Source organism: Trachypithecus francoisi, unplaced genomic scaffold (genome assembly GCF_009764315.1).
Source record: "Trachypithecus francoisi isolate TF-2019V2 unplaced genomic scaffold, Tfra_2.0 Lachesis_group5, whole genome shotgun sequence".
Classification (NCBI taxonomy): Eukaryota; Metazoa; Chordata; class Mammalia; order Primates; family Cercopithecidae; genus Trachypithecus; species Trachypithecus francoisi.
The window spans coordinates 25,164,058-25,236,146 of record NW_022681470.1 but is presented as its reverse complement, the minus strand read 5'-3'; the positions used below and the strand labels follow the sequence as shown (position 1 = coordinate 25,236,146).

Here is a 72,089-nt window from a genome sequence, read left to right as displayed (position 1 = left end):
GCTTAGTGAGGAAGGCATGTCAAAAGCTGAGATAGGCTGAAAGCTAGGCCTTTTGTGCCAGACAGTTAACCAAGTTGTAAATGCAAAGAAAAAGTTCTTGAAGGAAATGAAAAGTACCACACCAGTGAACACATGAATGATAAAAAAGCAAAGCAGACTTCTTGCTAATGTGGAGAAAGTTCGAGTGGTCTGGACAGAAGATTAAATCAGCCACAACATTTCCTTAAGTCAAAGCCTAATCCAGAGGAAGACCTTACCTCTCTTCAAATTTATGAAGGCTGAGAGAGGTAAGGAAGCTGCAAAAGAATCATTTGAAGCTAACAGAAGTTGATTTATGATTTTTAAGGAACAAAGCTATCTCCATAACATAAAAGTGCAAGATGAAGCAGTGAGTGCTGATCTAGAAGCTGCAGCCAGTTATCCAAAAAAATCTAGCTAAAATAATTGATGAAGATGGATACACTAAATAACAAATTTTCAATGTAAATGAAACAGTCTTCTACTGGAAGCAGATGCCATCTAAGACTTTTGTAGCTAGAGAGGAGAAGTCAATATCTGGCTTCAAAGATTCAAAAGACAGGCAGACTCTCTTGTTAGGGGTTAATGCAGCTGGAGACTGTAAGTGGAAGCCAATGCTCACTTACTATTCTGAAAATCTCAGGGCCCTTAAAAATTATACTAAATTTACTCTGCCTGTACTCTGTAAATGAAACAACACAGCCTAATGACAGCACATCTGTTTACCGCATAGTTTACTGAATATTTTAAGCCCAGTGTCCAACCCTACTGCACATTAAAAAAAAGATTCCTTTCAAAATGTTACTGATCATTGACAATGCACGTAGTCATCCAGTGCACGAAGCCTATCACTGATAGAGATACACCAAGAGATTCATGTTGTTTTCATGCTTGCTAGCACATTCATTCTTCAGCCCATGAATTAAGGAATCAATTCAACTTTCAAGTCTTATTATTTGAGAAACACATTTTTCAAAGCTGTAGCTGGCATAGATAGTGATTCGTCTGATAGAGCTGCGCAAAGTTAATTGAAAACCTTCTGGAAAAGATTCACTATTCCAGATGCCATTAAGAATATTTGTAATTCATGGGAGGAGGTGAAAATATCAACATTCTTGGGAGTTTAGAAGAAGTTGATTCCAACCCTCATGGATGACTTGAGGGGTTTAAGACATCAGTAAAGGAAGCAACTGCAGAACTAGAACTAGAAATGGAGCCTGAAGATGTAACTGAATTACTGCAATTCCTTGATAAAACTTGGATGGATGAGGCATTTCTTCTTATAAATGAGCAAGGAAAGTTTCTTAACATGGAATCTACTCCTGGTGAAGATGCTGTGAACATTGTTGAAACTACAACAAAAGATTTAGACTATTCTATAAACTTAGTTGATAAAGTGGCAGCAGGGTTTGAGAGAATTGCCTCCAATTTTGAAAGATGTTCTACTGTTGGTAAAATGCTATCAAATAGCATCACATGCTACAGAAAAATCTTCTATGAAAGGAAGAGTCAATCAATGTGACAAACTTCTTCACTGTTGTCTTATTTTAAGAAATTGCCCTGATCAGTCAGCAGCCATCAACATTGAGGCAAGACACTTCACCAGCAAAAAGATTACAATTTGCTGAAGGATCAGATGATCATTAGCTTATTTAAGCAATAAAATATTTTTAAATTAAGCTATGTACACTATCTTTTTAGACATAATGCTATTACACACTTAATAGGCTAACGGATAGCATAAACATAACTTTTATATGCACTGGGAAACAAAAACATTTCTGTGACTCATTTCACAGCAATATTTGCTTTATTGGGGAGGTTTGGAACCGAACCTGCCATATCTCCAAGGTATGCCTGTTTATATACCTACAAAGGCTGTTTTAGAAATGAAATTGTAGTCACATATTTTTAAAAGACCATAAATAATGAAGGGTTAAATAAACATTACTTATGTAATTTAAAAAGCTATGGTATTGATGAAAGATCAACAGTAAAGCTTCTTGAAGGTTTTTTTTTTTCAGCAATGCAGATAGATGCTGTTTTTCCAGCAATACTGTCTTGCTTTAACCTTTTATGACTAATTTATTTATTACTTCAACAAAATTTAATGGAAAGAGGCTTCTGTGCTAGAATCTAAGTTTCTGTACTAGATATCGAACTAGTGGGGGGAAGTAAGATGAATACCAAGTTGAAACAAACCATAATGACCCCAAGAAACATACAAAGCAGCAGAAGAGATGAGAAAATGATTCAAAAGCAAAGCAGAAAGGGTGTGCAACAAGAGAGGGACGGTTAAACTAAAAAGGAGGGGATTATTTCTGAAGGAATCAAAGAAAACTTGCATGGGAAATGACATTTGAAGCAGGCCCTAAGAGATGCATTGAATATAAAGAGGGAGGGAAAGGAGAAAGCACATTCCACGCTGATGGAAGAATGAACAAAGGCACACGGGCAGACAACGTATATGGAAATGAGTGATATCACAGCAGGGCAGAAAGATAAACTGGAGCCAGGCTGTAGAGGGCCTTGAATGTCAAGTGAAAGAGTTTATACTATCCTATAGGCAAAAGGGAACTGTGAACAACTTGGCACGCTCTAACATGGCAATTTTATATATATGCTTTCACTTTTTTCTATTGAAGGCAATTTTGTTGAAAATATCGAGAAGCAGTGACCATCTCCCTCATGAGCAAACAAGGACCTAGAGGTTATGTGATAGCCTAAATTCACACAGACAAATAGTGGTCAAACCAGAGAGGGGGCAGGCTTACAAACTTCTAGCCTAGTACCATTCCCACAAATACATCATCTCTCACTTAAAACAACCATTTTTAATTCAAGTCAATAATAATTTAATGTCCTGCCCTTCAGACTGAAGAAGATGCCTCTATCTTCTCTTCTGGGAGATATTTACTCCAGAGGCAGCAGCACAGGGAGCAATAGCACAAAAGCATGAAGGCCCTAAGGAAGCTTGAGGGTGCTGCCCATGGGAGAGGGTCCTGCATATCTAGCTACATGCACATTGTAAGTTATTGGCGTAAAACCAGCTACCGAGCCCACAGTATTGGCCTCATTAACACTAGCCAGCTGTAGAGTTAGATGATGCCTGCAAGAAGATGCAGTGCCTGCACAAGATCAACTAAAAATAGCAACAGGACTGTTCAATGGAAAACATAAGTGTATTTTCCCAAAACAGCTGGATCATGTGACAAGTGAAATCAAACACCACATTCATCTGAAGACAAAGAAAGAAAGCTTGAGCAGTTTGCTAAGAGAAACTCAAGTGAACTCACTCCCTGTTTAATGTTGTACTTCTACTGGCTTTTATCTTCTGACAGTCTCTCTACAACACTTGACTAAATTCATCAATCCTACAGCACTGGAAAATTCCTCGAGAGTCTTTGATTTCTTTCAGCCTGTGAAGGACATTAAGAGGTCAAAAGACCCCAGAGTTTACTTTCTTCACAAGCCCCCAGTTTACCAGCTTAAGACTCAGAGACAAAAAGGGAATGCTGCTCTGGTTTTGCTGAGGTGCTAGATTTGATGGTTTCTGGGTTTTATCAACTATCAAAATGATATGAGTTTTTTAAGTTCAAGAAATATATGCAAATTTAGTATTTATCCATAACTGTATGAAAATACAGGAAAGAGTCAGTCTTAGAACCCATTTTAAAGTACAGTGGCATGGCCCCAGAATACAAAGAATCACTCAGTTGCCCACCTCATCCTAGGAAAAAGAGTGTGTGGCCTGTGTGCTGAGTCCTGCACCCTTGTGGGGTTGGAGAGTATTCCTCTGAAGGGTGTCACTTCCGCCCCCTTGCTCTCAGCTGACATGAGCCCTTCCACCTTTCCCGCTGAACCACTATTTGTTTTGTAGGCCGTTGCCCTTAGATCTTCTCTAAACCTATACGGACAGATTATCCAATGTATATTGCTGAGGTTATAGGTAACTATTTAACTGGTGGCTTCAACCAGGTATCTTTTGCTGCCTCATCTCAAGTCCTGCTTAAGTAGCCTAGAGAGCAAGTTCAGAATGTTCCCTTATCCCTGCTTGTCTAGAATTTCTCACTCATTCTTAAAAGATGAGTAAGTATCCATCATAATTCATTTTCTTGAGAGTTTCTTGTCAGAATTTTCCACTTTTGTGTTTATTACTCCCTGGACATATACTTTATACATCATTCCTTGCTTCACTCAACAAGTATTTATTGTGCCACCTAGTATTGCAGACACCAGTGATCTAACAATTACCAAAGTCTTTACCTTTATACAACCTAAATTGAGTGAAGGAGAAAAGCAACTAACAAATTTGAGAACACACACATAAAAATATAAATGGGCAACTAGTGATAAATTCTATGAAGAAAAAATAAAACAGGGTAAGGAGACAGAGAGTATGTCTTGGTATTATTTGATTTAGAGTGGTCAATGGTAGCCTCTTTAAGGGGGTGACATTGAGCTGTAGCCAAATGAAGTAAGAAAGCAAGCCTTCTGTGGTTAGGTGTATTTCTCTCTGTAGGACTTGTATCTCCAAGTAGACTGTAAGCAGTTTGAAATAAGACCTGAATCCTTTATTTTAATATAATAACCCTAGCACACACACTAGGTATCTAGCTAACTGCCCATTGTAAGTACTCAAAAAATATTTATGTGTTTGAAAAATTGTATTACATATCAGATAATGCAATTAATATTATGCCCGCCAAACTTCAATAACACAGAATCTTCAATACTGTATTATTCTAGTGAAACAGATAGACATGAGGAAGGTGAAATGCCAAGATGTCCTTGTCTAATTACCTGCCTGCAAACCTAAGCAAGGTTAGTTGAAGATAACATGTGTCTTGGGAGCGGGCTCTGAGACAATCAGTGGATGTGGGGAAGGGAAGCACCATATAGGAATTACTGTTTCACCCCAGCAAAATGGAAATTCCAAATTGTTTTGATTAAGAAGGACCTAGAGATATAGATAAAGAAGCAATGTGCTCACAATTGTATAGCTAGTTAGTAGATGAACAGGAGTAGTACCTAGGTATCTAACCCCCATCTCAACAGAGTGTCCCTGCTTTAACAGGGAATAGTATTTCTGACAAAAACTGTTGCTTGAAAGAGAGAGACTAAAAGAAATGTTCTCTAGATTTAGTTATATCAGCAGTATCAAGTCATAGCAGCTGGATATAAAACGTCATGGCTGTGACAATACTCCCTTGCCAGTTCAGTCTTTCTCTCTGGAAGGAATCTTGTCAGTGTCTTTAGGAGATGGTCCTCCAGCCCCTGTCTGGTGTCTGTAGCCATAAGGCACTCAACTTTTCCCAGAGATGCAGGCTAATTTCAATGTTGGAAAACTTTTCTGATTGGAAAATTTAGGAAGTTAAGCTAAGCAATTTTCTTAATTGAATACAAAGGCATACACCATGGCGAAATCATATTCTTTTATAATAGATATTGAATACAAAGAAGAATTTACATTCAATACATGGCTGATAAAACTTTAATTGAAAATATATCGCTTGGAAACGTTAAATAAATGATGTAATCTGGACTCATTTTTTTCTCTGATGCCTCTGAAACTGCCTTTCTCAGGAACATAAACTAAAAGGTTACACTTAATTTTGCCTTACCCAAAGCACTAAATATGAATTCTGTTTTCAAAAAGATATATTCAAAAAGAATAAATATAGACTTTTAAAGGCAAGATGTGTGTCACTTTTCATTCTTCTCAAGCAAATTATTAAAATGTGAACATTTGGAGTTAAAAGACACAATGAATGAAGAAAATTGTCACCAACAGAGCATATGGTATTTGGTGTAAAATTATGCAGAAGCCAGAGAGAGCTATGAACCATGTTTCTCTTTCCCACATCCACAGAAATGCCAAAGTACGCTGGAGCCATCCAGGATGTTGACTTTTTCCTGTAAATGTTTAACTTCTGGAAGTTAAGTGATTTAGAGTGTGACTTCCATGAACAGAAAGAGTTTCCATAATCTAATCTCCAAAGTGCACTAAACCAGGAGAAGACCCACCTGGTAACTAAAAAGTCTGATTGACAAAATGTGTTATTAAAGAAATACAGTTTCATTATTTTCACATACATCTAAAATAATATATGAGGTTGAAAACATGCAATCTATTAGTCCTTAGAGAAATTACTTTAATAAATAGAGATGATTTGCAATTAGCAAATTGTTATCAGCATAACAAGAGTTTGAAAATATATTTTTCTCTTAAAATATATCATTATTCCAAAGTTTGTTTCCCTTCCTAATTTTTTAAATTATGCATTAAGTTTTAAAAATGTATGACTCCTGCTCAAAAGTCCTGAAATTTATTAATAATATATGAATGCTACATAAGATTATGAATTTATTTAGAGGATAACAAATTGCACAAATGTGTAATAACTGCTCTTTTCTCCCCACCAAAAAATGGTTTTCTAATTAGTATGGAACCCTTCATTGAATCAAAAATAAAAGTTCTCATTTTTAGCCAAAGACATACTTAAAAATACTTGGAGATACACTTAAATATATTGGTATAATCACTACATATTAAAGTCTCTTTTTATTATTCTTCATGGCTACACTGAGAAGATAAAAAGCAGGAGTATGCAAACTAGTTGACTTCATTCCATCGAGACAGGTGGTCAAATGGAGAACATTCTAGCCCATTAAATTAGATCTAGGAGAGAAAACCATTAGCATAAAAAATATCTGAAACCACCTACTCTAGTAGTGTTAAAAACAGGTAATAACATGTTTCCTTTAATTATTTGGGATATTTTTGAACTCATCAAAATAATTTAATGCCATGGGAATTTCAACACTTACAGCTCCAAACCTAAATTTTTCACAATCACCAGCCAAGGGATTCCTATGACTTTTCTACACTAAATATAGAAATAAAATTTATATTACCATTTGGCTTATTTTTCAATTTGTCATTTGTAATAAATTTCAAAACCACTCTAAATTCCACTTAATTTTTTATGAGTAGCATTTAGTGCCTGAAAGTATGGTCTTACATATTTATATAGCTGACCTGACCTATATTCTAGCATAGTTTATCAAAAATATTCTCCCAAACAGCCATCTTGAGTGTTGTTTTAGACTTTTCTGCTTCCATAGCTCTCGTAATGACAGTTCATTTCCAGGGTAATTTTGTTATCAAAGGAATGGAAGAATATTAAGAAAAACAAATCTTCATCTCTGCAAAGACCTTTCATCCTTCATTTCACAATAGTCTTCATTGATAAGCACATAATAGAAATAATTGGGAATTTGAAAGATGAATGAGGATAATAAAAAAGGTGTGTTTGGAGAGTGAATCTGGAAATATGTTGGGTTAAATAGAAAAGAAGCATACAAGTATATGGCTCCTCCATTGTGGTGAGTTTAAAGCCTTAAATCATGTGATTTAAGCCCAAAAATAGTGTTGTTATTGTTGTTTGGTTTTTGCTTTTTAAAAGGAGGAAAAGGTAGAGGCAAGCCTTCCTTAAAGGGAAAGCCAGGCACTGAAATGGAAGAGAACAAATAGCATCAGTCAGTATTCCATTAAGAAAATAGCAAGCACTCTAGGTATTCAAGAAGACGGAATATAATGAAAGGCTTGCATAGTCACTGGACTGACTGGTGGGGCACCATGTACACTGGTGTTCCGCAAATGACTCTCAGGGTACTGAACAGATTCTCTAGGGTAACTGTGACCTTTAGGCCATGGAAAGGCTGCATTCAAGAACTCATCCCAATGGCTGTGATTCAGGAATCAGGATGCCAGGCTCATGAACCTACCCCAGCAATGGCCCCTCAGACCCTCAAAGCTGGCAAATAGGTCTTGGTGATTCCTGCTGCTGATTCCTCTGAGCACTCTCCCCAAGGAGGCTGAGCACCAGGATGATGCTTCAGACAAACTTCAAGACATATTGGAGGGGGTGATAATTGATACACACAGACCAGGTTGGAGGTTTTTGCAGTGGTCCATAGGACAGATGACGGCATCTTAGTGTTGGTGATAGAGATATAAATAAGATACAGTTTCTCATCTCTAATGAGAGTTTGGAGACAAAAACTATAGGATTATTTTGGTAGTAAAAATCAAGAACTGCTGCCCTTGCAAATGGCCATGGTGACTCAGAATTGACAACTGAGATATCTTCTGCACCTAAGAACTCCAAACAAGAACCTGGAAACTTGAGATCAGTGTGCCTTCCTTCCACATCTGACAAGCTGGAGAAAATGTGAGGGCAGCTTCATCAAACTCTTAAATGAAAACAATTGACTAAAGTCAAGATACACAGATTCACATCTGCTTTTTCTCCTACTTACTCCAGGACATTCTCTGGTCCACTGTCTAAACGACCCTCCCATGCCCACCTCTCATCCTCTCCCTAATCCTTACCCCCTCACCCTACTCTATTTCTCTTCTTAACATATATTACTATCTAGTATTACATATTTGTGTGTTTTTCTTTGTTCTTATTTTCTGCCACCACTTCTAAAAGATGAGCTCCATGAGGGTAAGGATTTTCTTTTTCATAAGGAATCCTAGTACCTAGAACAGGTGTAGAGGTAACAGGAGGTCACAACAAGTGAGTCTGTATAAGAGTGGAGAAATAGAGGAGCCCTCATGAACTGAGCATCCATCCAGTGCTCTGCATAAGGCACCCACTAGGCTCTGTACAAGCACCATTCCCCCCATCCAACAATACCATACGCCTGCAAGGTGTTCCTGCCTCCTTTGTAAAGATGAGGGAGGTAAGGTGCTCAGCATTACAAAGCTAGTAGAAGTCGAAGTGAATTTCCAATTCAGGTCTGGCTGTCTGCAATGTTCATGATCTTTCCACTAAGCATTATAAACTGTAAAGGGCTACTCCAATATATGAGTTACCTATTATTATTATATCATGCTTAAATTCTACAAAAGCTATTTGAAAGGATAGTTACAAGAATTAAGTAGAGCCTACAAAGCCACTTGATTTAAAGCCTCAATGACTTTCAAAATTGTACCACTAAAGGTATTTTTAACAAATGAACGCAAGATAGGAGGCCATGTGTAAGGAACTAGCCTTGGAAATGGGAGGCAAATACTAGGGACACACAAATATTTCTGAAGTGGCAGAACTGCAAAGTGCTTATCTTTGGGAGATCAGTGTCAGGGAATGTAGGGAACGTGCTAGTCAAACTTTTTGTACATGCTAACAGGGAGTACACGGTGAAATTTCATAGTGCAAGTAACACTAAGTACTTCTCATAGCAAAATGTCAAATCAGTCAGCAGAAACTGCAGAGCATTCTTTTCCGTCTACGTAAAGAAGCGAAAAAAACAAGCAATAGGAACATAAATCAAACTGTATTGACAGATTAATAGGTCCAATCCAAGAAAGGCCTCTACAGCTTAGGCAAATGGATTCTAGACATTTTTTAAGTTCAAACAACTGAAGCCAAAGTTCCGCCAAACTGCTGGGCATTGCTGGAGACATTAATATACACATCAGAGTAATCATAGGCTTTATAAAAATGACCAGGCAGCCACACCAGAAACCTTCAATCCTATGAAAAACAAGAAAGGTCCAGAAAGCTGAACTCTAAATAAAGCGTAGAGCTGGAATCAGAGGAAAGCATAACAATATAATGACCCTTCAAACCAAAAAAAAAGGAAAAACTAAAAGACTATCTTAAAAATTGTTAAAATTATAAACACAGCATAATCTTCAACTCTGATAAAACAGTACATGGACTGCCCTGAACTCCTGTTTTGCAAATCCCTTTGGTGCTGTGCTGCAGAAAGCATCAATTAAAATGTAAAAATTTAGCAGTCTTTCCTTCCTTCATTCAACAGTTATTAATTGAGCACTTGCCATGATCAGGGCACTGTTCTTGGCATAAGGGATATATAGTCAATGAAAACACAAACTCTTACCCTCTCAGAGCTTATATTCTAGTGGGGAGAAACAGATAATAGGAAACAAACCTATAAAAAAAAATGTGCATTATGTTCTAAGTTGAAAATGGATGTGGGGAGCGTGGGGAGCGTTGGGTGTCCAGGGAAGTCCTGATATTAAATAGAGTGGACACTGAAAAGGTGATATTTGAGCAAGAACTTGAAGAAGGTCAGGGTACAGCCACGGAGATATCTGGAGAAAAGATTTCCAGGTACAGTAAATATTCCAGGTACAGTAAAAAGTCAGAGAAAAAGCTTTGAGGTGGGTGTATAACCTCGTGCTTGAGGAATCTACTCCAGGGTGAGGTGGGGAACAGAGTGACATAAAATCAGAGAATTACCACAAGAGTGGATGGGAGTGGGGAGTGGAGGTGTGGGGAGACAACTCAGGGCTTTGTATAATAGATGATTGTAAAAACGTTTGCTTTCAGTTAGAAAGGTTTGGCAATAGAGAAGCGACATATTTTAACGCATGTTTATAAAGGTCACTGCTGAGTTTCTAGAAGGCTACATGGGGACCAGGAAGAAGCCAAGAGGCTCTTTCAGTAATCTAGGTTAAAGATGATGGTGGACCAGATTGACAGCAAATGCAAGTGATAAGAAGTGGTCAGATTCTGGACAAATTTTGGAAAAGGAGCTGACAGCCTTTCCTAATGGATTAAATGCGGAGTATGAGAGAAAAGAGGTGACCCTAACATGTCTTAATCTGCCACTGGGAGGAGAGGGTTGTCACTGACAGAGAGGATAATTTGATAAATGTGGCATGGCAACAGGCATATTACAGGACCAGGGAGTCTCACAGCCACAAGAATCTCTTCCCTGTTCTGCAGAAAGAAGAAACTTACAACTCTCTGGAGGTGGGCCTGGTAAGTGAATAATGGGAGGCCCCCAAGAAAATTCTCCCCTCAATTGGATCCATGACATTTCCAGAACTAGCTTCTACTAAAATAAAGACAATAATTAAAGGAATTAACTATAATGTCAAACATATCTATATGAATCCTAGGTGTGCCACTTACCAACTTTGCTATTTTGTTCAAATTACTTAACTTCTCTGAATGTTAGTTTCCTTGTCTGTGAAATGAGCATACTACTTACCTGAGAGTGTCTTATGAAGATTAAGTGAAATAGTGCACATAAAGTGCTTAGCACAGGGCTTGGGACAATGTAATAATCAATATTTTAGTTGTTGTTAGTAGACAACATTGGTACTAACATTTATAGTATTATAATTATTATAACTCCCAACGCAATAAGTGATTAAGGTGCAGATGAAGAATTGAGAATATAGGAAATCAGCTAGGTAAAAATAATGCTGGCATGATAGTCAGAGTTCTTGAACTGAGACCTAAGCCAGTCTCCACAGAGCTTAAGACACTTCTTTAAGTCACAAGATACTTTACAGTAAGAATAGGACTACAGGCAGAAAACGGTTGACAGTTCATAAAATGTCCTTGAAGCATTAAAAAGGTAAATTAAAGAGAAATAAAAATACATGAAAACAGATCACCTCAAAAAGATGTAAAGGTGGTGTAAACAGGATAAAAATATAAAGAGGCTAAGATAAATGCAAACTCATAACTGAGAGATACACAATGAGAAAATCAAGGAAACTAGAGGGTTGCTGAACCTACACGCATTCACCTTCTGGGTTTGTTAACAAGGACAATAGAGCTAGTCCACCAGCAAAATGCTCAGCTCCAGTATAGTTTGCCTAGTCTAACACACGTGTGCCTGTATTCTGAGGCCCTGGGCCCCTGAGTGTTGAGAAGATGCCCACTATAGGGACAAGGTTAGTTGTGGACATTCCAGGAAGGCATATTGAAGGCATGGGACGTAAGCTTGGGTTTGGAAGTGCCTGCACATGCTTTAATGGTGAGAGGGAGAGCATTTCAGGTTCTCTTTGGAAGTGATTTTGGCTCTGTGGGGACACAGCGGTCTGGCATAGTGGTCTAAGTCCAGAAACACTGTCTGTGACTCCATGACCAAGTCACTTAACTCTCTTTTAATAGATGGAACAGGCAGCCCCAGCCCAGTGAGGTGCGTGAAGAGGTCTAACAAGGGTCCAATCAACTGAATTATTTTCAACACGTTTATTAGCTATCCACTCTGCTAGCTGTTGGGAATTCCACAGTGAAAAAGACAGACTTGGTGCCTCTCCTCAGCTTACTTATAACCTGTCTGGAGGGAGACCCAGAGATCCAGATAAACAAGTACATTCAATACAACAAGGTAAGAACTGTCTTAAAGAGGCAAAGTCAGAACAGGTAAAATTTATATGGATACCTTTTGCTGCAAGAGATGAGAAGAAAGAGAGATACAGACTGTGATAAGCAAAGAGATGAGTAGATACAGCAGAGGAAAAGAGCCATAAAAGTAGGCTGCTGTGGAGCATTTAAGAGAGCACTTAGCTCTGTCTTGGGGAAGTAGAAAAACCTCCTGGAGGAGGGTACAGTAAAGCTGAGATTTGAATACCCAGTAGTGTTTGCTGTCAGGGCACTTTGTTGGAGTCACTATTATAGGTTGTTAAATTTTACTGGCTATCAGCAATTGTTAGCAAGGGTTACAAGAGATTTAGAAAATAAAATGCAGTAGAGTGGAGGAATGCAAGAAATAAAACCCATCCAATTTGATTTCTAGTCTTGCCATAGATACTGACTTGACAAATTGCACAAGCATAGCATTCAACTTGCTCCCCAAACATAATTTCCAGATTACATTTATCTCACTACTACAATGCAGAATTTTAAGCAAGGTTGTACAGAAAAAGGAAATCATATGTCCATGTATACATATGATATATACCATATATATCAAATATACTAGGCAACTTACAAGTAACAGATAAAATAAATTCAATAAAATAGTATGCAAAGATATGTTGCATTGCAGTCCTTCTGAACTAAATGAGATTTCAAGACAAAAGATGGATATGAAATCTGACTGTCCCCGGGAATGATCTGTAATTTTGTTGTTGATAAAATTTCATCAAGAAAGAAATACTACAACACTCTCTATTTCTCTAATTTCCACCAAAATGAAGAATTTTTATATTTAGGGGTCCAGTCTGCATTTACTGGTGGCTAGTAGCATTTCCCCAAATAGGTGTTTGCTCTGGAATCTTATACCTTCTGAGTTATCTCTCATCCCAGGCATATTAGATTAATTGTAGCAAAGCAAGAAGCAATTGTTTGTTATATTCCATTTCAAATTATTTCACTTCTGGTTAATAATCAAATTTCCCAAATTATATTCATTATTGCTTCAACATTCTACACATGTGATGAGGGGATGTTAATTTATTACTGTTGGGACATTTATTCCCACCATGTCTTGGAACTACAGTAAACTTCCATTAGCTGAATCTTTTGAGAGTATGATCTCTTAGCTAATGGAGCTTTCTGATGAACCGAGAGATGACCAAAATACTTTTCAAAGCTTCTCTCCTATGTGACATGAGCATTCTGTGAGATACAGACAAATGTTCTGCCAGAAGAGAAAGAGGAGGAGGACAAGAAAGAGAAAGAAACGGAGAAAGAGGGAAAGGAAAGAATATTGAGTTGAGGGATATTTTCTGTGCTCAAATAAATTTGAGAAGCATGTTTAAATTGCAGAACTTCTTTAACATACTTCTCATATATTAATAGGTACGTGCATCTCCAACAAAAAAAAAGTATTCAACATTTCCTGACCTTATATAGCCAAGAATATTGTTTCCTCAATACCCCTCATATTATAGATTATTATATTTTGTAGGGTAAACTGTAAGAAATGCTATTCTATGGTATTTCTTTAAATAGTGGGTTTCTCTACATCCCATTGCCTTCATACATGTTTTATTGCACTGTAATTATATGCTTGCGGAGGTCTTTCCTATTAAACCCTATTCTGTTTGAGAATTATTATCCATCACCACTGTATTTTGGAGTACCTGTCAAAGAGGAGGTAATCAATAAATGTTTGCTTGACACATAGCAGGTGTGTTATAAATATTTGTTGAACTAATGAATAAATACTTTGAACATGACAACATATATATATTTATATATTAGAGACAGGGTCTTGCTCTGTCATCCAAGCCCCAGGCTGAAGTTCAGAGGTACAATTCTAGACCACTGCAGCCTCAAACTCCTGGGTTCAAATGATCTTCCCACCTCAGCCTCCCAAGTAGCTAGTACTACAGGTGTGTGCTACCACACCCAGCCAACCTGATAATTTTTTGTAGATCTAAGGTCTCACTATGATGCCCAGGCTAGTCTTGAACTCTTGGCCTCAAGTGATCCTCCTGCCTCAGCCTCCAAAGTCCTTGGATTACAGGTGTGAGCCACTGCACCCAGCCTATCAAATGTATTTCAATGAGGGCTTCCTGTGGGCCCTGGTTTCTTCTTCTGTGAAGGGCAGCAGTTCGTCTAGTAATCTCTAAGGTTCCTTGCACCCCTAATCGTCTGGATTCTGTGACTTCACGGTGGTTCAGGGCTATCATGCCAAATAGCTTCGTCCTACAGAATTACAAGAGGACTTTTGAAGACTACTGAGGAGAACTAATAATAAGAAGAATTAGTCTTCCACAGTTAAAGAACTTGCCCTCAAAATTGTCTCCTCAAAATAAATACGTGATATCAATTTGTTCTTTTGCCTCTTCTTCTTCTCAGAAACCAAATATAGAAGTATTCTAGGGGCTGGGTGTAGTGGCTCACGCCTGTAATCCCAGCACTTTGGGAGGCCGAGGCGGGCGGATCACGAGGTCAGGAGATTGAGACCATCCTGGCTATCACAGTGAAACCTCCTCTCTACTAAAAATACAAAAAAAAAAAAAATTAGCCGGGCATAGTGGCGGGCGCCTGTAGTCCCAGCTACTTGGGAGGCTGAGGCGGGAGAATGGCGTGAACGCAGGAGGCGGAGCTTGCAGTGAGCCAAGATGGTGCCACCGCACTGCAGCCTGGGTAACAGAGTGAGACCCCCATCTCAAAAAAAAAAGAAGTATTCTAGGTTACCAAGGGTTATGCTTTCTTTCATGTTAAGACATCAGTTTTTGCTATGAAATGAACTCCATTTTGGTGACAAGGGTCTGGAAGTTTTCTCATAATGATTTTAGGTTTCTATCCTAATAAGAGGACTGTGGAAATCATTGAGAAGGGTGCTTGATGTTTAATTATTTACAGTGATTTTCTACTAGGAATAGCTTCTCTGGGCTTTTTTTTTTCTAGTAAAATATTTCTCTGCAAGCCACTAAAAGAATTTCATATATTTTGTCAGTCTTATCATTGTATCACTTAGTGAGGATTCTTTTTGGTTCTTAAAACAAAACAACAACATAACTTCTGAGGATGAAAAAATGCCCGTCCAATTTAATCTCAATTGTGCAACAGATATAATTTGCAAAAGAGACAATAATAATATGAATATTTTGTATCCAGGCAACACATCCCCAAGAGGTCTCATGATTTATAAGATTTCCTATTATTGCCTTCAATAGAACATCTCCTCTAAAGTAGCCAAGGTACTTGATGAACATCGTCTTCCTTACTCATATCCCCTAAGGAAAGAAATGGGTTGAACACATCATTGCCCTAATTTCACAAAGGTAGAGAAAGTAGCAAAAGGAAAGTGACTTTTTCGAGGTCACCCAAGGTTCCACTGTATTAGTGGTTTGGAAGGAAACAGAGGTCTGGCTTCCAGCCAGCCTGGAAATCTGTGCTCTCCAATTCATCATTGTATTCAAACTTTTAATTAAGAAAAATTTCCAACCTATAGAAAAGTAGATAGAATGGTGATATTTCATCTCCTGACACACAATATGAACAAATCGCTATTCATCTATGTCTTTTTTTAAAACTGAAGTATCTTAGTAAGTTGCAAGCAACCTGTCATTTACCCTTATTATACCTAAAAAAATTAATAATTATCTAATATCATCTCATCTGTAATCCATAATCAAATATCTGCCAACAGTAACATGAATGTTACTTTCTCATTTTACAGATGTGACCATTTTGACACAACCAAGTAAACTAACAGGCTTGAAGACACACTAATCATGAAAAAATGAATCTAAGAACCCAGGTGCAATCTTCTGATTTCTAGGTCCCAACCTTTCTCATGTTTAAGCCGAGTTCCATAAAAAATACTCTACTAGAAAAAAAAAACAAACAGAAAAGCCACAGAGCTCTGTAACATTTAAGCAGGGGTGTCCTCTTAGTAAAATGTAAAATGCATATGTGAAATCTGTCTCCAACAAGCCCTTACGTTATTTTTAGTGGCCCTTCTCATCCCCCGTGGTGTTTTGTTTTGCCCTCCCTCAACCCATTTCCATTGCCCCCATCCAGACTTTGGCCAACACCACTCTCTGATATGCTGGGCTGCCTGAGTGCCCACCATGTCTACCTAGCCCATGTGTCTCTCTGTCCATATCCACAGGGCTAACACCATCTTGTAGAGAGCAAACACTCTGAGAAGGCCTGATGGACTCATCTGCCTGAGAGTGGTCATTATGACTGGCACCATAGAGCATTCTGAGTGTTCATGGAGTAATATAGAGATGATAGTAGTTTGCCTCATGGAATCTTAAGAAATAACATTGACTGGAAGTTGATTCCTGATTTGGCTCTCTGCTTGTCTGTTACTGGTGTATAAGAATGCTTGGGATTTTTGCAACTTCCATTCACAATTGCTTCAAAGAGAATAAAATATCTAGGAATCCAGCTTACAAGGGATGTAAAGGACCTCTTCAAGGAGAACTACAAACCACTGCTCAGTGAAATCAAAGAGGACACAAACAAATGGAAGAACATACCATGCTCATGGATAGGAAGAATCAATATCGTGAAAATGGCCATACTGCCCAAGGTGATTTATAGATTCAATGCCATCCCCATCAAGCTACCAATGACTTTCTTCACAGAATTGGAAAAAACGGCTTTAAAGTTCATATGGAACCAAAAAAGAGCCCGCATTGCCAAGACAATCCTAGGTCAAAAGGACAAAGCTGGAGGCGTCACGCTACCTGACTTCAAACTATACTACAAGGCTACAGTAACCAAAACAGCATGGTACTGGTACCACAACAGAGAAATAGACCAATGGAACAGAACAGAGTCCTCAGAAATAATACCACACATCTACAGCCATCTGATCTTTGACAAACCTGACAAAAACAAGAAATGGGGAAAGGATTCCCTATTTAATAAATGGTGCTGGGAAAATTGGCTAGCCATAAGTAGAAAGCTGAAACTGGATCCTTTCCTTACCCCTTATACGAAAATTAATTCAAGATGGATTAGAGACTTAAATGTTAGACCTAATACCATAAAAACCCTAGAAGAAAATCTAGGTAGTACCATTCAGGACATAGGCATGGGCAAGGACTTCATGTCTAAAACACCAAAAGCAACGGCAGCAAAAGCCAAAATTGACAAATGGGATCTCATTAAACTAAAGAGCTTTTGCACAGCCAAAGAAACTACCATCAGAGTGAACAGGCAACCTACAGAATGGGAGAAAATTTTTGCAACCTACTCATCTGACAAAGGGCCAATATCCAGAATCTACAAAGAACTCAAACAAATATACAAGAAAAAAACAAACAACCCCATCACAAAGTGGGGAAAGCATATGAACAGACATTTCTCAAAGGAAGACATCCATACAGCCACAGACACATGAAAAAATGCTCGTCACCACTCGCCATCAGAGAAATGCAAATCAAAACCACAATGAGATACCATCTCACACCAGTTAGAATGGCAATCATTAAGAAGTCAGGAAACAATAGATGTTGGAGAGGATGTGGAGAAATAGGAACACTTTTACACTGTTGGTGGGATTGTAAAATAGTTCAACCATTATGGAAAACAGTATGGCGATTCCTCAAGGATCTAGAACTAGATGTACCATATGACCCAGCCATCCCACTACTGGGTATATACCCAAAGGATTATAAATTACTCTGCTACAAAGACACATGCACACGTATGTTTATTGCGGCACTATTCACAATAGCAAAGACTTGGAATCAACCCAAATGTCCATCTGTGACAGACTGGATTAAGAAAATGTGGCACATATACACCATGGAATACTATGCAGCCATAAAAAAGGATGAGTTTGCATCCTTTGTAGGGACATGGATGCAGCTGGAAACCATCATTCTTAGCAAACTATCACAAGAAGAGAAAACCAACACCGCATGTTCTCACTCATAGGTGGGAACTGAACAATGAGATCACTTGGACTCGGGAAGGGGAACATCACACACTGGGGCCTATCAGGGGGAGGGGGGAGGAGGGAGGGATTGCATTGGGGAGTTATACATGATATAAACGTTATGCACATGTACCCTAGAACTTAAAGTATAATAAAAAAAAAAAAAAAAAAAAAAGAAATACCATTGACATCATTATTCTTGCAGCATTATAAGTATTGGCAAGGTGTCCCTGCATAGGTTAAAGGTATGCGTTCAACTTATATAATCACTCCCCACCCACCCAGAAGAAATTTTCTCTTCCATTTAAATTTTTTACAATCCTCTCTCAATTTCAACCCCTCCTCTCATGACAACTATTACACACATAATCAAGTGAACTCAGCTGCCGCTCATGCTTCACTTCTAGTACAGAAATGTTTACGTTTTCTTCCTCGGGGTTCTTGGCATCTTTTGACAGTACCTGCCAATGACTACTGAACATTTTTCAGATGGATGTGGGTATGCTCCAAATCATGACATCAAAGGTATTTCTTGGATCTACTGAATGATTTAGCCTAAGTGAATCAGACAAATACGGAAATTATATAAATCTTATGTGTCATCCAGGGAAAAGAATGTGAAGCATTTTAAGGCAAAAACAAGTTCTGGTTATTATCAGCAACCCTGGAAATGTGAGATGACAAAACAATGTCATGTTGCCCAACTCTGGAGAACAAGGAAGGAGAAAATTAATCAGAACAGATCTCACTTCTCATTCCAGACTCAAGCTGCTTAAAAAGGAATCCAAATTAGTGTACCCCCCTCCCAGCTCCAAATAAAGCACTTTAAACAAAAATAATTAAAAACTCTGTATATGACACCTTCCTTCCGGGGTTTGCATATCAACATAACAGCATTAGAGAAAATTCCCAGATGCTACAGTTCCAGACTTAAAAAATAGTCCAAAAGGCCTTTCTTTACATCCCTGAACCCATACCACAGTTATATCGGCCACAGTTCTTAACTAGGAACAACAGAATCCACTGTATCCACTCTATATATAGATTAGAGGGAAATGGTGGTGGGGAGGTTTTTAAAAGATACTTTTGCCCTCAGAATTATTGCGCTAGCTGGAAAAACAGATTAGAACTGAAGCTTTCAGGAATAATGCCCAAAATCACACAGAATTAATTCAATGGGGAAACAACATGTAAATCCCTGGAACTTGACTATTCTGTAGCCACGCCTCCCACCAGTACCAATTCCATTTTGATCTTGTGACTAGGGTAAAAGTTGGATGTCTTTACAGATCCAGAGTCAGTTGCTATCTCATATTGCTCATATTTGAATTAAAGTTTCATGTTTATATCTGATTGGCAGAGTCTAGCCCTATCCTAAGCTCTTTGAAACATTAGCTCATCTAAGCCAAAAACAACCCTAAAAGTTTGGTACTATGAGTATCCCTTTTTATAGCTGAGGGAACTGAGGCACATACAATTATGTAACTAGTTTAAGATCACATAGACATCAGTGGCAAAGTTGACATTTGAATTAAGATGGTCTGGCTCCAAAGATCAAGATTTCTTTACACTTCTTTTTGTTCTGTTTTGTTGAAAATATTATATGCATATGTTTGCATCCTAGCTGCAAGGAGGTGAGACATTGGTTCACTTACTCAAATCTAAAAATGTTATTCAAAGATAATGGGTAAGTATAAATATGACAGATGCCTACCACAAATTTATAAAGTAAGTAAGGCCATTCCCTCACTTTTTGTATCCCCTTAAAATTGTTGAATGTAGGTACATCTTTATGTATATTTACTATCCACAGTGGTGGCCTCTGAAGACAGCTCCACATTGCTCCACCCACAGCCCTCCACGCACGTATGTTGCCCCTCCCATAAAAAGGAGGAAGCTTATTTCTCCACCCCTCTTGAATCTGGGCTGACCTTGTGACCTTTGAAATTCTTTAAGATATTCAGTGAAATGCAGCAGAATGAAGCTATACCTGGCCTTTAAGAGGCTGACGGATTCTGCTTTTGCACTTGGGAAACTACTTACCATGTAAGAAATCCATCTACCTTCAGCCTGCCATGCAGTAGGGAAACCCAAGCTAGCCACATGGAGAGACCACACGGAAAAGAACACAGTCACAGATGGAGAGAATTAAATCCCTACACATGTGTTCCCCATAGAACCATCCCAGCCAGCTCCTCATCCTTCAGACCGTCCTGGCCAAGGCTCCAGACATCCTTACACTGCTTTGTCCAAATTCATGAGCAAACTAAATGGTAGGTGTCTTAAAATGCCAAATTCCAGGGTGGTTACATAGCAACAGGTAACTTAGACACAAATTAACACTATATTCTCACCTAATTAATAATAAAACATTTGCATCTCATTAAATTTCCTTTTATAGCAATAGTGAGCAAACTTTTTCTTAAAGAGCTATATAGCGTTTTAAGTTTTGCAGGCTACCAAGCAAAATTGAGGCTATTATGTAAGCTCTTAGATAACCATTTAAAACATCAAATCATTGCTAGCTCAAGGGCCATAAAAAAATCAGGCAGCTCACCAGATTTGGCCCATGAGCCACAGTTGGCTGACTTCTGCTCTGCAGCCTCGCTTTTGGTGTTTGCTTTGTACCTCCTGATAGGAACTCCCGTACCTCATTTAATCAAGACCCTATTCTTGAGTATTTCATTTATTTGTAGTTTTTTTCACTATCTCAAAAACTATCACATTAAACCTTGTGGTTATTTCCTTAAGGGATGGTTTAAAGAAAACTGTATTTCACATTGCTATTTGAGTGTGAGCAGAATGAGTCCTTCCTCCTCAGTCAGGGATAATCTTTTTCTCCTTCAACTTCCTTAGAACTCCATAGTTCAGAGTCAGACTGTCATTAAATTCCAACTAATTGGTTCCCTTAAAGAGATTACAATCCCAGGCCCCAGGGAGAGCTCAAGCACTCGCTTCTCACTTCCTCCCTTTCCGTCTCAGCAAGAGGTGGCCAACACGAAGCTTTGGTTCCAAGCTTGACAAACTTCCAGCTAGGAGGTGTCCTACCCTTCTGCAGCTGAGCCAGCCTCTGGCTTCCCTCAGCTCCCTCTCCTGGCACTTGATTCTTCCCCTTCAGTTCTCAGCCTGCAACAGGCCCCACAGAGGAGCACAGCAAGACAGAAGACAGGATGAGCCCTGTTGATGTGGAGTCCCAGACAAGGTCGCCTATTGGAACAGGCTCTGCGTAAGCCTGCATGTTCTCATTCTATAACCCAACTATTTAGTGGAAATCTATTGCTGCTGACACTGTCCTTCAGATATTTTTAAACTGTGATAACTGCACTTACATGGAGTACATGAAAAACAGAAGTTTAGCAGCACTGCTGCTGCCCCACAGGCTCCTCTCCATCTCCTCTCCCCAAATGCCCCCATTTCCTCCTTCCCCAGCCAGATCCTATGCATTCCTCAAGACACAGTTCTCACATCTTGCCTTTAAAAAGCCCAGCCTCACCTTTCCTCATTCATTCAGTTCCTTGGTCCAGCAGGTCTTAGAGTTTGTACACCACTTTCTCCACACTTTGTTGTATTCTGGCTTGTCATATCCACTATTGTTCCACAGATGTCAGCATTGTCAGTGTAGCTAGATTCCCTTCTCAATGAGAGCATGAAATGTGATTGGACATCTATGGCCCTTAAAGCAACTACTGGCAGCGCTGGACACACAGCAAGGAGCTCATTAATTATGTTGATCGATCAGAGGTCATTTTGCGATTCAACTTAGGAAAATTCCAAACTACCCACTCAGAAGTGTCCAGTTCATATTGAGAATTTTGCAACTAGTGGTTTCTTCATTTGTTTGTTTCTTCTTCAACTTTTATTTTGAGTTCAGGAGTACATGTGCAGGATGTGCAGGTTTGTTACATAGGTAAACATGTGCTATGTCCCATCACCTAGGTATTAAGCCCAGCATCCATCTATTCTTCCTGATGCTCTTCCTGCCCCCACTCTCCCTGACAGGCCCCAGAGTGTGTAGTTCCCACCCATGTGTCCGTGTGTTCTCACTATTCAGCTCCCACTTCTAAGTGAGAACATGCAGTGTTTGGATTTCTGTTCCTGCATTAGTTTGCTGAGGGCAATGGCTTCCAACTCTATCCATGTCCCTGCAAAGGACATGATCTCATTCTTTTTATGACTGCATAGTATTCCTTGGTGTATGTGTACCACATTTTCTTCATTCAGTGTATCATTGATGGGCATTTGGGTTGATTCCATGTCTTTGCTATTGTGAATAGTGCTGCGGTGAACATACACGTGCACGAATCTTTATAACAGAATGATTTATATTCCTTTGGGTATATACCCACTAATGGGACTCCTGGGTCAAATGGTATTTCTGCCTCCAGGTCTTTGAAGAATCACCACACTGTCTTCCACAATGGTTGACTTAATTTATACTCCCACCGACAGTGTAAATGTGTTCCTTTTTCTCCACAACCTCACCAGCATCTGTTGTTTTTTGACATTTTATTAACAGCCATTTTGACTGGCGTGAAATGGTATCTTATTGAGGTTTTGATTTGCATTTCTCTAATGATCAGTGATGTTGAGCTTTTTCTCATATGTTTCTTGGATGCATGTATGTCTTCTTTTGATAAGTGTCTGCTCATGTCTTTTGTCCACTTTCTAATGGGATTGTTTTTCTCTCGTAAATTTGCTTAAGTTCCTTATAGACTCTGGATATTGACCTTTGTTAGATGGATAGATGGCAAAAATTTTCTCCCATTCTGTAAGGTTGTCTGTTCACTCTGTTGATAGTTTGTTTCGCTGTGCAGAAGCTCTTTGGTTTAATTAGATCCCATTTGTCAATTTTTGCTTTTGTTACAATCGCTTTTGATGTCTTCATCATGAAATCTTTGCCCACGCCTATGTCCTGAATGGTATTATAGCCTGGATTTTCTTCTAAGGTTTTTATAGTTTGATGCTTTATATTTAAGTTTTCAATCCATCTTGAGTTAATTTTTGTAATGTGGTGTAAGAATGGGTCTAGTTTCAATTTTCTGCATATGGCTAGCCAGTTCTCCCTGCACAATTTATTAAATAAGGAATCCTTTCCCCATCACTTGTTTTTGTCAGGTTTGTCAAAGATCAGATGGTTGTAGGTATGTGGTGTTATTTCTGAGTTCTCTATTCTGTTCCATTGGTCTGTGTGCCTGTTCTTGTACAAGTACCATGCTTTTTGATTACTGTAGCCTGATAGTATAGTTTGAAGTTGAGTAGTGTGATGCCTCCAGCTTTGTTCTTTTTGCATAGGATGTTCTTGGCTATTCAGGCTTTTTTTGGTTCCATATGAATTTCAAAATAGTTTGTTCTATGTTCTAATTCTGTGAAGAATGTCAATGGTAGTTTAATGGGAAGTTTAACATTGAATCTATACATTACTTTGGGCAGTATGGCTATTTTCACAATATTGATTATTCCTATCGATGAGCATGGAATGTTTTTCCATTTATTTGTGTCCTTTCTGATTTCTTGGAGCAGTGGTTTGTAGTTCTTGAGGATGTCCTTCACTACCCTTGTTAGCTGTATTCCTAGGTACTTTATCCTTTTTGTAGCAATTGTGAATGAGAATTCATTCATGATTTGACTATCTGCTTGCCTGTTGTTTTTGGTGTGTTTTTTTTTGTTTATAGAGACAGACTCTCATTAAGTTGCCCAGGCCGGCCTCCAACTCCTGGGCTCAAGTGCCTCAGCCTTTCTTTTTTTTTTTTTTTTTTTGAGACGGAGTCTCGCTCTGTCGCCCGGGCTGGAGTGCAATGGCGCGATCTCGGCTCACTGCAAGCTCCGCCTCCCGGGTTCACGCCATTCTCCTGCCTCAGCCTCCCGAGTAGCTGGGACTACAGGCGCCCGCCTCCTCGCCCGGCTAGTTTTTTGTATTTTTAGTAGAGACGAGGTTTCACCGGGTTAGCCAGGATGGTCTCGATCTCCTGACCCCGTGATCCGCCCGCCTCGGCCTCCCAAAGTGCTGGGATTACAGGCTTTCAAGGAGCTGAGACTACAGGCATTGCCACCACACCCAGCTTGGACACTGGTTTTTGCTATCCCTGGACTCAAATGGAAGAGCCAGTGAAATAGGAAAAGATTAGGAAGGAAAAGACCTGAAATCTAATCTGGTTCTCTCACTTAAGACATGTGAATTTGAGCCTCATCTGTAAAGATGGGAGAATATAATACCTTATAATTCTATAAAGCTTTTTATAGGACTCAAATAAAAGCAGTATGCCTTGTGTATATTACTTACTCAACTTGCAACCACATCTGAAAGGTGAGCACTATTGTCCCCATTTTACAGATAAAATGATAGAAACCTCAAAGTGAAGAAACCTATCAAATGTCATAAACTTAGCAAGTAAGAATTTTAACTCATGTCTCTCTGATGAAAAGAAGGAAAAAAAAGATAGAGACTGAGAAAAAGAAATGTTTTACCTTCTCAACAGTTGATAATTTTAGTGTCTGTCCTAAATAAGCTCATTTATATCATCTTCATTTTTGAGAGAGGGGGAAAAAAACTAAAAAGAAAATGAACAGAGTACAAAAATGACATAAAGGAGTGAGGAAATAGATGGGGATGCCAAGAGTTAGGAAATTAGTTCAGTCTAGCAAACTTACTAAATACTTCCTCTAGGCCAGGAACTGAGAATTATGCAGGGCAAACATTGTAAGACAATGGTCTCTGCCTATGAAGGTGGCAGAAGCGATTCACGTAGAGAGGCTTGTGGGGAGAGGTGAAAAAGCTGAGAAAAGAAGACAGGAGACAGTTTTGCACCCAGTCTAGAAGGAGATGAGAGAAAATGAGGTTGCAAATATAAATAAGGCTACATTTTGGAGGTCTCACTATGTCAAACCCAGTAGACAACAGAGTGCTTCAAACAGAGGAACTACATATTCAGATATAAATGTAAATGTGTTTGCTTATTCATTCATATATTCATTCATTTATTTAGAATACCTGCACATGGTGGGGAGGACTACTTCACAAATTGACTAGAAAGCATATTTGGATGCTCTTATCACTTCCCATACCCTCACCACCACTCTGGTTCTTGCCAACACTGCCTCTCTCCTGAGCTACTGCAATTGATGCAGGGCAGGTTCTTTGCTCATCCAGGAAGGAATTCAAGAGCAAGCCCATGGTAGAAGAAAACAGCTTTACTTGGGCAGCCAGGCAGTGTTACAGCTTTGAGACGGCTCCTGCAGAGCAGGGATACCCCATAAAAAGTGTGGGAGAGTAGCAGCTCAAGGGCAGGTCTGCATCTGCATTTATACCCACTTTTAATGATATGCTAATTAATGGGTGAGTTATCCAGAATTAGCTAGAAAATGGGTGGTAACTTCCAGGTGTTGCCATGGCAAGAGGTGGTAACTTCTAGAGGGTTGCCATGGTAATGGTAAGTTGTCATGGCGCTGGTGGGCGTGTTTTATGGAGAGGTGCTTTCGGTGCCTCCTCCTTGTTTCAGTCAGTCTTCAATCTGGTCTGGAGTCAAGTCCCTGCCTCTTACCTTACAATCATCTCCTATCTGTCCTTGCCCCTCATAATTTAGTTGCAAAATAATAGCCTCTCAAAAATGTAAGTCAAAGCATGACAGTCCTTGGCTCAAAACTCTCCAGTGGCCCCACTCAGAGTCAAAGTCAACATCTGACAGTAGTCTTCAAGATTCCACACAATCTGCCAGCCCATCCCTATCCCTTCCCCTATCTATCTGATTTCCTTTCCTACTACTCACACCCTGGCTCATTCTGATCCCCCCATAATAACCTCCTTGTTCTTCCTTTCACTGCAAGCATGATCTTGCCTGGGATGTTTGTACATTCTCTTAGCAGTGCCTGGATCCCTCTTCTCTCACATGCATCTCCCTCACCTCCTTCAGGTCTTCCCTCAAATGTCACCTTCCCAGAGCACCTTCCCTTACCACTCTATTTAAGATTGCAACACACCACCCCGTTTCCTTGAACTCCTCCCACTGCTTCTCTGCTTTGTTTTGGCCACTTCATTTATTGCTGTCTGATATTTTTTATTGTTTTTGGTGTTCCCCCATTGCTGCTCTAAGGGTGAATATAAGAGCATGGATCTTTTATCTGTTTTGTTCGTTGTATCCATAATGCTTAGAATGTCCTTGGCACACATTAGGTGTTGAAATATTTATGGAATAAATGAAGGGGAAAGACTGCTAATGCCCCCCTCAAATCCACTTTTTCCTTCTTTCTGAGCACATAGTCACTTATCTAGCAACCACATTTCCAACCTCCCTTGCAGATAGATGTAGCTGACTAATGGACTATAAGGGGGAGTTATGTGGACCTTGAAACCAAATCAGCAGCAGCATAAAACAGACCAGGAAAACCATGCAGGCCCCCAGGAGCACATGTTCTCACACTCCACTTCAAATGTAACCAAGGGGGATAAATAGGCAAAGAAGAACCTCCTTTCTGCGGTCAAAGCTAGGAGACAAGAAGGACAATGGATTTACTTTTTTTCTTTCTTTCTTTTTTTTTTTTTTAGACAGTCTCGCTCTGTTGCCCAGACTGAGGTGCTATAGCAGAATGTTGGCTCACAGCAACTTTTGCTTTCTGGATTCAAGCAATTATCATGCTTGAACCTCCCAAGTACCTCCCAAGTAGCTGGAATTACAGGCGCCTGTCGCCCACTCGGCTAATTTTTCTATTTTTAATAGAGACGGGGTTACACCATGTTGATCAGGCTGGTCTCAAATTCCCAACCTCAAGTGATCCACCCACCTCAGCCTCCCAAAGTGCTGGGATTATAGGCATGAGCCATCGCACCCATCGACTATGGATTTACTTATCCATATTTATCCCCACCAATGTAAAATGCCATCTCTTTATGAATAATGTCCATGTATTTCTGGGTTTATTTCTAGACTTCCTTTGTTGCTCCATTGGTTTGTTTTTGTTTTCATGTTTTATTATCTGCTATGGCTAAGTGCCCCCATACCCTTCTGTATTAGTCTGTTCTCGCACTGCTATAAAGAACTACCTGAAACTGGCTAATCTATGAAGAAAAGAGGTTTAATTGACTGGCAGTTCCACAGGCTGTGCAGGAAGCATGGCTGAGAAGCCCCAAGAAACTTACAATCATGGTAGAAGGGGAAAGGGAAGTAAGCACATATTAGTATGATGGAGCAGGGACCTGTGGGGGTAAGGGCCACATGCTTTTAAACCATCAGATCTCATGAGAACTCACTCACTATCACAAGAACTGCAAGGGGGAAATCTGCCTCCATGATCCTACCAGGTCACGCCCCCAACATTAAAAATTGCAATTCACATAGCCACTGGCCGGGCGCGGTGGCTCAAGCCTGTAATCCCAGCACTTTGGGAGGCCGAGACGGGCGGATCATGAGGTCAGGAGATCGAGACCATCCTGGCTAACACGGTGAAACCCCGTCTCTACTAAAAATACAAAAACTAGCCGGGCGAGGTGGCGGGCGCCTGTAGTCCCAGCTACTCGGGAGGCTGAGGCAGGAGAATGGCGTAAACCCGGGAGGCGGAGCTTGCAGTGAGCTGAGATCTGGCCACTGCACTCCAGTCCGGGCGACAGAGCGAGACTCCGCCTCAAAAAAAAAAAAAAAAAAAAAATTGCAATTCAACATGAGATTTGGGTGAGGACACAAAGCCAACCCATATAATTCCACCCCTGGTTCCTCCAAAATCTCATATCCTTCTCACTTTTCAAAACATAATCATGCTTTTCCAACAGTCCCTCAAAGTCTTAACTCATTTCAGCATTAACTCAAAAGTCCAAGTCCAAAGTCTCATCTGAGACAAGGCAAGTCCCTTCCATCTATGAGCCTATAGAATTAAAATTAAGTTAGTTACTTCCAAGATACAATGGTGGTAGAGACATTGGGTAAATGTTCCCATTCCAAAAGGGAGAAATTTGCCAAAACAAAGGGGCTACAGGCCCCATGCAAGTTCAGAATCCAGCAGGGTAGTTATTAAATCTCCAAGCTCTGAAATAGACTCCTTTGACTTAATGTCTCACATCCAGAGCTTGCTGATGCAAAGGGTGGGCTCCCACAGCCTTGAGCAGCTCTTCCCCTGTGGCTCTACAGGTTATAGTGGATCTACTATTCTGGCATCTGGAGGACAGTGGCCCTCTCCTCACAGCTCCACCAGGTGGTGCCCCAGTGGGGACTCTGCAGGCTCAAACCCTACAGTTTTCCTCTGCACTGCCCTAGTAGAAGTTCTCCATGAGGGCTCTGCCCTTCCAGCAGACTTCTGCCCAGACATCCAGGAGTTTCCACACATCCTCTGAAATCTAGTCAGGGGTTCCCAAGCCTTAACTCTTGCCTTCTGTACACCCGCAGGCCCAATACCATGTGGAAGTCAGTGAGGCTTAGGGGTTGCACCCCTTGAAGCAAGGGCCCAAGCTGCACTTTGGCCCCTTTTAGCCACAGCTGGAGCTGGAGTGGCTGGGACATAGGCTACCATGCCCTTAGGCTACACAGAGCAGCCGGGCCCTGAGCCTGGCCCACAAAACCATTTCTCCCTCCTAGGCCTCCAGGCCTGTGATGAGAGGGGCTACTGCAAAGGTCTCTGAAATGCCCTGGGGAGATTTTCCCCATTGTCTTAGCTATTAACACTGGGCTCCTCTTTACTTATGCAAATGTCTGCAGCCAGCTTGAATTTATCTGTGGAAAATGGGTTTCTCTTTTCTATTGCATGATCAAGCTTCAAATTTCCCAAACTTTTATGCTCTGCTTCTCTTTTAAATGTAAGTTCCAATTTCGGATCATCTATTTGTTCTTGCATATGAGCATACGCTTTTAGAAATAGCCAGATCACCGTCTGAGTGCTTTGCTGCTTGGACATTTCTTCTGCCAGATACCCTAAATCATCTTAAGTTCAAAGTTCCACAGATATCTAGAGCAGGGGCACAATGCCACCAGTCTCTTTGCTAAAGCATAGCAAGAATGACCTTTACTCCAGTTCCCAGTAAGCTCCTCATCTCCACCTGAGACCTCCTCAGCCTGGACTTCATTGCCCATATCACTATCAGCATTTTGGTCAAAACCATTCAACAAGTCTCTAGGAAGTTCCAACTGTCCCTCATCTTCCTGTCTTCTTCTGAGCCCTCCAAACTGTTCCAACCTCTGCCCATTACTCAGTTCCAAAGTCACTTCCACATTTTCAGGTATCTTTATAGCAATGCCCCACTCCCAGTACCAATTTTCTGTATTAGTTCGTTCTCACACTGTCATAAAGAACTATCTGACACTGGGTAATTTATGAAGAACAAAGGTTTAATTGACTCGCGGTTTTTCAGGTTATACAGGAAGCGTGGCTGGGAGGTCTCAGGAAACTTGCAATTATGGCACAAGGTGAAAGGGAAGCAAGCACATCTTACTATCGTGGGGCAGAAGTAAGAGTGAAGGGGGAAGTGCTACACACTTTCAAATCATCATATTTCATGAGAACTCACTCACTATCACAAGAACAAAGGGGAAATCTACCCTCGTGATCCAATTACCTACCACCAGGCCCCTCTCTCAACAATGGGAATTACAACTCAACATTAGATTTGGGTGGGGAGACAGCCAAAACCTACCACTTTCATTACTTTTTTTCAATAGATATCTAATGATTCTTGTAAGAGAGATGCATTTTAGAAGTATTACTTATGAAATATTATTCAGTCATAAAAAAGAAGGAAATCCTGACATTTGCAACAACATGGATGAACCTGAAGGACATTATGCTAAGTGAAATAAACCTAACAAAGGAAGACAAATACTATGTGATCTCACTTATGTTTGAAATCTAAAGAGGTTTAAGTTACAGAATCAAAGAGTAGAACAGTGCTTAACAGAGGTTGGGGTCTGTGGCAGGAGGACAAAAATGGGGTGGTGTTTGTCAAAGGGTACGAAGTTTTAGTTATAAAATGAGCAAGTTCTGCAGATCTAAGGAACAGCATGAGTGGTGATGGATATGTTAACTAATTTGATTGTGGTAATCATTACATAATGTATACCTATAATAAATCATCACATTATACACCCTGAATATATACAGTCTTTATTTGTCAATTAAACATTTTATCTTAAAAAAAGAAAAGAAACATTACTTAAGCAGCAATTTGGAGGATGCATTGGAGGAAGACAAGATTATAGCTGCTACATTAATCCAAATAAGAAATGAGGATGGAAATGCCAGCTCCAAGAGTAAGAGATGATCCTCCCTCCCCAAACCTAGTTTCTGGCAATGCTCCCCTCCTCCCAGGCTTTGATATTGGCCGTTACTTTGTGTGAAGAGGCTGGGACAGATTCAGGAGATCCTCAGAGATGCAACCTAACTTGGTGACCTATTGGATGGTGGTGAAGAGTGAGAAAAGGATGATTCTCAAGCTCCCAGCCTTGGCAAGGGATGAATGTTAGTATCTTTTCTGGCATCACATGAGAAGGGAAGCAGATTTGGGGAGTAAACATAGTGAACTAAATTTGAGGGTTTGTTCATTATCTAGAATGGACTCTCCAGCAGGCAGTAGGATATATATCTATATATACACACATACACACACATATATATACACACACACACACACACATACGCACACACACGCACATATATATAGGGTCCAAGTTCTGGAGAAAATTTAGGGCTTGAGAGTTGCACCTGTCAGTTCTCTCTGAAAATGGAGCATGATTTAAAGCTGTCATAAGAGATCTCTGGAGGAATGCCTCAAGCACTGTTACTGATTCTTTGGGCTCTGGCTCATCAGTGGGATTTCCAACTAGTTCTAGTTTTGCTCTGCCTTAATGGTTAGACCCTAGAACTCCATGAGACCAGAAGAAAAGGGAAAAACAATACTCCCAGAGAAAAAGAAGGCTAGAGCCATCTTCCTTATGGTGGGAAGGAAAACTCATTCATCAGAGATCACTCAGTGGTGAAATGGTATGCACAATTTACTCCAAAGCAGGACAAAATACAGAGTCTGAAGTCAATTATGTTTTGAAATTAATTGGAAAGCCTCAAGTCAGCCACGCAAGGCTTAAATTTTATTCTCATCGTGTCCCTATTGTTTTAAGCTTCCCGAGCCGGTCTTATATTTCTAATTGACTCAGTTCTATATGACAGCTGCTTAGACCCTTGAAATGAGGCTTGGTTCTTGAGTCATTTCAGCTTGAATGCACTTGGGATTTTTTTGGGGGGGTGGTGGCTAAAACACATGAAAATTCTATCAACATGCATGCTAAAGGAAATCATCATTTATTCCAAGGGGGAATAAATGGTGATTTAAATAATTTATTTCCCAAATATTCACATTTAGTGCTTTTAGCTAACATTGCCTTTGCTCATGTGTCCCCTTCGCTTCCTTTTTGAAGGGAAGGACATTATTCTACTTAAGTCTAGCACATTGCCTGGCACATGAAAGATATTCCACAAATGTTTGCTGAAATGGGCAAAAATATAGATAGCAATTCTTATCATGGAGGAAATGGGAAATAAGGGGGTATCAGTGTTAGAAAAGACATTTTAACTATAGCACAAGTAGCAAGCAATAGGAATTCAATATTACTCTAAACTATGTTGACCATTATTATTAGGATGTGTAAATCAAAAATAAGTAAATTATTAGGGCTGTTTGCACTTTCTGTTTTCTCTTCAGCTGAAGAGCTTTTATTAAATGACAGTTGATACCAACAGTGGAAGGTATGTAGGATTAAGAGAAAGAAGGAAAGCTCTAGTCGCTTTGCTTTCGCTCTGGGAAGAAAAGTGCGCTAGGGAAAGATATTGGATTGTCTGGTTAAAATGAAGTGCGGTATTTGCTTGTGGGTATTCATTTGCTATGTTATCCTTGTCTTCTATTACAAATTTAAAAAATTACAAAGTGCTTGCCTAACTGGGAAATATTTGTGCCACCACGCTTCTCAGATTAGAGACTCAGAATACTGAACTGAAGAAATAGCCCATATAAAATAATATGCAACATTTATTGATCATTTAGCAAATATGCCAGGCAGTGTTCTAAGTATTTCACATGTATTAATTTATTTAAACCTCGCACCAACCCAGCGAGGTAGGTGCTGCTATTTCCTACTACTTTGCAGATGAGGAAACTAAGGAACAGAGCAATTAAGTAGCTTGTCCAGGCAGTCTGTTCCAAAGCCTGCTCTGAACCATTATACAGCACTGCCTCTCCACAAGCAAGGTGCCAAGATAAGGTTCAGATGAGGCCCAGAGTGACTCATGCTCACCCCGGTTGTCACTGCAGATTAAGTCACAACAAGGCCACTGCTTCCTCCTCACCCTTCCCAGCCAAAAGTAACATCTGGGGATTGGCTTCCTGCAGGATCTGCAGGCACTTTTGATGCTTGTCTGTCTTGGGATTCTGCAAGCCCCTAAGTCTCCTTTTGAATCAGTTTGTATTATATGACTTATTACTATCTTGAAGAGGAAGCTCCACAGTTTAATAACAAACTAGGACAGAAATAACTTCTTAAAACACTGGGTTTCCTGCCATTTAGTGTCCCAGAAAGTTTGTTCCAAGTCCTATCAATTGCAGGGGTTTATCTTCTCAACAAAATGAGACTTTCTGGTGACACTTTATTACAAAAGAGACTCTCTGCCTCCACCCACCTTGAACACTCACACTAATTATATAAGAAGAGGATTATACTTTGGGGCCAACTTGGTTTTACAGAGGGAAATGGAAATATTCTTTTCTCTAGTTTATTTGACTTGCCCAAGGCTAATCCAACATAAAGCAGGAACTAAAGGTCATGGTCATGAATCTGATTTTTATTCCACATGTGTCACTATTAGAATTATTTGCTCTAACAAACAGCTTTCCATCTTCCCAGAAAAAAAAAAACATATAAAGTATTAATTTACTTATTACATATAAAATTATCTGTGTCTGTACTTGTAACCCCTCAACCATTCCATTGTAATAGGTTGCTCAACAATTAAGGTCAACCAGGTCATCTGTTACTCTATAGCCACCAACATAGCCTCTCCCTGATCCCCCAGCTTGTACTTACAGCTCAAAGCATTGCTGATGGGCAGGTGTCCCTGTCAGTACACAGTCAAGTCAGCACTATTTTCTCCTTCCCATCCTTTCTCATAAATTTCTAGCTATACCTCATCTCTTCTTTCTCACTTCTGTTCCTGAGAGGATCAAAGTAAAATGATATCTTGGGAAATTCCTGACCTATAAACCCAAGAAGCTGAGGAGAGACCAGGCCTAAGCCCAGTGAGGAGCTGTGACCATATTATTTGGCACACATTCTACTGAAGTACTGAACAAAAAGTCTCATTTTGTTCATGGTAATGGACAGTCCACAGTTCTACTTCAACCTCTAATTCTTATATTTATTCACAAAATATGTATTAAGCTTCTATTACTATATGACAGGTGTTGTGCCAGGTGCTAATGGTTTTTTTGTTTTGTTTTGTTTTGAATTGTTTTGTTTTGGTTTTTGGTGGTTAGAAGACTGGTTAGACATTTCCTTATCTCCTCTCCCAGCCCAGTTAACCCTCCTCTTTCTGCCTGAAAGATGCCATGATCACTGTCCAGTCTGAAAGAAGATCTGTGATTAAATGTTTCTAAAGGTAGCTCTGCCCTATGAGAATCTCGAACCTGAAATGGAACAGGAAATGTCTTGGCCAGGTTCATGGACACAATTCTAAGACATGACTCCGGTTCATGACTTAATTCAGTATGTCTGATACTTGTAGACATACTGCTTCAGAAAGATGATCTCTTGTGCTTCTCTTAACATTTTGATCCTTAGCCAGTAGGTAAGATCAGATTAATCTCCTTCATGCTTCTTTTCAGGACAAGCTGTTCTTTCAAATTTTGCCAAGACAGAGGATTGCATTCCAGACATTCTTTCCATGAATGGCATTCAGTTAGGAATGTTGTTATGCTTCCATCATTTTTCACTTAATAAAGGCTTCAGCCAGTCTAAGTTACAAATAACCCTGACCCCATTGAGTTACAAGAGTTATGCTTTCTGTAGCCGGTTTAAGAGAACTGGAATCTGAATCTTTGGCCTTCTCCAAGACTAAAAGATTGAGTTGGAAGACCTTTGCAAAGGTTTCTGGGAAGAAGCTAGACCAAGAAGCATGGGTCTTTCCCCTTCCTGCCTGGAAAACTGTACAGCATGTATAGTTTACCCTCTGGACAGAGCTAGTCCCAAGAAAATTCCTAAAGCTGGAAAAGCTGGCTACTGAATACCTAATACTCAATTTCTCTTTTCTAAAATTCCTTCTGCTCTTAATAACTCCCCTATTGCCCAGATTTCTTTTGACTAAATTGTATTGCAACCATACAATGGAATACTGTGTAACCATTAAAAATCATATTGTGGAAAAATATTTAGCAGCATGCAAGTCATTCAGGTATTCCCCCAGGCCTCCAATTCTCAGTCAGAGCATAAAATTTGTCAAATATTTTACTCTGGTCATTGCTTCCTGAGCATGTAAAACCACACCATTTCCTGTACCAAGTCAAGGTTTATGGTCTTAGTTCCAAGAACTAGTTTATAAGTAATAAACCAGACTATTTCCGGTTAGACTAGCAATAAGAAAATATATTATAATTGTTCTTTTTATTGAGAAGCAGTGACATAGATGTTTATCCTACCTAACATTCTCAAAGATGCAAACTTCTCACTGGAATTTAAAAGACATCCTTTTTGAGTAACCATTAGTTAATACTATTGTTTTTTGAATAAGATATAAACCCTAGTCCGTCATTTCATGGCTAGGGATTTTGAACATGTAACTTAATCTCTTTAAGGCTCAGTTACTGTATTGACAAAATACAACTATAATGGTATTTATCTCATGTGGTTAGTTGAAAAAGTAAACAAAAGAGTATGTAAACAACTTATATAGTTCCTAGTAGTCAGTAGATTCTCAATAGATGTCAGCTATTATGCAAACTGCAGGGCCTCAATTTTATCCTTCAGCCTGTATTTAAGAAGGAAGTTGAGAGAGTCTCATCCTCGTGGATAAGAGCAGAGCACAGAACTCACCAGAGCTTCCAGTCTGTCTTATAAGGGAGTCAGGAATTAAAGACCAGCTTTGTATGATTCTCTGTTTTGTTTTTGAACCAGTCTCTCTCCTCTATGAAAAGCAGTGAGAGAGGCTTCACTTCTCTATGAGACATAGCAGGGAACCAGGACCTTGCTCTGGAACCAGTCTTAGGGAACTGTTAAGTTTAAAGAGTACCAAGGGACAAAGCAAGAGAGAATGGCCTAAAAGGAGAGAGAAGCCAGCTGAGACCATAGGGCCTTGGCAGTGGCAAAAGATAAGGGCAATTTGGGAAGACAAAGATGGGCCTAAGAAATTGTCTTGGGAATGAGCAACAGGAGGCCTAGGTAGGATTCCTGTTATACCACAACTCTTTCCCATCAGGAAACCAAAACTACCCTTGGACTTACTAATTCCCCTGTCCATACGGCACCTTAGCCAAAAGGGTACATTTAATTCCAGTAAATGAAAATATTTAGAGTCCTCACAGTGGGGAAATCTGTCTGCAGGCACTGGTGCAGAAATGTCGATGAGTGAGAAACTCCAATATGTTTGTGTTGAGAGAAAGAGACAGAGACACCCACAACCACTCTAAGTCAGAATGTGATCCCTGTGCTAGCAGAGGTACAAAGTGCTGTGGGGCATGGGGGAGGCAGCTCCAGTGTACTTACCAAGAAGTGTGAGCATGTGTAAGAGTGGGAGTTTGAGAGACAGGGGCAAGAATCAACACAAGATTTACAACAAGAACATCTCTTTTCTGGGAATGCTGACATATCCTGGGCTTTCTGCCAGCTCCAACCACCACCTATTCAAAAACTAGAATGAAAAGCAATTCCCCTTCCTCAGATTCATGTTGACGTGCTCTTCCTTTCCATTATAGTTTGCGTCTCTTTGCACTTTCCAAGAAATTTTAACCCTGGGCTCAAGTGAAAATGAGGATCATCTGATTTCAGCTTGTTAACAAGGAATATTGGAGAGTCTGAATGGTGACAACCATCCATGGCCTGTTGATATATAGTGTATGCCTTTCTGGTCTGAGATTTTGCACCCTCTGTGAGTGGATAGAGAATTAGTTTACTTCCTAACTGCTTTCAGGCTCACCCTTTCCATCAAAAAAGCTACCTTCCCACTCTTGAGGTCAGACTTCTTTGGGCCCATAAGGTAAAGGCACTGGCCTTGTTTTCCTAGTTCCTCTTGGTGTGATGTTAGATGGTTAATTTGAGATCTTTCTAACTTTTTGAAGTAGGCATTTAGCACTATAAACTTTCTTCTTAACACTGCTTTTGCTGCATCCCAGGGATTTTGGTATGTTGTGTCTCTGTTTTCATTTATTGCAAAGAATTTTTTGATTTCTGCATTAATTTTGTTGTTTACCCAAAAGTCATTTAGGAGCAAGTTATTTAATTTTCATGTAACTGTATGGTTTCATAGATCTTTTTGGTATTGAATTTTGTTTTTATTCCACTGTGGTCTGAGATTATGGTTGGTATAATTTTGATTTTTTAAAATTTATTGATACTTACTTTATGGCCAAGTAAGTGGTTGATCTTGGAGTATGCCCTGTGTCTGTGTGCAGGTGAGAAGAATGTGTATTCTGTGGGTGATGGATGAAGTATTCTATAGGTGTCTATTAGGTCCAATTGATCAAATGTCAAATTTAAGTCCAGAATTTCTTTGTTAGTTTTCTGCCCAGTGATCTTTTTAACACTGTCAATGGTGTGTTGAAGTCCCCCACTATTATTGTGCAGCTGTCTAAGTCTTTTCATAGGTCTAGAAGTAGTTGTTTTATGAGTTTGGGTGCTCCAATGTTGGATGCATATATATTTAGGATAGCTAAGTCTTCTTGTTGAATTGGAAACTTTATCATTATGTAATGCCCTTTTTTGTCCTTTTTTACTGTTATTAGTTTAAAGCCTGTTTTATCCGACATAAGAATAGCAACCCTTCTCTTTTTTATTTTTCATTTGCATGATAGATCTTTCTCTGACCCTTTACTTTGAGCCTGTGGGTCATCATGTGAAAAGTCAAAAAACAACAGATGATGTCAAGGCTGTGAGGAAAAGGTGATGCTTATACACTGTTGGTGGGAATGTAAATTCGTTCAGCCATTGTAGAAAGCAGTTTGGAGATTTCTCAAATACCTTAACCATTCAACCCAGCAATTCCATTACTGGGTATACATCCAAAAGAAAATAGATAGGACAAAAGGACACATGTGCTTGTATGTTCATTGCAGCACTAAATGCACCATGTCTTTTGCAGCAACTTGGATGTGGCTGGAGGCCATTATCTTAAGCAAATTAACTCAGGAACAGAAAACCAAATACTACATGTTCTCACTTATATGTGGGAGCTAAACACTGGACATAAAGGTGACCCCAATAGACACTGAAGAACACTAGAGAGGGGAGGAAAGGGGAATAAGGTTTGAAAAACTAACCACTAGGTTCTGGCTCACTTGCCTGAGTGACAGGATTAATCATACCTCAAACCTCAGCATCACACACTATACCTGATATGATTGTGTGTGTGTGTGTGTGTGTGTGTGTATCCCTCCACCCAAATCTCATCTTGAGTTGTATTTCCCATAATCTCCACATGTCATGGGAGGGACCTGGTGGGAGGTAATTGAATCATGGGGTCAGTTACTTTCATGCTGTTATCATGATAGTGAGTGAATTCTCACGAGACCTGATGGTTTTATAAGGGGCTTTTCCCCCTTTTGCTTGGCACTTCTCCTTGCTGCCGCCATGTGAAGAAGAACCTGTTTGCTTCCCCTCCCGCCATGACTGTAAGTTTCCTGAGGTCTCCCCAACCATGCTGAACTGTGAGTTAATTCAACCTCTTTCATTTATAAATTAGCCAGTCTCAAGTATGTCTTTTTTAGCAGCATGAGAATGGACTAATACAATACCTATATAACAAATCTGCACATGGAACCCCTGAATGTAAAATTAAAGTTTAAACTATTAAAAAAAAAAAAAGACACTGGCTCATTATGACCAAATTGTGCAATTGTTCTGAGAATGGAGTCTCAAGAAGGCTCTGCAGGTGCTAGCTGCAACTCTCACACTGGACACCAGAGAAGACTGTCTTAGTGAAATGGTAAAAGAACCAGTTTTCAGGAAATGGGGAAGAAAGTAAATGAGTGCTAGGTTATACATGGCAGGATTCACTCACTCATTTAACATTTAGCAAATATCACTAGAGTGTCCAGTACATGCATGCAACAAGAAAAAGGCACAGTCCCTCCACCCAACAAGACTATGGTCTACTGAGAGGGAAAGGCAACCAAAAGATAATTAATATACTACAGTGTGATCATTGCTACAGTGGGAGAAAGTCAAGATGGAATAAAGTAATACAGGAGAAGGAAATAACTCTAAGTTGTGGGGTTGAAATAAGGCTCCTGGAAAGAAAGCAGAGGCAGGCTTGAGAAGCACATGGCATGCATGGGGGGGTCCCCGGGCTGGATGGCAGAGGGGGGAGTGGAGGGGTGCAAATCAGTACCTGTGGCAGCCAGGGTTTAGTTGACACACTACCAAGAGCACCCCATTTCTCATTCTTTCCTCCTCTATCTCCTCCCCTTTCTTTTGATGGATCTTCTCCCATCAGATTTGTACACCAAAGAAATAAGCACTATAGACTGCAATAAAAATGGATCCAAGTGGCTTTTTAAAAAGGCAACCTCACTTAATTAAGATATTCAGTCTCCATAACCCTGAAGAAATTCACTGGAACTGCCAGTTTTGCCAGCAGCTCAGCACCCAAGAGGGAAACTAGATATGCGGTTACACCTATGCTGCCTTCCCCCTGTTTCACTCTTTCTCCTCTCTTATCCTTGACCCTGAGAGGGAAGAGGAAGAAAACTGAGTAGAAAGATGTAAAGGATGTGGGGATGAAAATACAAGAAAAAAGAATGGCAAGGCATGAGAAATGCTGGACTACCTCCTGCATATGGGCTATCTAAAGTGTTCCTCGGGAGACTGGGAGACCTTTCTGTTCTTTTTTTTTTTTATTCGTTGTTTTTGTTTGTTTGTTTGTTTTGTTTTGTTTTGTTTTTGACAGAGTCTCACTCTATTGTCAGTAGCTGGAGTTCAGTGGCACAATCTCAGCTCACTGAAACCTCCACCTCCCAGGTTTGAGTGATTCCCCTGCCTCAGCCTCCCAAGTAGCTGGGCCTACAGACACACACCATCGTACTCAGCTACTTTTTTGTATTTTAGAGACAGGGTTCACCATGTTGGCAAAGATGGTCTTGATCTCCTCATGATCTGCCCACCTCGGCCTCCCAAAGTGCTGGGATTACAGACGGGAGCCACCATGCCTGGCCAAGATATCTTTTTTTAACAAGGATTTTCTCCCAATCCTCCTGGATAGGAGGATGGAAAAGGAAGGTAAAGGCAAGACACTTGGCCCAGAAACACAGCAAAGGTGGTCTGGTGAGAAGGTGGCAGAAGCCATCTCTCTACTGCACTCCCTCTCCCCTGGGCCCCTCTTTCTCCTCCCCTGTCCTTGGGCAGTTGTCTCAGAGACCTGAAATTCTCTGCACACTTTCCCCCTTTCTCTGACTCTTTTCTATTCTCTACCAAGTGTGATGCCTACAACAGGCCTGAGTGGCTCCCCCGCTGCTCTTACACAGGTGAACCTCCTCATGAACTCCCAGGGGGACATATGTGGAGTACTGGACATAATCCATTTCTCATAGACAGCAGGATCCAAGCTGTCCATTAGCAACAGCAGCATTGTGTGAGATAAAGCAATGAATGAAGACGCACATGGTGTCCTTCCTCTTAACAATATCAATGACAACACAACAATCTTCTTCTATGGAGCCTTCCCCAGCCACCTTCCACCTCCCTCTGATTCTGATTTTTCTTTGTGCTATTGGTCAGCATTTCACAGATACGCTTGCAAGATCATCTGTTTTTAATAAGGATAATGTCTAATAGTAATCAAACATTTACATCTAGTATTTCTTTATCACAAAATCACTTTGCAAGGTACAGATTATTATTTCTACTTTACAGATTATAAAATACAGGCTGAAGTTTGTCCAACTGCAAAGCCCTCACTCTTTCTCCTGCTCCAAAATGTCTTATTTCCACAACTGTAAGCACACTGAGGATAGAAACTGTGGCTCATACCTTGTTCTAACCCAATGCAAAGAAGTTAAGAACCTTGACAAAAGTTAGACAAATTGCTACCTAGAATAACCAGTCTAGAGAGGAACATAAATGACCTGATGGAGCTGAAAAACACAGCACAAGTGAACCATACACAAGTATCGACAGCCGAATCAACCAAGCAGAAGAATGGATATCAGAGTTTGAAGACCACCTTACTGAAATAAGACATGCAGACAAGAATGGAGAAAAAAAGAATGAAAAGAATGAAGAATGAAATGTGAACAAAGCATTTCCAAGAAATATGGGACTTCATAAAAAGACCAAACCTATGATTGATTAGAGTACTGGAAGGAGATGAGGTGAATGGAAACAAGCTGGAAAACACACTTCAGGATATTTTCCAGGAGAACTTCCCCAACCTAGCAAGACAGGCCAACATGAAAATTCAGGAAATACAGATAACACCGTTAAGATACTCCACAAGAAGATCAACCCCAAGAAACATAATTATCAGATTCTCCAAGGTGGAAATAAAGGAAAAACTGTTAAGGGCAGTCAGAGAGAAAGGCCAGGTCACCTGCAAAGGGAAGCCCATCAGACGAACAGTGGACCTCTCAGCAGAAACCCTACAAGTCAGAAGAGATTGAGGGCCAATATTCAACATTCTTTAAAAAAAAAAGTATTTTCAACCCAGAATTTTATATCCAGTCAAACTAAGCTTTATAAGCGAAGGAGAAATAAAATACAAGTAAGTGCTGAAGAATTTCATTACCACCAGGCCTGCCCTGCAAGAGTTCCTGAAAGAAGCACTAAATATGGAGAGGAAAAACCAGTACCAGCCACTGCAAAAACACACCAAAATATAAAGACCAATGACACTACAAAGAAACTGAATCAACTAGTGTGCAAAATAATCAAATACCATCATGATGACAGGATCAAATTTACACATTATGATATTAACCTTAAAGTAAATGGGCTAAATGCCTCAATTAAAAAACATAGACTGACAAATTGGATAAGAAGTCAAGACCCATCAGTGTGCTGTATTCAGGAGACCCATCTTACATGCAAAGACACACACAGGTTCAAAATAAAGAGATGGAGGAAAATTTACCAAGCAAATGGAAAGCAAAAAAAAAGCAGGGGTTTGTAATCTTAGTCTCCATCAAAACAGACTTTAAACCAACAAAGATCAAAAAAGATAAAGGACATTACACAATAGTAAAGTGAACAATTCAACAAGAAAAGCTAACTATTCTGAAAATATATGCACCCAATATAGGAGCACCCAGATTCATAAAACAATTTCTTAGAGACCTACAAAGAGGCTTGGACTCCAACACAATAATAGTGGGAGACTTTAACACCCCACTGTCAGTATTAGACAGATCCATGAGACAGAAAATTAAAAAGGATATTCAAGACTTGAATTTAGCTCTGGATCAAGTGGACCTAGTAGAAATCTACAGAACTCTCTACCCCAAATCAACAGAATATAAATTTTTCTCAGTGCTACATGGCACTTATTCTAAAATCAACCAAATAATTGGAAGTAAAACACTCCTCAGCAAATGTAAAAGAACTGAAATCACAACAGTCTCTCAGACCACAGCACAACAGAGTTAGAATTGAGAATTAAGAAACTCACTTAAAACCACAGAATTTCATGGAAATTGAACAACCTGCTCCTGAATGACTCCTGGGTAAATAATGAAATCAAGGCAGAAATCAAGAAGTTCTTTGAAACCAATGAAAACAAAGAGACAATGTACCAGAATCTCTGGGACACAGCTAAAGCAGTGCTTAGAGGGAAATTTATAGCACTAAATGCCTACATCAGAAAGCTAGAAAGATCTCAAATTGACACCTTAACATCACAATTAAAAGAGCTAGAGAGGCAAGAGCAAACTAATCCAAAAGCTAGCAGAAAACAAGAAATAGCTAAGATCAGAGAAGAATTGAAGGAGATAGAGACATGAAAAACCCTCAAAAAAAAATCAACAAATCCAGGAGCTGTGTTGTTTTTTTTTTGAAAAAATTAACCAAATAGACCTCTAGCTAGACTAATAAGAAGAGAGAGATGAGTCAAATAGACACGATAACAAATGATACAGGGGATATCACCACTGACCTCAAAGAAATATGAACTACCATCAGAGAATACTATAAAAATCTCTATGCAAATAAATTAGAAAATCTAGAAGAAATGGATAAATTCCTGGATGCATACACCCTACCAAAACTAAACCAGGAAGAAGTTGAATCCATGAATAGACTAATAACAAGCTCTGAAATTGAGGCAGAGCTTCACGCACTGGGCTTTTTTGGTTGGTCCTGGGCTACCAACCAAAGAAGCCCAGGACCAGATGGATTCACAGCTGAATTCTACCAGAAATATAAAGAAGAGCTGGTATCATTCCTTCTGAAACTATTCCAAAAAAATTGAAAAGGAGGGACACCTCCTTAACTTATTTTATGAAGCCAGCTTTATCCTGACACCAAAACTGGGAAGAGGCACAACAGAAAAAGAAAACTTCAGGCCAATATCCCTGATGAACCTTGAGGTGAAATCCTCATTAAAATACTGACAAACAGAATCCAGCAGCACATCAAAAAACTTATCCAATACAATCAAGTTGGTTTCATCCCTGGGATACAAGGTTGGTTCAACATATGCAAATCAATAAATGTAATCTATCACATAGACAGAACCAAAGACAAAAATCACATAATTATCTCAATAGATACAGAAAAGGTCTTTGATAATATTTAACATCCCTCATGTTAAAAACTCTCAATAAACTAGGTAGTAATGGAACATGTCTCTAAATAATAAGAGCTATTTATGACAAACCCACAGTCAATATCATATTGAATGGGCAAAAGCTGGAAGCATTCCCTTTGAAAACCAGTACAAGACAAGGATTCCCTCTCTAACCACTCCTATTTAACATAGTATTGGAGGTTTGGCCAGGGCAATCAGGCAAGAGAAAGAAATAAATTATATTCAAATAAGAAGAAAGGAAGTCAAGTTGTCTCTGTTTGCAGATGACATGATTTTATATTTAGAAAACCCCATCATCTCAGCCCAAAAACTTCGCAAACTGATAAGCAACTTCAGCAAAGTCACAGGGTACAAAATCAATGTGCAAAAATCACAAGCGTTCCTTTACACCAACAGTATGCAAGCAGACAGCCAAATCATAGATGAGCTCCCACTCACAATTGCTACAAAGAGAATAAAATACCTAGAAATACAGCTAACAAGGGAAGTGAAGGACCTCTTAAAGGAGAACTACAACCATTGCTCAATGAAATAAGAGAGGACACAAACAAATGGAAAAACATTCCATCCTCATGGATAGGAAGAATCAATATCATGAAAATGGCCATACTGCCCAAAGTAATGTATAGATTCATTGCTATTCCCATCAAACTCCCATTGACATTCTTCACAGAATTAGAAAAAAACTATTTTAAATTTTATATGGAACCAAAGGAGACGCCATATAGCCAAGACAATACTAAGCAAACAGAACAAAGCTGGAGGCATCACATTACCTGACTTCAAACCATACTGCAAGGCTACAGTAACCAAATCAACATGGTACTGGTATCAAAACAGACACGTAGACCAATGGAGCAGAAAAGAGATTTCAGAAATAACACCACACATCTACAACCATCTGATCTTTGACAAACCTGACAAAAACAAGCAATGGGGAAAGGATCTCCTATTCAGCAAAATGGTGCCAGGAAAATTGGCTAGCCATATGCAGAAAACTGAAACTGGACCCCTTCCTTACACCTTATACAAAAATTAACTCACGATGGATTAAAGACTTAAATGTAAAACCCAAAACCATAAAAACCCTAGAAGAAAACCTAGGCAATACCATTCAGGACAAAGACATGGGCAAAGACTTCTTGAAAAAATGCCAAAAGCAATCGCAACAAAAGGCAAAATTGACAAACGGGATCTCATTAAACTAAAGAGCTTCTGCACCGCAAAAGAAACTATCATCACGGTGAATAGGCAACCTACAGAATGGGAGAACAATTTTGCAATCCACCCATCTGACAAAGGTCTAATACCCAGAATCTACCAGGAACTTAAAAATATTTACAAGAAAAAAAAAAAAAAACCTCATCAAAAAGTGGTCAAAGGATATGAACAGACACTTCTAAAAAGAAGACATTTACATGGCTAACAAACATATGAAAAAAGCTCAACATCACTGATTATTAAAGAAATGCAAGTCAAAACCACAATGAGATACCATCTTACGACAGTTAGAATGGTGATTAATAAAAAGTCAGGAAACAATAGATGCTGGTAAGGCTGTGGAGAAATAGGAATACTTTTACACTGTTTGTGGGAACATAAATTAGTTCAACCATTGTGGAAGACAGAATGGTGATTCCTTAAGGATCTAGAACCAGAAATACCATTTGACCCAGCAATCCCATTACTGGGTATCTACCCAAATGAATAGAAATTATTCTGCTATAAAGACACATGCACATGTATGTTTATTTCAGCAGTATTTACAATAGTAAAGACATGGAACCAACCCAAATGCTCATCAGTGATAGGCTGGATAAAGAAAATGTGGTGCATATACACCATGGAATACTATGCAGCCCTAAAAAGGAATGAGATCATGTCCTTTGCAGGGACATGGATGAAGCTGGAAGCCATCATCCTCAGTAAACTTACACAGGAACAGAAAACCAAACACCACATGTTCTTACTCATAAATGGGAGTTGAATATTCAGAACATACGGACAAAGAGAGGGAAACAACACACACCAGGGCCTGTTTGGGTGGGGATGAGGGGAGGGAGTTTAGAGGATGGGTCAATAGGTGCAACAAACCAGCATGGCACACGTACACCTATGTAACAAGACTGTATATTCTGCACGTGTATCCTTTTTTTTTAGAAGAAATAAAGTGAAAGAAGGAAAGGAACAAAAAGAGAGAGAGAGAAAGAAAGAAAGAAAGAAAGAGAGAGAGAAAGAAAGAAAGAAAGAAAGAAAGAAAGAAAGAGAAAGAGTTGGGAAAACCAGCCAGCCCCACAGCACCTGGCGGGTACCCCAAGTCCAGCAGAGACAAAGGATTTAGAAAGAGACAGAGTATGAGTTTAAAAGGCAGATCCAGCGAAACAGAGCATCAGAGGCTTGCTCACGGCCCCGAGCTCTCTGCCTCCACCCAATTTATTGGTTTACAAGCTCTTCGTTCTTAGGGTAAATGGGAGGGTTAGGAAGGGAAGAGGAAAAGGATTAATCAGTGAAGGAGAACTCATGAATCATTCAATAAAATGTATAGCAGTGGTGATTTCTGTGAATTTCCTTGAGCAAAGGCCTGTGTCTAAACTACTTAAGATCTTTAAGTTATTGGTTCTGAAATGGGTAGGAGTGGGTTTCAGGATGAGCCAAGATGTTTGATTATACACCACTCCTTCAAGGGAGTGTTGTTTCCCCGAGCAACCCATGGCATGCCGCTGAGCTGTTATCCTCTCAAGGCATAAAGACATGAAGGCAATCAGGAGACTTTTCTCCTCAGAGGCTGCCCATGGCTCCCCATGGGTGTCTCACACAGGGGAGACCAACTCATCTGCCATTCTGGAAACTCTCCCACAGAAAGAAGAAAGAAGAAGAGAAAGAGAGAAAGAGAAAAGAAAAGAAAGAGAAAGAGAGAGAAGAGAGAGAGGAGAGAGAAGGAAGGAAGGAAGGAAGGAAGGAAGGAAGGCAGGCAGGCAAGCAGGAAGGCAGGAAGGAAGGAAGGAAGAAAGAGAAAAAGAAAGAAAGAAAGAAACAAAGAAAGAGAGAGAGAGAGAGGGAGGGAGGGAGGGAGGGAGGGAGGGAGGAAGGAAGGAAGGAGGAAGGAAGGAAGGAAGGAAGGAAAAGAGAAAGAAATTTCTCTTGTTTATAAGCCAAAAAAATAAAAATAAACTGTGGCTCCTACTTCTTTGAATCCTCCGAAGTGCTCAGTTGTGCCCTGAATATAGGCTCAATTTCAAATATCTCTGTAGCTAATGAAAAAGAAGTTTGGTTGTAGAGGGTGATATGATAAAGGCATTAAACAAGACACACACACAGCTGCTTTCTTATCTGCAAAGCCAGCCTTTCCTCCCAAATGCACATAGTAATTAGTAAGAAGCCAAATTTAAAGCCATGATAAAATAGCCAGCCAGTTGCTAAACAAAGGCATCTTCGATAAATCTTCATTTGTTCGCATTCTACACTGAAAAGTCATCAAACATCCCCAAATAGATGGAAAGCAAGAGCAGGTATTAAGCCAGAGCTGTGATTACTAAGCCTATCCAGGCAGTGACATTCCTGTGACTCTGCAAGGACAAGAAAGTCACCAACACATGCCACATGTCTTACAGACTGTCCATATGCAAAAAACGGTCCTCATGCTGATGGCAAGAGATGGAATTTGATAAAAGAGATGCTTCTTGCATATTTCAAAGTCTCTCCAGTGATTTGAGGAGAAAAATATCAAAAATAAAGATGAAGGTCTAGCAAACTAGTAGAACACAGAAAGGGGGCATAAGTCCCTGTATACTAATGCTGGCTGGCTTCCCCTGCAATGTCATTTTGTATAAAGACATCAGTGAGGAATACATGACTGGGTGCAATATCTGGCCTTGACCTTGACACCAGTCCTGACCCCACTAGGTCCTCCCTGTACACTGGCACCTGCCCTCCGTGTCTTGAGTCACCTTCCTTTGGCTCGAACATTCCCATAGCTGCCTTGATGGAACACTACCCAGCAATTTCCCACTCTGATTTTTCCCTACTTAAGGACTCTTCAAAAGGCAGAAGAGAGAATGACCCACGGCCAGAGAGTATATGAACCTCTGAGTCAGCTAACCCAGTAATAGTTATGCCTTCTAGAGAGGGAGTCCACACCAGGCCATGGGGAGAAGTCATCCAGCTTCAATATCTGTAACAAAGACTTCTTTCACTTACTTAGGAGAACACAAGTTTAAAACAGTGAGTGAGACTTTTTTTGGCATTGCCCAAAAGATGAAACTGCAGCCCTTTTCCAGCCAGAGAGATAAGCTGTGCATTCATTGACTTGCAGAGTTCAACCAAATGGAATGGTCTTAGAGTAAGGCAGTAACAGAAAAATCAGCCTTTGTGTCTGGCCTGCTTTTTAATATTCCCATTGAACTCTCAGTCTGTTAAGAATCTCATGATATATTTGGTCTAATCTCTTAGGTACAGATATCTCCTCTCAGAAGATACCCCAACAAGTAAAGGCAAATATGCCTTTCAATAGAGTGTAAGAAGAAAAGGTTGACAAGAGAAAGGGCAGGAGAAAAGGGGGCTCAGCTCTCGCACAGCCATCCTGACTGGCTATCACTGATGCTATTGCAGGGATGGCACAGTAATGCTTCACTTACCAAGTGCTCCCTGCACAAGACACCTCTGGTGCCTGCACATGAGACTAAGACCTCTCCCTTAGGGACCATTTTGCTACACCTTCCCCACAGTGTGTCTCAGAAACTCTTCTGTCATTCTCCATATTCAGATCATAATTTGAGTCAATTTATTTGCCCTTTTCATGACATGTTTAAATTTCTGTCTTGACATCTTGTCTTGACATGAGCTTTAAGGTAATATGCAGTAATATTTCTGGGATGAGAATCCCTGAGTTACAATTTTAAAATTTGTTGTTACAATAATTACTTACATGAACATATCTTTCCTCTTTTGAATACTATCTGATTCAGAGAAAGTTCCACTATTCCCAGGGGATTTTCCCCTCCTGATTATTTCTATTATTGCCTCCAAAGTCTTTGGATCATCCACCCCCATGAGTAAAAACTTTTGGGCATGTGCCCCCAAAATATATTTACTTATAAATTTTATATGTAAGTCACTGTCAACCCATATAGTATATATTTTTAGAGCTTAATTTCTTTCTTATTTTAGATACAAATAAACAGAAACTCTAATATTTTACTCCTTTGCTCCAGTAAATTATCATACAGAAGGAATGCTTGTACCCCACTTAATGCTTGTACCCCGCTTTGGAGGAAATTACATAAAAAGAAAGGGGATGTGTATGAGACTGTCGTCATTCCTGCAATGGTAGAAACAACATTCTTCTCCCACCTCAATGAACTGTTGTTCTGACAGATATACCTACAAGGCCCTCTGAGCTAATGAAAAAAAAAAAAAAGAATTCTTCAGCCTAATTTAATGGGAAGCACTGTGCCATAAATAATCTCACACCACTATCCTGACCATTCATTTCAGCCTCTCCCTCTTGTCGCACATGCTTTTTGGAATGACCAACTTGTAGCAAAATTGACTTGTTTGCTGTCCACCTCCCTTACTTGGTTTATCCCTTTCTGGAAGTGCTAATCGCAGTGAAATGGTCAAGTTGCAGGAGGGAGAAAGGAGGATGTTCACAAACTAGGAAAAAGTACCCAAATTATCACAAGTTGCCAGCAAAGTCACTGTCACCATCAGACCACCCAGGGAGTCAACTGTTGCCATCACTCACCCATGTCACTTACAGATCTCTCTGTTCGTAAAGAGAGACAGCAGATGAAAAGGGCTGTTTACATTAGAAAAGGAAGAATTTAGTTTCCATGTGGCTGTAATCTAGCTTCTTTCTGTAAGTTGTAAATGTTGAAAGAAAATAGACATGGCCTGTGTGCTTTCAAGCAGCACTCTCCCTGCCAGTTCTCAAAAAACATTAAATAAAAAAATATTCTGTAGAGATCCACCCAGCTGTTCTGACTTAAGTGCAATGCATTAGACACTACACAAAGCAAATGGAGCAAGTCAAGAGGCAGAAGGAACATTCTCACAGGCGGGGCCTAGGTACTGCAATGCCTGCTGCCAAAATGTGACACTCCCTATTAAAACTGAAAGTCATCACCATGCCATTATCAGCCAAGTTTACCATTTGCTGTAGACCAACAAAACTACCTTGGGTTGGCAGTGGGGGCTTGGGTATTGAACTTGGTTCATGGGGCTACAAAGATGGGCAAGATCCAGACCTGCCCTCAAGGTGCTTACAGTCTATAAGCCAGCTAAACTTAAGAGGAAGGAACCTGTTAAAGGGTTCATGGGCAGGCCATACTCCAACAGCTGGGTGTTTCCCTGCAGCCTCTGAAGTAGACTCTGAGTAGTAGAGAGAGCAGCAGCCATATGGACCTTATGCAAGTTATACAAACTGAGCACTTTTAATGTCACCTGAGGGGCAGAGGGACTCCCTGTACTAATTATTAGGATGTAAAAGAGATGATACAAAGGCTCATATTATAATGCCTTCCTTGTCTGACTGGGGAGAGGAGCAACATCCCAAGACACCAGAAAATTAGATTATACAATCCCCCATAGTAACCCCATTCTAGGCTAACCAGCCTCCCTTGGTGGAAAGTCTGCAGGCAAATGCCAACTATTGCACAACTCTAAGAGATCATGTGAAAGTTGTCATTTAAATCATCCTTTCAATAAGAACTCCACTGGGGCTTTGGGATCAAAGGAAACAGAGAAAGTTGGCAGGTGGCAGGAAATGCTTAGTCTCCTTTTCTGCAGAAGCTCTTGAAAATGCTGTACTCCATTTCTCATGCATGCATGGGCCTGCTTAGAACAGGCCTTGTTCTTCCAAGTGAATAATATTTAATCTTTCAACAAATATTTATTAAATGCTGTTTGTCACTGTTCTATGCCCTGGGAATACAAAAGTGAACAAAACAGACACAAACCTCTGCCTGCATAGAGCTCCCACTAGCATACATAAGCTATATAAATGGCAGGAGCTGTAAGTACCATGGAGAATCAGAAAGCAGAGCAGGTGGATGGGGAGGCTCCATTGCCACATCCTGCAGAGACCCTTATGGGAGTTAGAGTCCAAGGCTAGAAGGACCTGAGAGTCCCGGAATTCTTGTGGTAACTCATGTAAAATGGGATCAAGAAGCAGATGATGTCAGGCCTTGTGGTGGTCATGGAGAGGCTGTGTATGTTGAGGAAGAAGGGACTGGAGTCTTGACAGGAGCACACAGAGTTTCAGCCCCCCTTCCACTCCTCCTGTAAATCATGTGGTTGTTCTGGGGTGGGGTGGTATTATCTAGAGCACCTGGAAGTCTTAGCTCCCTCTTCATTCTTATAAAAAGATGTGGAAGCAGGGAAGAACATTAATGTTATCTAAACAATAAAGGTTGTATAAATTACTCATAATTTTCACTATCTTCTATCTTAAGATAATTATTTCCCATGATTTCAGCAAGTGACAAGTTTCTACACTGAAGCGTAGACTTTCGTCTAAGTAAATTTGTGGTTTTGCTCTATTCCTCCGCATCCCAGGCTTGCTCTGGACACTAACCAAGCTGTCCTGGGCTAAATGCACCATCTAGTGGTTAGCTCTGGAAATTATCTGACCCCTGCCACCTTCACTAGTTCCCTGCTCTACCCCTTCTATTTATCCCTGAGTAAATACATCTCAAGTTATCTATTTACTCAGAAGTATGACCAAAAAAAAAATGCTTTCTCCCTCTTTCATCCATCTTTTACCATTACCTCTTACTCTTGTACACAAGCCTTTCACAATTCTCATAGAAAAACTTACAACTTCACACATAGAAAAAAAAAATCACGCTTAGAGTAAGACACAGAGTACTTTCATGGCCGTCCGACCTCTCTGACCCCACATTTTATGCTGTCTTCTTGCCACACCACCCAACTCACACTGGTCTTCTGCTGTTCCTGGAACCTGCCCATGCATGGGGTTTTAAGCTTCACTTCTCTCTGCCTAGAATATCCTTCCTCCTGCAGAGTCACATTGATTACTCCCTACTTCTTCGAGGAACTCTGTCAGCAGTTCCTTCCAAGAGATTTGCCTTGGTTAGTGTATCTAAAATCTCATCTCTTACCCCAAGTTTTTTCTTCAAAACACTTATCACTACTTGATATTCAATGATATACCTGTCTTTCGTTAGTTTGTTGTCTGAATATCTCCAGAAGAAAGAAAATTCCTCAGAAACAGAAACTTTGTTTTGTCCCTCGATGTATCTCAAGTGATTCCAGGCCTGGAACATAACAGGAATTCTCTCCAGTCTCCCCTCCCACCCAAAAATGTGAAATCCATTTTCATAGTCAATAGACATAAGATTGATGCCTTAGAAAAGGCAATAACAAGAAAAGGGAAATCTGTAGACATTCAAGTTAAAATCAGATTTACAAAGAGCCAGTGAAACCCTGAAAGTCGCTGAGACACCCTCTTTAGGATCTTCATATACCTCTTACCCCTTTTTAATTAAATGTGTGTTTCCGTCAAAGAATAAATATTCAAAATAAACATAGTTTAGTTTAATTTCTTTTTTGTTATATATTTTTTAAAACATTGGCATTGTACCATTAAGATCTTCAACTATTTCAAATATGCTCTCTTTCAGCTGCATTTTGAGTTATACTTGGGCTAGGAACCTGGTCACTAGTAAGTACACTATTTCTATGTAGACATATCCCTTGTGAATTCCAAATAACCAACTTGCAAGTGACATTTTGAATTATAACCCTGCCGCAAACTGGGAACACTCTTTAGGTGGCTTTTAAAATTTTTAGAATCCCAGAGTGATGATTAAAGATGGCTGTGCCCATGTAATATCACTAGCAACTGATGACCTCTTTCTCCTCCTTGCCTGGTCCCTGTGGTGGCAGGCTGGGCACAAGGACCATGCTGGGCCAGACCCTCTGAGAAGTTTCTGCAGCACTGAAACAAGGCCAGATTACACCAACAGAGCTCTGTCAAAAATGTCTCTCTCTTATCAAGAAGACCAAGTTTCTAAATGCCTACATCACTGTATCAGAAGAGGAGGCCTTTAAACAAACTGAAGAGTCAGAAAAGAGATCTAAGAATGAACAGTCACTTGGGGATTTAGATGGAATTCCTATTGCAGTAAAAGACAACTTTAGCATATCTGGCATTGAGACAGCATGTGCATCAAACATGCTGAAAGGTTATATACCACCTTATAATGCTACAGTAGTTCAGAAGTTGTTGGATCAGGGAGCTCTACTAATGGGAAAAACAAATTTAGATGAGTTTGCTATGGGATCTGGAAGCACAGATGGTGTGTTTGGACCAGTTCAAAACCCCTGAGTTATTCAAAACAATATAGAGACAAGAGGAAGTAGAATCCCCACAGTAAGAATGAAGATTTAGACTGGCTGATAACTGGAGGAAGCTTAGGTGGGACTGCAGTTGCTATGTCGGCGTTCACATGCTATGTGGCTTTAGGATCAGCTACAGGAGGATCGACCAGAAATCCTGCTGCCCACTGCGGGCTTGTTGGTTTCAAACCAAGCTATGGTTTAGTTTCCCATCATGGTCTCATTCCCCTGGTGAATTTGATGGATGTGCCAGGAATCTTAACCAGATGTGTGGATGATGCAGCACTTGTGTTGAGTGTACTAGCTGGACACGACACCAATGATTGTACCACAGTACAGGACCTATTAATCCATTCATTTGGTTTGGCAGATGTGAGCAAACTATGTATAGGAATTCCAAAGGAATATCTTGTGCCAGAATTATCAAGTGAAGTACAGTCTTCTTGGTCCAAAGCTATTGACCTCTTTGAGTCTGAAGGGGCCAAAGTAATTGAAGTATCCATTCTTCACACCAGTTATTCAATTGTCTGCTATCATGTACTGTGCACATCAGAAGTGGCATTAAATATGGCAAGACTTGATGGGCTACAATATGGTCACAGATGTGACATTAATGTGTCCACTCAATGTGTCCATTCATGGTTGAAGCCATGTATGCTTCAACCAGACAAGAAGGGTTCAATGATGTGGTGAGAGGAAGAATTCTCTCAGGAAACTTTTTCTTATTAAAAGAAAACTGGGAAAATTATTTCATCAAAGCACAGAAAGTGCAACGCCTCATTGCTAATGACTTTGCAAATGCTTTTAACTCTGGAGTAGACGTTTTGCTAACTCCCACCATCTTAAGTGAGGCAGTACCATACTTGGAGTTCATCAGAGAAGACAACAGAACACGAAGTTCCTAGAATGATATTTTTACACAAGCGGTAAATACGGCAGGATTGTCAGCAGTGAGTATCCCGGCTGCACGCCCAAACCAAGGGTTGCCAGTAGGACTGCAGTTGACTGGACATGCATTTTGTGACCAGCAGCTTCTTATAGTAGCCAAGTGGTTTGAAAAACAAGTACAGTTTCCTGTTTTTCAACTTCAGGAACTCATGGATGATTTTTCATCAATGATCACTCAGGGCACATCACTCAGTAGGGCAGGAAGAAATTTCTGGATTCTTCTCATTCAACCTGAGAGGAGAGGAAGGCCTCTAGAAGCTGAGCTCAAGTTCCCCCTCTGCTTAACCATAACTCACCATTTGCTTTGTTCTAACATGACTGTTCCATATGACACAAGGAATATCTTCCAAGGCAGTTTCCTCCCAGAGTCCTGAAAGGAAATTAGGAAAATGTAAATGTCCTCTGCTTCTGGCTTTCCCACATCTACCAGGTAGAAGCACGATGCAAGATTCTCACCACCTGATGTCTTCTCTCCTTCCCAAAATTCATCAGGACCCAAGGGGGAGATTTTCATTTATTTTCCTCTCTGGAATGCACTTCTGCCACTTGTGTTTCTTCTTCTCAGGGCAACAAAACTTCATGCCCAGGTAAATTGCAGAAAACGGTGTCCCCTCTATGCTACGGAATAATCTGTAAGACCTAGTTCAACCAAGCTGGCTTTTAATACACTAAAAAAGCCAAAGAAGTTTTGAAAAGCCCTTTCTAATTGGCAAGTCCTGGTTTCACAAAACTATTTAATTAAAAAAAATCAAACTAAAAGATGTTTTAAAATAATTCCTACTCTGGGCATCAAAAGCTAGATAGTTTTCCTTTTGCATTTCTGTTATAGAAACCCTAATCCTCGTGAGGCAAATGGATGCTTCTGGCAGCACGGGAAGGGAGACACCTGAAAAAAATGCATGAGGAAAACACTCCAATAAATTGCAAATAATAAATTCCCAGCACGGTGCTCTCAACACTCTTTTCTTGAGTGTCTAGTATGTGCCAGGCTCCAGGCAAAAGCTACGCGGCCAGTGTGGCTCACTCAGGTTCGTGAGTGGTGTGGAGCACAGATACATAGCTGGTGCAAAAGAGTTCAGTTGGCAATCCGCTCTGCCCAGGATTTCAGAGAATTGGTTCTAAAGTATGGATGAAGTGAGACAGAGAGTCAAGGGGAGGAAGGAAATCCAGGCAAACAGAGTGCCGTGTACAAAGGCACAGAAATGTGAAATATCTGCCCCATTCAATTGATTTCAAACAGCCTAATTGGACTCAATGTAGAGAGGTTGGGGAGCAAAGACCATAGCATAAATGATTTTCATAGCATGAAAAGGAAGAACATGATCAACTTGTGTTTAAGAAAGATCACTCTAGCTTCAGTATGGACAGAGTGGAGAGTGTTGAGAGTAGAGACCAGGAGACTAACTAGTAATAGTAACAATAATAACAATTGCCAACATAGTGCTCCCTGTGTGACAGGTATATATTTAATCCTCACAACGATAACAACCCATGAGGTAGGTGCTATTAGTGTCCTCCTTTTACAGGAGACTGAGGCTAAGAGACGCTTGCCTTCCTAACTGCCTAATAGGCAGTCTGACTCCTGCATCCATATTCTGGCTCTGTTCTTTGCTGGCTGTTTTATGCCCACAGAGCTCAGGCTTTTGCAGCAATCCAGGTCAGGATAATGGTGACCAAGGATTGTGGTAAGCAGAATAAATCCTCGCCTACCAAAGATATCCACTCCCTAATTCCCAGCACCTGTTACTACATTAGGTTACATGGCAAAAAGGGATTAAGGTTGCAAATGGAAACTTTTAACTCACCTTAAAATACAGAGACCGTTCTGGACTATCTAGGTGGCCCAAAATAGTCAAAAGGGTCCTTAAGAGTGGAAAAGGGAGGCAGAAACAAAGGATCAGAGAAAGAAATGTGATCATGAAAGCTGGGCAGAGAGCTATAACATTGCTGGGTGTGGAGATGGGGGAAGGGGCCACAAGCCAAGGACTACAGATGGCCTTTGGAAACTGGAAAAGGCAAAAAAGTAGATTCTCTCCTACAGCCTCCAGAAAGAAATGCAGCCCTAACAAGTCCTTCATTTTAGCTCAATGAAATCCATATCAGACTTCTAGCCTACACAACTATAAGATAATACATTTGTATTGTTTTCAGCCACTAAGTGTGTGATAAATTGTTATGGCAGCCATAGGAAGTCAATAATAATGACCGTGAAGAAATCACCAACTCAAAGCACACTTTGGAGGTTAAATTCACCTCTAAAGGATTTAGAAATCCAGTAGATAACTAGTGCCTTGCCTGTTGGAACATGGCTCCAGGATGATATGAAAGGAGATGAAATGAACTCAAAAGACTCCATTTTCTCCTCTGAATCTAAAGTCACTTAACTGATATACTGTGTTTTGATTCCTCCAAAGCATAGTGTCATCCATTTATTCCATACTTTTCTGCTTTTATTAATTTGACTTCTCTCATTCAGCCTTTCTGTTTGTATCAACAGCCTCACCAGAAATTCTCTGAATTTTTTCTCTCCATTTTCTCAACCCATAATTACCAGATTCAGACCTTTAGTGGACTGAAAAAGTATCACATCATCCTTGTCTCCTTCTACCTCCTTCTGGTACATTTTCCAGTTTTCTCTTCATATGTTCTCTCAAGAAATAACTCCAATACACTCTTTGATGAGATTTTGCCTTATAAGACACAGACATCCCCCCAGGGAGCTTCCACTATCGGGGAGCCCAGGCCATCAACACTAATAATAAAGTGTGACATGGTGGAAATACTCAACCTAATGTAAGGAGAGGAGGCCTTCAGGGAAAGCCACACGCTTTTGCATGGATGTCTTTAGAAAGCAATTTCCCATCATACTTCTCTCAGCTTTTCTACATTTTGATTTTGCAAGCAGGAAAATGTCTGCCTAAAAAGCTAAGAACTGGGCTCAGGCAGACTTGACAGAAAAAGTGCTTGCACTTGCACAGTGTCAGAATCACAGCCACCTAAGGTGACCCAAGCCCTACCTTTTACTGGTCACATCAAAGGAGAAAACATAAAAAGAGGAGATATCCTGGCTTTCTGCTACTTAAATTTGCTTTACAGAGGAAATAAAATAGTTCATTTAATGGGAATAAACATTCAATTTAAAGTTACAGATATATTCTGGGGAAAAAAAGTTACCATCTGTTCCCTCTACTTGAATATAAGTTTGTTTTCTATATACAGAATGACTGCATCTATCCAAAAAGTATATGTTGAGCTGAGTGCTGCAACAAAGACATCAGTGACATAGTCCCTGACTTAAAATCTAGGACTTAAAATCTGCTTGAAAAAAAAAACTAAACATACAACCTTGAAGCCCTATAATAATAATAGTCATAATACTTTTTTAGCTCTTTTTATATATGGTTTTATCTACAGTTAAATTATAAAAGCAGGGCAGAACAAGTCTGCAGAATTTCAGAGAAAGGAGCTAGAAGGGGGTCATAGTTCTGGAAGGCTGGAGGGAGGACGCAGTGTCTCAGCTGGACCTGGAAGATGGCCTGGAGAAGCACCAGAAAATCTGAAACATCCAAAACCAGAGAAGTAGGATATTCATGAGAAGGCTGAGGGAACAGTAAATAGATCAGTTTGGCCAAAACGAAGGTTACAAGGGGAGGTGTTGCCGGATCATGGAAGACTCCCACACTTTTCAAAAGGGGTATTTGCTGGGAGCATCAGAAACCACACATGACCATGGTACAGTTTTCTTACATATCCATTTTCTCTGAAGCTTTGGAAAGTTCAGTCTGTAAACTTGTTTTACATATTATTTTCATAGAAATGCAAACATTGGTATATTTTTAAGTAAAATAATAGAAATTTGCATGAATGTTTAAGATAAAAACATTTCAAAGAATGTTGTCCCTTGCAGCAGGACCTCAAACCCTGAACGTTCACCTTCCCAGACTCTTTCTGCTCCCTCACCGCCAACCTCAGACAATCGATAAGCTCAGTTAGGTGCAACTCCTCTCCTTTCCCAGTTTGACTCCTCCCCTGGCAGACACTGTGCCAGCTCAGGTTCTTATCAGTTCTCACTCAGGTTATTGCAGTTGAATCCTACCTGGACCTGCTGCCTCCCCATCATTCCTTCCTCCTCTCCTTCTACACTACGCCCAGGGTTCCAGGGTTGTCTTTCTTTCTTCTTCATTTTTTTTTTTATTTTGTTTGTTTGTTTGTTTTGAGACGGAGTCTCGCTCTGTCGCCCAGGCTAGAGTGCAATGGCGTAATCTTGGCTCACTGCAACCTCTGCCTACAGATGTGAGCCATGCGAGCCACCACGCCTGGCCTCCTTCTGGTAGTTTTTTTTTTTTTTTTTTTTTTTTTGAGACAGAGTCTCACTCTGTTGCCCAGGCTGGAGTGCAATGGCCCAATCTAGGCTCACTGGAACCTCCACCTCCCAGGTTCAAGTGATTCTCCTGCCTCAGCCTCCTGAGTAGCTGGGACTACAGGCGTGTGCCACCATGCCTACTTAATTTTTGTATTTTTAGTAGAGATGAGGTTTCACCATGTTGGCCAGGATGGTGTAGTTCTCTTGACCTCGTGATCTGCCTGTCTCAGCCTCTCAAAGTGCTGGGATTACAGGTGTGAGCCACCCCACCAGGGTGGTCTTTCTAGAAAGAAAATGGAATCATACAGCTGTAGCCCTTTTTGTCTCATCTCCACCTTTCATCTGTGCTCCAGCTACACCAACTCCCACCCACCCCATCAATAGTCACCCCAGGAAGTTCCCTGGCTGGACTTTGTTGTACCACATCCGTCCTGCACACACTGTCCTCGTCCACCTGACAAACACCTCATATGTTGAGAAAACATTTCCTGCAAACATTGCTCCAACAGTTTGCCTCCTCATACCACACTATCCTTAGAGAAACCAAAACCTCAATAAATTCTCTTGAAGGGGCTTTCTTTTCTTCTATTCCTGGAATAACTTATTATCCTCCATGTTTTTTAGCTCTATTTCCAGGCTTTCTTGAGAGTCATCAGAAATCTGCCAATATTTTATTATCTGAGAAATACTTCTGAGGCAACAGAAACAGGACACTGTCTTTTAGATCTTTTATCTTCCACATAGCCAATCCCAAAGCACAAATCATTTAAAATGGCTCAATCAATATATATAACTGGCTTACTATGATGTGTAGGGAATTTTTTTAGGTGCCGAGGATAAAGAGATGAGTGAGACACAACCCTGCATTGACAACTTTTTTTTTTTTTTTTGAGACAGACTCTCACTCTGTCGCCCAGGCTGGAGTGTAGTGGTGTGATCTCAGCTCACTGCAACCTCTGCCTCCTGGGTTCAAGCAGTTCTCCTGCCTCAGCCTCCCATGTAGCTGGATTACAGGTATGCACCACCACACCTGGCTAGTTTCTGTATTTTTAGTACAGACGGGGTTTCACCATGTTGGCCAGGCTGGTCTCGAGCTCCTGACCTCAAGCAATCCGCCTGCCTCGGCTTCCCAAAATGCTGGTATTACAGGCATGTGCCACCGCCCCCAGCTGAGAAATTAACAGTTTTCTAAGTATCTCTATTTCCAGCCCATGCCCAGAGCCAATTCTTAGCTATCACGGAATATGGGTCTCACTCGGTCACTGGTTGCACCAGGAAATAGGCCTAGGAGAGCCCCAAAGAGAAAGCTACTCAGTGAGTCTAACCACATGGAAAGAATCCTACCTCACCAGCACGCAAAGGCAGTGGTTTTATTTTGAAATAACAGGTTACTGGGCCCTGGCTTCTCCCCTTGATTCTTCTGTGATAATCCCCTTCGCAGGGTCTCTTGCAGTACAGAACAGGTAGAGCCAGGTACTCCCAGTTCAAAAACAACTTTATTTTCTCTGAATAGAGATCTTTCAAAAGAAGAAACATAACTTGATCATTATAATTTAAGCCTCAGTGTTCTCTTTAGCTTGGGACTAGTCAACATGGTTATCAGTCTTCTCTGGTTATCCCTGCCTCAACTCAAATTTTTTTGCTTGATCTATTCTTCCTTGCCCATAACCAACCACGCCCACTTTCTTAATTATTCCATTCCCATAAAACAGTGCCAGAGCAACTTCTTTCAGGTATGAAGTGACAAGTTTCCTTCTGCTTGACTGTTGTGGAAACTACTTTCTCCATGGTTACTGGGACCCTGATCTGGTCTGGGTCTCAGATTCTACCCGTGAAGTCTTCTGAACTCATCTGTTACTTTTCTGGCATTCTGCCAAAGGATTTTGTCCAGGAAGATATCTTTACCCGATCTTATTCGTTTCTTCATCTTCCTCACAATTTTTAAGCTTCTAAAACCCCCACCAGAACTCAACCAGTCAGCTAAAGTTTATAGAGTCCCTGATAGGGATCAAAAAAAATTAATAACTATGGGCAAAGCAGAAGTAGGATCAGGTCAGTTGCATCAGTCACCACCTTAGCTAAATACTAGAGAAAGAGATTAAAGGAGATACTGTAACCTGAATCCATGAGCCCAAATGAGTGCCCAAGAAGTGTATGAGACATTGGGCTTTGGGTCAGAGAGCTGGCACATTTGTGTCCCTGGAAAAATCAGCTCTACCAGCCAAAAGACAAAGGCGTTTCATCAGTTTCGTGGGACATTTTTCTCTGACAGCTGCCTAGGATTATCTCTTATCCTTGAAACCAGAGGGCTTAGGTAGTTCTGGTCAGCTCTGCCACGGACGTATAGCCAGTATCTCTACAGGAACATTTAAGAGCTTTTGAGTCTTTGTCAATATCATCTGGTAAAAGGCCCATGGACTCCTTGCTAACACAAATGTTGACCCACTAAAGACTGAATGGGATGGTCATGGACCCTCTTCAACCCCTTATGAACCTCATTCTCATCTTATTTTGCTAATAGTTCCTAAGTTGATTAATTGATCAGGTAAATCCAACCAGACTAAATTCTCAAAGAGCAAAAATATATGTAATTATCGTTCTGTGTTTTCCCCAACAATTAGGGCCATTCTAGGCACACAGTGGCCTGAGACTCACAGCAGGTCATCTGATGTTGCTCCTTTGATGGTACCCACAGCTGCCCCTCACCAACCTTACGAGTGCTCATTCTGACCCTCCATCTTCTCAAAAACTCCCTCTGCAGGCTCAATATTTGCTTAAACATAAGCAAATCTACACACTTCAGCTGACTCAGGGTTGCAGATTGATAGGAATTCATTCTGGACTCATCATAAATGCTTGTATTGTAAATATGATTTAGCACTTAACCATGAATCATCCTGCATTGTTCTCCAGTTGTGTGCACTTCTCAAACAACAGACTTGCATGGTGGTAAAGAGCTCTGACTTTGAACTGACATAGTTCAAATCCTAACTTCCCAACTGACAGTAGAATAAATTAAAATACCTGTAATATTTTACAGTGTTACTGTGAGATTACATAAACTAGCGCACATCAAATACTGTGTCTGGCACAGAATAAAGCTCTCTAAGTGCCAGTCTTATAATCCCCAAGTGGGGCAAGGAACATCTTGCACTCCTCATTTTCCCCTTATAATCTAAGCACACAATAAATGCTAGGCACACAATGGGTGTTTAATACATGCTGACCGACTGATTGAATAACTTCCCCAATATGGCATCCTTCCAAGGCTGATTAAAAACATTTCTGCCCAAGAATTCTATGACAATAGTTACAGCTGCTATTTAGGCTCACATTTTGACTCATTATCCCATTGCCCTCCTCTCCATCACATACTCCTTTAAAGTAAGAAAGAATTCCCCGTGCTGTTCCAGTGGCTACAGGTCTCATGGCTGCAGCAGTGAGTCAGCAGCTCACCCTGCGGCTGGCAGCTCAGACCCAACCGCGGCCCACTGTGCTCAGTGTGTCCTGCAGCAGCCACGGGTGTTCCCAAGGATACTGCAGCATCCCACCTGGGCACTGCAGTTATCTTGGGTCCATGCCTCACTGCAGCTTGAAGCCTGATGCTGATGAGTGTGCAGAAGAGCTGCTTCACTTCAGCTGCCTTTAAGGCCCTGGCCACTTCTGGTCCCCAAAGCCTACAGTTCAGGAATCAGAGCGCGTTCCTGCCAAACAGGATCCTCAGTAGTACAGTCTGGCAGCCATCTGCATACTGGCCAAAGCACATGGAAAGCTGCGTCCACTGGTCTGAAAAGCATCATTTTTATTACTGACTGTGCCTAGCCAAACCTTGAGCAAGGGAGTAGGAAGATTGGGAAGGAGAGTCGTCTGAGCAGGGCACTTATGTGAGCCCCTTAGGGCCTAAATGTGCTTGTTTGGGCTGAAGGGAAAACAGACTCTATTTTCTCTTAATGAGACAGTACACTCCTTGAGAGCAAAGACTGTGTGGGGTTGCAAAGGCATCCCCGGTGCCTAGCCTGCACATAGGAGGTTCTCAATTCATGTTGACAGCTATGTGCCTAGCCTGTACATAGGAGGTTCTCAATTCATGGCTGATGAATGGCCAAGCCCATCAAGTAGGAGTGCAATACTGCAGTTTCCTCCCATGTCCCTGGAACACCGCCACCTGTCCCCCACCATGATTCCTCCCTCCTCACCTCTACCACATGTTTCCAGTGCCCCAGGAGCAAAGGAAGAGCTCCCTCTCTCTCCGCATTGGAACCTGGTCTTTGAAGTTGCCCCCCACCTTAGAAGCCAGAAGAGAGTCTTTGATGGAAGGCACACAGCTGTTCTAGCAACTGAATGGAGATCATAGGTACATATAGATAGATAGATAGATAGATTGTGATACTTCTGAGAGATCTATCTCAGTTCCCAGAAGAGGAAAATGGCATGGCTTTTTCACTGGGCATAGTCACTATGAGCTTCAATGACTGAAATGGAAATTAAAGTGAAAGGGTTTCCTCAGTCCCCAATAATGTATGTTTCTGTTTTGCCTTATACGAATTTCCCCCTAAGAGCTATTCTATTTGATAGCCTGCCTCTCTTCTCTCTCTCTCTCTTCACTTTCTTTCTCTCTCCATCTCTCTCTCTCTCTCTCTGTCTCTCTCTCTCTCTCTCTCTCTCTCACACACACACACACACACACACACACACACACACATATATACAGGCTATGTAAGTTACTGATTACTACTGAAAATCAAAGTGAGAGTGAGGACCAGAGGTAAGTGACCTGCCTAAGTCTCACCGCCAGTGAGCGGCCTTACTAGACTCATGAATTCCAATCCAGTTATCTTTTCACTTCATTATGAAATTGTTTTGTTTTGGTTTTTTGTTCATTTGTTTGTTTTTGTTTTGTTTTTACTTTTCTTTAATGTCTTCAAAGGAGAGCTAATGTCAGGTTTTTCCTCACTGAGACGTTGCAACATCTCCCAGGTAAAAGCTGGGTCCTCCAGGTAAGACATTCTCCTAGATCCTGCTTCGTTTTTGTTGTTGTTGTTGTTGTTGTTGTTGTTGTTGTTGTTTGCATTTCCCTGGGATGCTGTCTCACCTAAAATGCCAGGGAGGACCCTGGATCTCTCACCTTCCCATGTAATGAGTGATAAGTATACTTATCACACACAGAGATGGAGTGACTCTTCCTTACCACAATCTGAAGCCCAGACAGATACAGTCATCATTTGTGACAATGAAGATTTTCCTTTGCAAATGCAGCAACTTAACGGTAAAATTGTGGGAAAGAGGCTGTGTGTGTTCACCATGGTCGGTGCTGCAGCCTAAGCCCAGCTGGCACCTCTAGGGCACATTCAAGTGAGGGAATAGTTATACTTGGCAGGCAGTCCTGACCAGCCATTTTTGCCCGGGTCTCTTTGGTTGCCTTTAGACTGCAGAGATATTCAGTTTGCATCCCCCGCACAGCCTGCAAGCCAAGCTGTAGACATCAATCTGTTTCAGGAGAAAGAGCGCCACCTGCTGTCTCTGGACTGCAAGACCATGTTTCTTTGGAAACCGCAGTGATGTTCTTTCTAAGCAGCTCAGTCAGCGCCTAGAGATCTGCTCTCCACAGCGAGGGGAGAAAATGGCACCTGTGAAATTCGTACCGACACCCCATGTCACACTGTGAACCAGTGACTCTCCCAGGAAAACCCTGGACGAGCCCTGCAGCGCACATCCTTCTCCTTTCTTACAGTTTCATTTCTCCCCTCCAGCTTAGAACAGATGGAAGTCTTAGAGGCTGGTCGTTCAGCTGAGCATCTGAATGTAAAGAGACATGCTCAAGGTCACAGAGAGACCCCGTTCTAGACCCAAGACAGACTTCTCACATGCCAAGTACAGGCTGGATGGAATCTATGCATTTCAGATTTCTTTCTCTTTGCCCACAGTAGAAATTTTGCAACAGAATTTTCTTCGCTGTTGCTTTGCTGATTTCACCTATGCTGGTCGCAGCTACAGTCCCCTCTCTCTTCCACATTATCTTTTGTAGTATAGCTGTTTATGTTCAAATGTTAGCTCCCCTATTAAAGCCCAAGTCGCTTGAAAGGAGGCCAATACCTGATTAATCTTCACAGTCTTTTGGAGGACTTCCTGCTAGTTGAGCATCTGGGGACTTAGCTCCCCATGCCCTATTTCTTCTCAAGGGCCTCGGAAATCAAATCCACTCTCCTGGTCTTTTTAAAGCTGTCATCATCTACTGCTGTCTTAGGGGTCCTGTTTCCCCAAGACTGACTGAAAAGGACACAGGCTCTCTGGCTTCTCACTTAGTATCTTCTTTCCTGTTCACCACCCCTCAAAAAAATTGCATCAGCCCTTACTATTTTAAAAGTTTTATTTCTAATCACTACCAGCAAATAAATGAGATAACAAATACAACAGTTTTTGCAATTGACAAAGTTTCCTGAGATTTTTCTGAATGATTATCTCCTAAAACAAAAGAAAATACTCAATTGTGAACCCTACTTATCTTTGCTCTCATCCCACCCCCCAAAAAAGAATCTTGAGAGTGGAGCTGCAAGTTTACAGCCTCAGGACAGGAAACTCAGTGCCATGATTTCCACCAAAGGAGGCTCCACAGCCATAGAGCATCACATAACCAATCTGCCTCATCCTGCTCATCTGTAAAATGGTCAGAATCAAAGTGTTTGCTCATAGGAAAATCCTCGTTTGAGGATTAAATGAGGTCATTTCATCCCCAGTGTGGCATATAGCAAAAATTAAGTCCAAGGTCAATGGTCATTTAATTAATTAGGTAATTTATTTCATAAAACAAACCTGATGACAAGAGAATAGAACATAAAGGACAAAAATCTTCAAGGAAAGTAGCAAGGGCTCAGCTAAAGTATAAGAAGTAATAATTTGGGGGATGTGCCAGAGAGTATCAGGAGGAAAGATGCCTTGAAAAGATGGTGGGGGAGAGAGAGAGAAGAGTCCAGAGAGCTCATCATTTCACTTCAAAAAAAGATGGCCATAAAGCAAAATCCAGGCCTTCCGTTCTGCTTCTAGGTCCCATCCACGGAGCTTCGTCCACAGGCATCTGGGCCACCTCTCTCACTAGAGAAGGGAGACAGTGCTGCTGTCCTGGCTGACTTCGGCTCCATTAATCCACTCCCTTGCCTTCCATTCTCCTTGCAGGCTGCGTGTGCTGAAGGCCTCTTGCACTTCTGTGCTATCCCAACTTGCAGTAATCGCATGGGGTTGTATATCCAGCGTGTAGCACAGGCTTTCTGTAGCAGGTCCTAGGTCGGTTGCCTGAGGGCAGCACTGCCCTCCCCAGCCCCTACACCTGCCATGGTGGCTGTCCTGCCAACAGCATCTCCCTTCAGGGTTCATCTTATTTTCTTCTGATGAACAAGCAAACGCAACCAGACTCTCCGTAGGTGTAAGTTGGCACGCACATTTGGCAGGGAGGGTGGATTTCTCAGGGACATTCCATTACTCACTCTCATGCCCAACCCACCCTGTGCTGAGGCAGCAGAACCTTCTCCCTCACCAAGCATTAAGGACGTCCATTCGCCAGGCAGCTGGTAGTGAGCAGGGAGGTGAGAAAGGGGGTCTTTCTGAGAAGCAGGCTAGCAGGTGAGCCACCTGGAGACACTTAGGGGAGGTAGGTCTATTTTTCTCCACCAAATGTCACTGAAGAACCCATTCACACCCTAAATGGGCTAAGAAAGCCCATTTAAATGGTAAAATGCTGATGTTAACTAGATTGGCATCTTGGAGAAGCCCTCGAATGAAGCTCAGGGAATGAAGCAATGTGTTTTTAAGCAGGACCCTCAGCTCCTGCATCCTGAGTCTACAATCTCAGTCTCAATTTTGCCAGAGTTGCAAAAACCATGAAATGGCCTCACATTTAACTCACAAGTAGCCCATTGACTGCCCATCAACCTTGAGATAGAGATAAAGCTCCTTGATATGAAGGTTACAACTACTTTGGAAATACGTTTTATAAGTAATCACACATTTTATTTCTGTATTTTGATTGTTTTCATAAAACTATAACCCTCTTAAGGTAATTTTGACAAGTCCCAGGGGATTTTTCTGTGGTCATCTGTGCCTAGCCTGTGTTGAACACTCAGTATATTTCAGCACCTGTGTCCCCAGTGATTCAGGCTAGAGTTGTGTCTCCTTCCTCATGCAGCAGTGGTGTGATACCTGTTCAGCTTATTCAGGAACACAAATGTGAAGGTCACTGCTACAGAACTGCAACTGTGAAGGTCACTGCTACAGAACCATGGTTGTCCAGTGTTGGCAGTTACCTTAATTACTTAGAGACTTAGAGCATTTGTTAAAATTAGAGATGCTCACCCTATACTACTGAATTTGAATGTATGATGATGAGTAGTTTTAAGAGGTTCCCAGGGGGTTCTGATGCACCCAAAGTTTGAGAGCTGCACTCTAGCCCCTGGCTACTCAAAATGTGGTCAACAGACCAGCCGCATCCATACCTAGAAGCATGTTAGAAATACAAGCTCTCTGGCCCCACCTCAGACCTCCTGAGTCAGAATTTATATTTTCACAAGATCTCAGCTGATTCATTTGCATGTTGAAGTTTGAGAAGCACTGCCCTAGGACAAAGGCTATAACATCCTAGCAATCTGAGGTAAGTAAATAGTAGGATTTCCTCCTCATTTTCAGGGTGAATGACTCCTGCCAGTGTAGTGACTGTTTGCCTTGCCTGCTGGATAACAGAACCCAAAGACATGCAGGGGGAGCAGCTAGTTGATCAGAACCTTCTAAACAACCTTCAAATTCTCCTGTCCTACCACTCTTGCGCCTTGCCCCTAATCAGTGATGTTAGAGATCCAGAGATGGTGAAGGGGATATACCCAGACAACGTGGCAGCCTGAAGTCTGGGTCCAAATCTCAGCTCTGCTGCTTTCTAGCATGGCAGCCATGAAAAAAAAATCACATCACCCTTCCGATGCTTAGTTTCTGTACATGTAGAGGACATCTGAAGGGTTCACAAAGATCATTCCAGCTCTTCATGTAACTCATCCTTCCCCGTCCATTTCACACATACGAAAAGTCACAGCTGGAAGGGATCTTCGATCACCTGGTCCAAACTCCTTCCTTGCTGTCCCCAACTCATACATGGGGAACCTGGGCCAGCCAGACAACTCATGAAAGAGCAGAGCCCTGACTAGAACCTAGAGCTTCCAAGGCCAAGTTCAGCGTGCTTTGCACCATGCAGTGACTGGGACATCATTCTTGGGTTGGGTGGTTGAGGAAACGTATTCTGAGACAGAGATTTGCATGCAGGATGTTTACTACATGTTTATGTTTACTGGGGAGTGCTCTCAGAAATAACATCTTTAAGGGAGTGAGAGGAGTAAGACTGGGCAGAAGGAGAAGATGAATCCTACAGGAAATCCAGGAGCTGGGATGTGCTACAAGGTTGTCCTGAATCAAGACAAAGGAACTGGGCCTTTGTATTCCACACCAACCAGTAGGGGTAATCTTTATAGACGGACTCAGAAGGGAGCCATTGGCCATCCATCAATACTCCCAGCAATCAGGGGACAAGTAGCTCTGTTTTGTATGGGAAATCTGGGCAGCACACCCCAGCATCATGGACAGCACACCCATTGCACCACCAGCTCACTTGCCTCACAGCCTAAGTGTGCCCTTTCTGGGAGCAACTTCACTGTTATTCTGGCTGCTGTCTTCACCTGGGGAAACTCTCAGTGGGAGATTAGTAGGACCAACCGCTATACTGCTCTGATCTTAAGGCTGTCACTGAGTCTTACTCTGCCCCTCCTCTACTATCCTTTCCAGAGTCCTCTCGCCCTTGGCCCACACTGCTGCTGGCCTACATGCCTGGTGGGTTGACTCGAGCCCTCATAACTGAGGACACTGAGCCCCTGGTCACCACATTTTCCTCTGGCCGTGGCTGCTACACTTGTCCATTCACCTCAAATTTGGCAGGGGAGTACCAAGAGACACCCCAATGTAGCCCCTGAATGCCAAACAGATTATCTCCTGCCATCTTGAAATAACAGCAGCACTACTTCTTGCTGATATCAGGGCCAATGGCTCCTGCCAGTGTGGAGACTCCTTTCCCTGCCTGCTGAATATCTTGGTACAAGGAGCTAGAAGAGAGATGGCAATAACAGCTTAAAGTATAATGGGCCCTTGTCATATACCTCGATGGAAGCCTTCTCCTTCTGGGAACCAGCACCTCTAGACCCATGGAGTCTCCTGCTGGGAGGATGGAGAGCACAGGATCCACCATGACTCACTGGGCGGGATGGTAAGCAGGGCCACTCCCACATTCACACCTCAATTCCAGGACCCATGAATTCCACCCTTTGCAGCACAGCCCCCTACGGTGGTGGTTGATTTACAGGGTATACCACATTGTCACCTGAATCCTTAATACCATGGCTCTTCTACCCTCATACCCATTGCTCAGACACTGGAATGGCTGAAAACTGAGACTGGCTGATGTCAACTGGCAGAGTTATTCTGTCTACGTGGTTACCTGGTGCCTCTTCCACAGTAGCTGCTGTCAGGTGGCATTGACATGCAATACATAGACTCCAGCGCTTTGTGCTCACTCCCATTGCCCATCCCCATGCTCTTCCCCAGCCCCTGACACCGACCATTTGATCTTTTTCTTTCCAGACCCCTGAACAACCAGCCAAGTCATTCGCTGCTCCTTATGAGCCGATATGCATTTGTACTTTAGTCCACTTCTCTTTCCACACAGAAGAATGACTAGGTCTACCTCCCAAAGCTCTGCCTATTGAGAGAATTTTCTCTCATCTCTGTCTTTCAGAGACACCCCCAAGTGGAACTTTAGTTCACAGCAGTCCATTTTCAAACTGGAACCCACATACAAAGCCAATCCATCTGTGACCCATCTTGACCTTTTTTCTCCTCTCTAAGCTGTTCATCAGGGAGCCTCCACTGCAGCCATAGGCACGGGTACTTGCTGAGGGAGAGGAAACAATAGTGGTGATGTGGGGGTCTGAACCACTTGCTCATGTAGCTCCTGGTGATCTCTGGCTCTGCTTGTACTTGATACTGAATGCATCTTAGAGACTCACCTGAAAGAGCCCAGCTCATGAGGGGTGGCTCTCTTCAGCCACAGTAATTGCCTGAAGAAGGACTCGGCTGAGTCCTCAGGAGCCAACACTTTGACAGCTGGGGGAGTGAGTACCTCGTCCTTAAAGGAGAAATTAGGAAAATGCATTACAGAGCCCACATCAGCATCGAATCTCCAACACAAATCTATGAAGAAGCTAGAGATGGCATGAATACCTCCATCTTGCAGGTCAAGAATCTGAAGTATCACAAGGTTAAACAACTTCTTTAGTTCGTGGAAAATCAATCCAGCATCGGAACAACAGTGTCTGAACCAGGACTGTCCAACAGGAATACAATGTGAGTCACATATATAATGCTAAATTTTCTAGTAATAATATTATGAATAATAAAAAGAAACAGGAGGAATTCATTTCAATACTAAATTTATCCCAATATATCCCAACTGTTATCATTTCAATATGTAATCAATATTTGTAAATTAATGGACAGTTTACATTGTTCTTGTCATACAAAGTCTTTGACATCTGGCCCGTATTTCGTGCTCACAGCACATCCCAGTGCGAACTAGTCACAATACACAAGTGTTCAATGGCCACACGTGGCTAGTGACAACTGTATTGGAACCCATAGCTCCAGACTCAGTCCAATTCTCTGTGCTATCTTCTCAAGGTACTCCTTCCTCAGAAGGAGCCTAGACCTGGAGGGCGATGTTTGGGCAACAATCCTGCTTTGGGTGAAAAGCTAAGTCCCTGCCACTTATCAAGCTTCCAGAACACCCACTCCTTTAGCACAGCACAACCTGCTGCCCCCATTTAGCTTCACAGGTGTTTTGCCACTTGCCAGGAACGTTCAATTTGAAAAGAAAAGAAAAAAGCAGTAGTAGACAAATGTTTGACTCCGTCTCTGTGAGTACCCTGTAATGTAATGCTAAATTCAGCTCGATTTGGTTTCTGTGGCAACCCAAGGAACCAGCTCTCCACAGCTCATATCATCACTCTTTGTCATATTTCTAAATACAGGGTGCCTGGAACACAGTCATTATCCCAAATGTCTGAGCTCTGATATTCTCAGAAGCCCCTGATCCTGAGCTTCATCCACAGGTACAAGGATGCAGTATGGGAGCGTCTTAATAAAGTCTTTGCCCAACACAGGAAATGTAGAAAAGACAGGATTCGGGAGCCTTCATTCCTAGAAATCTCTTGAAATAGGGCAGATCGTCATTGGTCCAATAAGACTTATGAAAAGAACTTCATAGAGACAAAAAGAAGCCTTGGACCCGATGCAGTCATTGCCAACCCATGACAGCTTGGGCAGTGAACATGTCCGCAGGGATGGGCCCCGTGTAGCAGTCATGAGCCCTCAAAAGCAAATTTGGGCCGGGCACAGTGGCTCACACCTGTAATTCCAACACTTTGGGAGGCCGAGGCAGGCAGAGAGCTTGAAGCCAGGAGTTCAAGACCAGCCTGGCTAACATGGTGAAACCCCATCTCTACTAAAAATACAAAAAAAAAACTTAGCCAGGCATGGTGGCACGTGCCTGTAATCTCAGCTACTTGGGAGGCTGAGGCAGGAGAATCGCTTGAACCCAGGAGGCAGAGGCTGCAGGGAGCCAAGATCACACCACCGCACTCCAGTTTTAGTGACAGAGCAAGACTCTGTCTCAAAAAAACAAAGGCAAATTTGTCTTCTTCCCTTTTTTGCAGGTAGCATGCATGGGACTTGGGAGATGTGATTTAAATCCTGGCTCCAGCATTGACTTAGATGCTTAAGGTGCTTACTTGTCTCTGAGCCCAGAAATGTGAAACCATCCTGGAAAACCTTCAGCCACCCATGGCCAAGGCCCCAGGACTGCAGTTAACGATTCAGTGTTGTCTGATAGGTGTTAGTCCCTCCCCATTCAGTGCTGAGTTCCTTCCTCTTGATTTAGAACCGTAGAACAGTTTCCTTAGAAGTCTTTGGAGCAGTGACTTCCAGATTTCCTTTGACCACAACCCACAATACGAAATGCAAGTAACATTGTCACCTAGTACTTTGATATACCCACATTCCTGATGAATTCCTCCAATTCGTTCTGCACACTCACTCTATCCAGAGTGGTCCTTTCAAAACACACATTTTCACTACATAAACCTTCCTGGTGACCTCCCATTGCTCTCAGGATAAAAGCAAAACCCCATTAACTTGGCTCAGAAAGCCCAGACCACAGGCTCCACTTGCCTCTCCAGCCTCATCTGTGCTCAGCCCTCACACTCTCCAGCCTCCCTCCCACCACACGCTGTGTACAGGCTTCGCCCTGTGCCTGAAGTGCTCCTCCACCCACAGCTCCTCCACCCACCCCTCCACCTAACCTGGTTAACTCCTACTCATCCTTCAGATCTCAGCTCGGCCATCCTTTCATCCTTGATTTCCCCAGCCAGGTGAAATCTTTTGGTTATGAGCACTATATGTTTCTCCCTTAACACATACTTGTCACAATTGTAATTTTACATTTGTTGATATATTTGATCTCTCCTACTGAACTTTATGCTCTGAAGAGCAGGAATACTCTCTGATTTTACCCAGAATTTTATTCCAATGCTTACTGCAGTATTTGTCATCAAGTAAAAGTTCAGTAAATATTTGTCACATGATTGAATGAATAAATGAATTTCAAGTGACAGCTCCTAACAAATGGTAATACTTTCAGAGAATACTCTGTTGAAAAGACTTCTTTTTTTTTTTTTTTTTTTTGAGACAGAGTCTCGCCCTGTTGCCCAGGCTGGAGTGCAATGGCATGATCTCGGCTCACTGCAACCTCCGCCTCCCGGGTTCAAATGATTCTCCTGCCTCAGCCTCTTGAGTAGCTGGGATTACAGGCACACGCCACCATGCCCAGTTTTTTTGTTGTTGCTTTTGGTAGAGACAGGGTTTTACCATGTTGGCCAGGCTGGTCTCAAACTCCTGACCTTGTGATCCACCCACCTTGGCCTCCCAAAGTGCTGGGATTAATACCAAGGAGACTGGGCTCAGTTTCAGAGAGTGTCATAGTTGACTGGCATTGGCTACCACTGGTTCATGATTGTGAGTAGTGCCCCGAGTCCTGATTGTTCAACCTCCATATTCTGGAATCTGATTTTCCTGCAAAGACCCAGACCCTAAGCAGTTTCCTGAGGTTGGTTAATTGCTGGAATGGAAGCCCAAAGCCCATGCAAATCCTTGTGGAATATTCTAAAAC

At 41.2% G+C, this 72,089-nt stretch overlaps 1 pseudogene; it reads left to right on the top strand.

The window, feature by feature from the left end:
- Window positions 1-52,039: 52,039 nt before the first annotated feature.
- On the top strand, window positions 52,040-61,436 carry LOC117076608 (annotated as a pseudogene).
- The last annotated feature ends 10,653 nt before the right edge of the window (window positions 61,437-72,089 follow it).